Source organism: Amblyomma mixtum, chromosome 1 (assembly GCF_055824585.1).
Source record: "Amblyomma mixtum isolate Tamu chromosome 1, ASM5582458v1, whole genome shotgun sequence".
In the NCBI taxonomy this organism is placed as follows: Eukaryota; Metazoa; Arthropoda; class Arachnida; order Ixodida; family Ixodidae; genus Amblyomma; species Amblyomma mixtum.
In genome coordinates, this window is record NC_143012.1 from 37942618 (window position 1) to 38003565 (window position 60948).

General features: G+C 45.5%; 2 protein-coding genes across 3 annotated transcripts; both read right to left on the minus strand.

Annotated features, from left to right (window-relative positions):
- Positions 1-4762: 4762 nt before the first annotated feature.
- LOC149366058 (membrane metallo-endopeptidase-like 1) lies at positions 4763-38558 on the minus strand. Its single transcript, XM_089550770.1, has 20 exons — positions 38480-38558; positions 38344-38391; positions 36830-36991; positions 34866-34952; positions 32944-33143; positions 30887-31075; positions 28968-29054; positions 27377-27507; positions 26298-26527; positions 24316-24410; positions 22820-22897; positions 19245-19357; positions 18273-18334; positions 18074-18125; positions 17346-17413; positions 16620-16750; positions 13046-13111; positions 12364-12459; positions 5862-5935; positions 4763-4868 (listed from the first exon to the last, which is right to left on the minus strand). The coding sequence occupies exons 1-20, from the start codon at positions 38556-38558 to the stop codon at positions 4763-4765; spliced, it is 2154 nt and encodes a 717-aa protein (XP_089406896.1).
- A 3216-nt stretch (positions 38559-41774) lies between these two features.
- LOC149366059 (lysosomal protective protein-like) lies at positions 41775-58387 on the minus strand. Of its 2 annotated transcripts, none has more exons than XM_089548050.1 (11): positions 58257-58387; positions 56567-56753; positions 55537-55699; positions 54271-54516; positions 53768-53859; positions 52436-52532; positions 49911-50081; positions 46266-46387; positions 45496-45655; positions 43043-43135; positions 41775-41903 (listed from the first exon to the last, which is right to left on the minus strand). In XM_089548050.1, the coding sequence occupies exons 2-11, from the start codon at positions 56743-56745 to the stop codon at positions 41820-41822; spliced, it is 1407 nt and encodes a 468-aa protein (XP_089404176.1). In that variant the 5' UTR covers positions 56746-56753; positions 58257-58387; the 3' UTR covers positions 41775-41819. The 2 variants fall into 2 exon arrangements, with proteins under 2 accessions (XP_089404176.1, XP_089404167.1); XM_089548041.1 differs by having other exon boundaries at positions 56567-56756; positions 58257-58386.
- Between the last annotated feature and the right edge of the window lie 2561 nt (positions 58388-60948).

Genomic DNA, 60948 nt, shown 5'->3' on the forward strand with positions numbered 1-60948 from the left:
TCGACCCGCGCTACGCAACGCTATTGACAAGCCATGGCTACGCGAGGGTTTCCCAATCAGATACCAGAGTTCAACGGCTCATCGTGGTCATCGTGGGTTGGACGCCTTCAGTTCTACTTTGAAGCTAACAACATCACAGACCCAGCCTTGAAGAGGGCCAACCTGCTGACGCTGTGCGGGGAGCAGACCTACGATACTGTCTGCGCCCTTATTCAGCCAAGCACACCAGCGGCAGTGTCTTACGACGACATCGTAAAAGCGCTGCAAAAGCACTACGACCCAAGGCCATCCGAGGTCTACAGCCGGGCTCGCTTCCAACGACGAGATCAACTGGGAGGAGAAACTGTGAGCGCCTACGTAGCCGCGCTCAAGAAGCTCGCTGCCGACTGCAATTTTGGAACGCTGTCGACAACAGCTACCGGGCAGGAGGGAGACGCAGCTTCTTCTGCTAACACAACACTTCCCGGGAGGAAAAAGCAATTCCGCGCTGCGGCACGCTTAATGAGGGGCAGCGCGTCCTCGCCCGACAGTTTCTGAAAAAGCCACGCTGGGAGGAAGCTACAATTGTCAGACGCATAGGCCTGCGCTCTTGGCTCGTCAACATACATGGCACAGTAGCACGCCGACATCTCAACCAGCTGCGTAGATTTACGACGCCGTCTGAGAGCTGTCCGCCAGCGGAGAGAGCACGTGCACCATCTTCCCACATAGCCTGGCACCTCTTCCCGGAAGAAGAGACTTCGCCCAGGACAGACCTAGGAGACACAGCGAACAACAGCCAGCCTACAAGTGTTTCTCCCCCGAGCGCACAAAGCCAGCGCGCCTCCACGCGTGAGCGCCGACCCCCTGCACGATACCAGGCAACTTTCTAAGGGGGAAGGAAGTGTTGTGTCCCCTTATTGCTTTTGTGTGTGTGCGCCCCCGCATCCTCCTCCTAACGACCACTCGCATCCTCCTCCTAACGACCACTTGCCCCTCGTCGCACGCTGTCGCCAGATGCCCCCCCATGGTGCGCCCCCGCATCCTCCTCCTGTTTTGGGAAGCCACTCCCTCCCGTGGACGCTTCTCTGCTCCCTCCTTTCTTCGGGCGGCCAGTTCGGCTCCTGCCTCGGTCGACGCTGGTCGCACCCTCATCGGCTTTAAATAAACGAAGTCTTAAAGTACCGTGTGCGTCTTTCGCTGCATTCAACACAGCGACCGGACACGACAGCTACCCTGCACTGAGGAAGGGAATGAGCGGATTAAAGAGGGAAGAGAGAAGGAACGAGAGACAGTCACAATCTGTCAGTCAAGGCAGTCTCTCGTAAAAAAAACAAAACAGTGCCTTGTAAGCCTTGATGGCTGTCGACTGTTGTGGCCACGGACCGAGGATCTTGGCCTCTGTGAAAGGGCGAGGATCAAGGCGGTCCAGAGTACAACGCAGCTTACGTCTTTCGTTCACAAAGACAGAGCACTCACACAAGAGATGAGTGATTGTCTCTTTAAGCGAAATTTCTATTGATGAACCTCCGTGGCTTGAATACACCGCCATCGATAACCAACCAGCGATCACGAAGTCCATAACTTTCTCGACGCAATCGTCATTATCACGAGCTTATATCGATTTGTGGGAAAAGACATTTCAACTCCAACTCTCAACTCTTCATCAATAAATACGTCTTTTGCTACCTAAGCATGCCGAGTAGAGAGAGCCACGAAAAAAAAAAAATCAAACGGCCTAATTCTACCAAGACCAACCAAGACAACTAAATGGCCAGAGTAGTCTTCGCAGTGTCCATTTAAAGTCACTGCTTTCTAGCGGCGCCCGTCTGTCACAACCTCGCAGGCAGGAAAGAGGCAGATAAGGTAGCGCGACATACGGCCTCAATCAGAGACGAAACCCCGCAAAACGCACCCGCCGCAGGCGTCCACCGCTGCTCTTCGCCGGTTCATCCAGCCACAATGAAGGGAGGAGGCGCACCGCGAGCAAACAAGACCGTGCGGAACTGGCTCCAGCCCACGCTGTTTTGACAGCGGGGGCTGTCGAGCGCGCGTAATCAGGTTACCCGCGCCCAATGGAGCGTCTGTAACGGGCTCCGGGCGCGCTAATCGCGTTAGGGACACCTCGCGCTCTTATCTCACTTCCAGATTGCAAATGAGCGTCGCTGTGTGTGTGCCCACATCGCCCGGTGGTTGCGTGGGTGTGTGGCTACGGATATATACCTCACCCACACACACACACGTCACACTCTGTATATGTATACTGTATAGCAAAAGCCTCGGGAGTTGGAGGGCCGCAGGAAGACAAAAGGAGACGACGAAACAGCGTGGCGCTGGGGGTTTCTGGACGAAAGATTCTTGGATAAACACGGCCGGTTTCTCTTTCAGAGTTATAAAGGGTGTAAATGTATGTGCATATGATATACAGGGAGCGGTTTCGAGTTCGGGTCATGGCACGTGCGTAATGTGTAGTGATATTTTCTCCGGGTTCCTCTTCGGTTCTCCCTAAAAGTTAACCAACGCTGGATATTCGCCGCTTTTATGCAAATGCACTATGCCCAGCTAGTCCCCCGACGTTCTCCACGTTAAATGAGCGCTTCGCTGCTGTTGCAAATCTTTGGCAGTGACGCTGCGGCGATGTGATGATTGTCAACATGAGAGGCCAGGGTGTTGAAGGACGCAGCGTGCATGCAGTATTGGCGGGCTCTGAGGACGGACAAGGCTTTAGGCCGTGTGAAGGCTAGCAACAACAAAAAAAAAAACGAACACAAAACAGCAACACAACAACAAAAAATTGAGGACACTGGTGTTCTTGCCTCTAACATTACGCTGGTAAACTGAAACACTCCGGAACACTTGGGGGTCCACTTGCAGGATCTTGGCTCTCTACTGTGGCCCCAGTTAACGTTCAAGTTGTATCGCACTACAAAGCAAGACTGTCGTGCTACCTTCGGTTGGATGTGGCCTTTTACAATGCCCTTTCTTTTGTTGACGCAGTGGCTGAATCTCCAGTGTGTGATCAGTGAAGACGCGAAGGAACAACCAAACAAGGGAAGTGTCTGGTTGAGCTTTATCTTCCTCATTACGATCTCTTCAGTGGTGGGACTGCTTTCCGCGGTGAAGATCCTCAGCTCTGTTAACATGCTGCGGTTTGGCAGCGCAAATTATCTCATGACGTGCCTATGTTTCATAGAAGGTTCAGATGAGGTTGCGGCCAAGTACCACACTAGGGTGTGGCCAAATCCTGTTCTGGTGAGGAAGCGCGTCGTCGGTTCTGGTCGCCGAGATTAGGCCGCACCCTAGGCCCGGCTAGGCAATTCCATCGACACGCGGAGTTTTTTTTTCTTTATTTATGTTAACGCGATGGAGAACTGCTTCGCACCGAGATTCCAACATCGGTCCTCTTGCATGCAGGCTGATGCTCTACCTATACGCCACCACCGCGTTTTTTTAATTGCCGATGTTTACCTGGTGGGCAGCCATGGTGTTTAGGTGCCTATGTTTACATTCCTTAAAAAGGAAATTAAACTTGGTCGAGTTGCATTCGTGTCGCATCCATAATAATACCATATTATCGCATGCGATAGGTATATCAGTTTCCGCTGAAACTGGTAGCAGTTTGAAGGGCACTGCAAATTTTTAGTAATCTTTGCTTTACGATATGATTTCTTATTAGCTCCGATGGCTGCTGCGCGTAGTTTTGACGCTGCTCTAGCTCTGCCGATTGGCATTACTTTTGCATTACTTTTTGTTTAGTTTGTGTGGCCTTATCGTTTTTTTTGTTGGTTTTGTTCTGCCTGCTACTGAGACTCAGCTCTTGCTTTCTTGTGTGTGTTTTTTTTTGGCCCCACATTCTCTGTGCTGTCCGTTAACTGCAACTTTGCTACCCTTGGCTTGTGCTTCTTGGATGTTACTATAGCTCTTGCTTTATGGCTCCCACTTGCGGTAAATTTGAAAGCACACCCGTTATGGCTTGTCTGCTTTTTCCTGCTCCCGTTATATCCGTACCATCTCTTCATCTTTCGCGTTGGTTTCCTCTTGTCAGATTGGTTGGTTATAAATGCTTGTTCTCCTCTTTAAGTAGTCTGCCTCGATAATTAATAGTCTGCCGAATTTTAGTGGACACTATTTTAAGATATGTGGATCAGAAACGCACACAACAAAAGGCGAATTTATGACATCTGTATAAGCATAAGAAAATTCTTCAAATTGTACCCGGTTGGCATTCATTACGTGGACGTCTAATATTGTTGAAGCCCAGGGTACTAATTTTTGTTCATAGCAGCATATGCACAAACACAAACAGCACAAACAGCCATCTGAATTTCAAATAAAATCGCACCTTTATTTCAACGTTATGACAGTGAAGCACTGTAAAACCACCTTTCTATCTGAGTCAATGGGAAAGCAGAAAAAAAAATTAATTTTGTGAGAGAAAGCGAAAAATACAAACAACAATACTTTAGTGAGTACACCATAAATACTTCTGCACTGATGCGACAGTTTACATGTCATAAGATCAGTGGTACGGTATGTGTAAACATTTTAGGAAGTTATGAGCTGCCTTTGTTTAGATCAGTATAAACATGGTCAGTGCTGCAGACGTCAGTGTTCAGCAGGCAGCTTTGCGCCTATCCCAGTCATCTCTTTCGGCCATACCACCTGCTACCACCCAAAATGCATTGGCGACAACAAAAGGTGATAGGAAAGGATAAAAGACCCTTCAGGAGGAGACGCCCTTCAGGGAAGTATTTCTTTGTTTTATACGAAAGGGACTGCATGGCTACCACAGCACGCATGCGTTTTTGGGGTCTGACCGCATCCGAGCCCCCGCCCGGCATTCAAACGCAGCTGTGAATTCGTCCATGTTCCTCAGAGGAACGTTCACTCTGTAAGAAAAAAGGAAAGAAGAACAGAAGACAAAAAGAAAGTTCAGGGTTATAAAAATGTTGAATCAACTCCAAGCTAACCGCGGCGTACGATATGGTATACATTTCGCGATGACAAATGCATCGCTTCCTTCAAACACTTCAGTAAATAAATAGCCAATTTGGAAGACAGATCGTCGAGTATAAGACAACATTGCTGCTTAACTTGCCGAACATCAACACGCTATTGTAAGAATCATTCTTACACCCCACCCATTATGCTTACGTTTTCTTTTCTCCATAAATCACATTGTTGTCTTGGTTTACAACTACCAGCTAGGCTTGAAAAACCTGTAATGCCGGTAATTTGCTTTTACGGCGAGATTCCTGCCTGGAACCCCACCCTGAGTGCCGAGCAACTCAAGCCAGATATAGTAATTGTCCGCAAGCCAAGAAAAGCCAAGCCAAGAGTCAAGCTGGGCCAAGGGGAAAAGTGAGAAGAAGAAGGAGAGGGAGAAGAAGAAGAAGGAGAAGGAGAAGAAGAAGAAAGCAAAGCCGAGAGAGAGAAGCAGAAAAGAAAGAAGAAGAAAGAAGAACAAAAGGAAGGAGAATCCAGAAGCCTAGAGAGAGAAGCAGAGGCAGAGAAAGAAGGAGAAGTAGAAGTGAAAGAGGAGAATGAAGAGAGGAAGTAGTAACAAAGAAAGAAGTGAAAAAAGAATAAGAAGCTGCCAACATTGAAGGATATCTCGGTTCTTACTTAATGTTTTAACTAAGCATACTCTTCCTCGTATGTTCAGTGCCAATACTTCTGTACAAATCTGGACTTTTCTACACAGCTACCTTCAAGCCGCGTTTAAAGCGCATGCACTTAGCGACCGTCGGGCATCTCCAGCGGCTGGTTACATCAGTGGAATTTATTAATTTAGTGAGTCTTATATTGAATTATTGACCATTCAGTAGTCCGCTTTTATATGAGTGATTGAACTGCTAAATATTTGATTCTGTGCACTTCACCTGTACGTGTTGGGACTATGAACGTCCGTCAAGAGCTCTGCGCCGATTTCAGGTCGTGTGGACCGGCACCAAACCTGTCGAGAAGACATGAAAAGATCGAATAAAATTACTGCTTAAAAGAACCCACCAAAAGTTCAAGCATTGTACGTTAACAGCTGTTATCAGGAGGGCTTTCTGGAGTCAGCGTTGATGGCAGCAAGGGAGGCCGAAAACGCCAAGCTGACATAGCAGCATGAAGGCATGTATCATGCGGTAAATGGAGGCAACCATTCACACGAAAAACTATGGGGTGACTTCGGCAGCCTAAAGTGCGCTAGGCGAAAACCTTTGTCGCGCTACTTCGACGAGCCACCTGGCGCGGAATCGCTGCACCGCTTAGAGCCATCCTCCTCCACTAGCTGCCGCACACCGACTGACGACGGAGCAGCGCTCGACGCCGCCTGGTCCAGGGTGGTGACACGCTTTGGCATGCGCCGCGCCGCCGTGTTCTCCGCGCTCGCCATCTTGGGGCAAGTCGCTTTTCGTGCCGCTGCTGTGGAGGGTTCGAAGCTGTGTTTTGCGCTGTATTCTGAGCTGATGAACTGCTTTAATTCACGAAAAATAGCATGCCAGGGTGTTGTGTTCCATTGTGTGCCGGCTCGGCGAAGAAAGGAGCGCGATGTTTGCGTTTTCCACGGGATGAGGGACGGAGAAAAATACTGTTGCGGTGCATAGTTGCTAGGCGAAGACGACGTTGTTCTGGGACGTTCGGCAGTGGACGACGACGAGGACGTGGCAGTTTGTGCTGGAGTGATTTAGCTCCCTTTCGTCCCAAATACTATTTACTTGACTCTAGCACGCTTTCAGCGATTCCAGCGTTTCCACCCCTTGAGCCATGAGCCTCTCCTCGCTGCAGCGGATTTTCAACACCTGGCATTTCCTTGGAGTGTGCGGATGTGCAGTTCGAGGCAATGTGAGGTGTCCATGACCCTTTTGCGCTGCAGGATACCGCGGCTAAATCTTTATTTATGCCGATCGGGGCTTTCGATATCCAACCTTTGTGAGTCTTGTGGCGAAATTGAGTCTATAGAACATTTTTTCCTCTCCTGCCGGCGGCTCGCTGCTCTCCGTAGAATTTGCTTGGAGATCCCCCTCGCTCGGCTTGGGCTTCCTCTATCTATTCCGATTCTCTTATCCTTCGGGGCAAGCGCCAAGGGATATGCCCTGAAACCAGTGTTCGATTCTATTCACAATTATACAATTTCATCTGGTAGATTCCTCTGCTAGAATGTGAATTCACAACTTTTCTTTCTCCGTAGTTTTTGTATTGTACCAATTCTAGCTCTGTGTCCCAAATTTTAGATTTAATTATACTCCATTCCTTGTACATGAGTGCGTTTGTATCCGCTATGCACCCTGGCCAATCCCCCGCCGTGGGTATGTGCCATTCAGCCCGAGGACATCATCATCATCATCATCATTTAGCTCGGTGTGCCTTCTGACTGTGTCCTGTCCCTGTCCCGTCTGCCGCTGGGCTAACCCCCCCCGCCCGTAATGTTATGGGAGGCGAAAGTGAAGCGTGAGAACTGGAAGGCGAATGACAACGCGAAGATCTGCGAGGTAAGCCACAATGTGTGTGCTCTTTTTATGCATCATTAAAACTTCTTTGTTTGGCTAGTTTGTTCATATAGATAATGTCAAAAAAATTTGCGCGAACAGACACAGACCACGAGGAAGATGAGAGACACACACACACAAGCGCTTGTGTATGTGTGCCGTATTTCTCGTGCTCGTTGTCTGTGCTAAAGCTTTTAGATCTATTTCTAAATGTCGCTCACAGTTATGGGCTTTCAGTAGGAATAACATTATACCACACCGCTTCGCCCATCCGCTTGTAAGCACTGACTTTGTGCGGTTTGAATATATGTTTTTGCCTTGTTCACCAATCTCGCACTGTGCGCAACAGGAATTTTTGTGTGCCTTCAAAGCTGCAGCTCGAAGCCCTAGTTAGAAACGTGAGTACAGCACGTGTTGCATCGCATTGCCTGGCATTGGAAGTAGCGCGCTTTGCTTTTGAGGCGGAACATTTTGAATTACCAGTTAGGTGAAGGCTTACAAGCTAAATATATGAATCATTGCGTCTTTTCACTTTCAGTGAGCTACAGTCAACTTCCTTATCATTCACGGAGTGTCTCACCATGATCTTTACTCTCAAGGCAGCCCTGGCTAAAATGAGAAGGGGCACTGCGCCTGGACGGGACAAGGTCACAGTCAAGCTTCTGGCCAATCTCCCTGACCAGGCGTATGAGGCCCTTCTGGAATACATCAACACTATATGGAAGGGCGAAACCCCACTCCCTCTGGACTGGAAAACATCTCTAGTAACCTTCATCCCCAAGGCGGGAAAGGAAATCAACACAGACAACTTGAGGCCTATCTCGCTCACCTCGTGTGTGGGCAAGCTAATGGAGACAATGGTGCGGGATAGGCTCTCCGAATACTTGAAACAACGGAATACGTTTCCAGACACAATGTTCGGCTTTCGCCCACATAAGTCGGCACATGACATACTCCTCCAACTCAACAGAGACATAATACAACCAGTTGAACATCCACATAATGACAAGGTCGTCCTTGCCTTAGACTTGAAAGGAGCCTTCGACAATATCAAACACAGCGTCATACTGACACACCTCAGTGAGACCCACTGTGGCCGCAACACTTTCAACTATATCAAAGACTTTCTCACCCATCGAACAGCATTAATCAAAATCCAAGAGGCAGAATACGGTCCGTATCAAATGGGTACGCGGGGGACACCACAAGGCGCGGTGCTATCCCCCCTACTCTTTAATTTGGCGATGCTCCATCTCCCGGACCAGTTGCAGGGTATTGACGGCATACGGCATGCGCTGTATGCCGATGATATCACGATCTGGGCCACAGAGGGAAACTTAGGGCGCATGGAGGAATGCCTGTAAACAGCCGCTCACGTAGTGGATCGCTACGCAGGGCACTGTGGTCTCCAATGCGCACCCAGCAAATCTGAATTTGTACACCTTAGGGCATCACCTAAGGACAATACCAAAATACATCTCTCCTTAACAAGTGGCCCCATACATGAGGCCAAAGAAATTCGAATACTCGGACTCTTCATCAATAGCCAAAGAAGAGTAGACACAACATTGCACAAGCTCCGCAAAATTGGAGACCAGGTGGGCCGTATGGTCCGTCGCGTCTCCAATAAGAGAGGGGGTTTGCGAAGCAAGGATGCAGTTCGGCTGGCCCATGCTTTCGTAATCAGCCGAATTCTCTATTCGGTCCCTTATCTATACTTGCGGAAGCACGACGAAGACAAAGGTGAGGTAATACTCCGTAAAATTATGAAGAGGGCACTTGACATTCCTGTCTCCACCTCCAATGCGAGACTTCTTGCATTGGGAGTGGTGAACACCTTTCAGGAGCGCAAGGAAGCCCATCTCACAAATCAATACACGAGGCTAGCCCAAACGAAGTCGGGCCGGGACTTGCTAGCCCGGCTTCACATCCAACACGATTTCCACATTCAGGAGCGGGTCCGAGTGCCCGAACTCTGGAGACGCGCCGTCAGAGTTCGACCCCTCCCCACTAAGATGGATAAGGAAGACCATAGTGGTCGTCGCCAGGCTAGGGCAGAAGCCTTAGCGCGCCACTAAGGCAACAAGCAAGGTGTCTACTACGTAGATGTAGCCTGGCCGACCCACGGGGGGTGGTACACTGCCGCGGTCATACATCAAGAAATACAGGTGGATGGTCTCTCCTTTCAAGCCCCAGGCACAACACAAGCTGAAGAGGTTGCTATCGCCCTAGCTGCTTCTGATACCAAATCAAAACACATCATAACAGATTCGCGTTCGGCGTGTAAAAATTATGAGGCTGGCTGGATAACTCCACTAGCTTAACGAATACTAAGGAACTGCAGCCGAGACACCGATCCTACTCCCCGCTGCATAGTTTGGACTCCGGGCCATCAGGGCCTAGCAGGAAACGAAGCTGCAGACGCGGCGGCCCGAGCACTCATTCACCGGGCGTTCCCATTGGCTCCTGAGCACCTGAAACCTGAAGGGGGCTCTTTACTCTCGTTCAAAGACATAACATCTTATTATAAGGATAGGCACCGCGTGTACCCAGCCCCTGCAAAGGGACTGGGGAAAGCAAACGAACGCGTTCTACTTAGACTATTCACTAATACAATGCTGTGCCCGGCAGTATTAAAACACTCCGATCCCGCGTTCACTGGCAGGTGCAAACACTGTGGCGAGGTGGCTGACACCTACCACATGGTTTGGGCTTGCCAGCGCAACTCAGCTCTCTCCCCCCACCCCAACCCTACCAGAGAGGAATGGGAGGCGGCCCTGCTTGGCTGCTCGGACCTTCAGGCCCAAAAGGCTTTGGTCAAGAGGGCTAAGCTGGCGGCTTCGACCAATGGGGTCCCGGAATAGGGACTCCACCCATTGCGGGGCTTTTTAAGAAAGCCTCACCTCTTTATTAAATAAAGGCTTTTCATCATCATCATCATCTCGCGATCGCACATTTTTTTTTGTTCAGAGCCGCGGTGAAAACACGTGAAGCAGGTGGAGCCCGGTATTTGTCGAAGGAATGCGCCATTGTACTCTTTCAACAGCTGCCCTTTACACTCAATCTTGAAAGCTGGTAGCAGCCGTCCTGGCTTCCGGTTCACGCAGATTAAGGAGCATTCCCCTCTCTCCTTTTCAAAAAAGAATATAATAGAGGCTGACCGGTGAACCTCCCACGTGCTACCTACCCACTTTTGTGGCCAGAGCAGGAAGTGAAAATGCAGTCTATGAACAGAGGGTTTTGGTTCCAAAAACCTGCCTACGAGTCAGCCGTCCTGGAATTTTGCAAGTGGTCTTTTCGCAAGTGCTAAATTCTGAGCAGCACAAATAATAGGCCCCTTCACCTTCCTTTTCTCAAATTATTCACGGGAATAATTTTTCGAGGTTTTTGCGATTCGCAACGAACGCAAAAGTTAGACCCTCGCGAAAATTAAGTCGTTTACAGTATATGGCTGGCAATTCGACTAGTGGCGAAGAAACTTCTATTGTGAACTGGCCGTCGCTTTAAGAAAGCGGTCGTGAGGAAGCAAGGTGCCTGCGCAGTACAGAAGTTCATCCCGAATACAGCTCTTTCTTCTCCATGTAATGACACATCGCGAGGCGAAGTGCACCGTTGTCAAACGCGCAAATACCGGTCCGAGGTTAAGCCAAATTTAAGTGAAGTTAAATTTGCCCGTCCGACACCCGAATTAGTGCTGTCGCTTGGTTGGCGTCCACAGAAATACTTCGTGGTCCTGTGCTTGTAATATCGCACCGCTTCCTGAACGCTTTTTATTATCTCATTTGTTTGCGTGCACACGACCAGAGGCGCGAAATGACAGTTTCATCGTCTCTCATTTTAGCGCCACTTCGAGGAAGATCAGTTTGAGGGCAACAGAATGGATGGACGGCGGCTCCTCAAGTCAACGGCTGAATAAACTGTTTAAGAGATGTCTCCTCCTAGGCATGCAGCCAGAGGCAGCTTCAAGCGGTTGATGATTGTTTCGAAATAAAATGCTGCGTACATCATCGTGTGGCAGGAGTCAAAGTTTGGTCTACTCATCACGGATAATCTTTTTCTGCTGTGTCTATTTTACTGTCTACAATAGACGACTGTGATGCAAAATATTTTTGATATGCGCGGCTGACTAAAACGTCAACTAGTTGTTCATCTGCATCAACAGACGCAGTTAAAGCCTTTTGCATGTCATACACCTTATAAACTCCGTCATGTTCTGGCAGTACAAAAGTCATTGCTCTATAAAGCAGTCACTGCAGTTAAAATAACCGCTTTGAGCATCTGAGACGGCCAAAAAGTTAGTGCTGTCCTAGCTGCACAGTGGCCATTTGCTCTAGAAGCGGCGCTTGTAAGCAAACGCTAGCTCTTTTCTCATTTATATCACTAAGCAAAAAGTGCTCAGAACTGTGAGCATATATGCAGAAACCTTATACAGCTCAGCCTGCTAGCGAAAGCGCGTTCTAAAGAAGGATACCGGCCGACGCTCCGTAGCCCCGCATTTCAGCGCTTGCCCCAAGATGGCGCCCACGAAGGTCGTGTCTCCACCCTGTACGGCGCAGCGCTGGCATCGAGGCACCATCGAGGCACCCTAACGCCGCCGCGCACACAGCTCCACCTGTCGACGAAGATGGCGTCATCTTTTGGCAGCTGCGCTCGTCGATGAGTCACCCAGGCGCTGGTTGTAACGCCGCACGGTCGGACCGGAGAATCAGCCATTAAAGGCATTCACCTTAATATGCATGACCTAACATTACCAGCAGCCGCATCCATTGGATGTTGCGCGAGCCAATCACAGAACAATGTTTCCCCGAAAGAATATGTTTGGGTAAGGAAATGCTCGGATATGCTTCCGCATGAAATCTCTGATCGTGGCACAAGGTGTGTCAGATTTGTGGTTAAAATTTCATACCAGAGCATAGGAGATGAAAAACAGCTGCTCAGGGGAGAACGCTTCGAGGCCTGGCAAAACTTCTTCCGCGTCATCATCGGACAACCGAGCATGAGTCTGAAAGTGAGAGAGAGAGAAACACAAGCTTTATTAACACATCGTAAGGTTTGCATATGCTTGCCAACGCTTCCGTCTTGTTCAGCAAATAGCTGTGTTTCTCAGGTACAGATAGCTGCTTACTAGCCTATCAGATCTCCTTGAATATCTTTTACGTCCTCCTTTCTTTTCTCCTGTATCTAAATTCGCAAAGATTTGGAACTGTGGGTTACACCTGGGACTTAATAGTTGCGTATAATTTTGCATAGTCAAGAAAGGGCGTGACCACTGCTGAGAATAACATGAACGTTATGCCAGACAAGGACTTAGCGCATCAGCTTCCAGAATTCTCACGATGACATATTTATTAATGAGATAGCATAAAATACTTGCATGGGGAAAATGAGTCGTCTTTCATAAAATTCACTGATTGGATGGCGGAAAGAGACGTCACCAGAACGGAAGTGACGTAACTTCTGGTAATGGAATTAGGCGTCCTTGTGAATTTTTTCACTACAGTCCCTCAAGCTCACTGCGTGTATATAGTGAGCATTGCTTTGAGGTACTTCAGTTGGACGCGTAATAGAGAAAAGATGTCTATACGCACAGCAAAAGCGACGCGTACTCCTCCATTGTCTGCAATATTTTCCCCTACGGTGTTCTCTCCGTTGACCTGCCGAACAGTGCATAAATAAGATTTTTGTCAATGCACAGAGACACACAACGGGTATTTCAGCGAACAATTTCAAAAATTCCAGAAAATATTGGGTTGAATAGGGCAAAAAAATAGGTATAGGATCATGCTCTCAGTCCCGGCGGGCACAATATGCTGCAAAACCTCTCTAATTATCCAGGTAATTAAACAAAACCACGTCCCCACCCACCCACCCACCCACGTTCGTATCGATATTTAATCGATTTAAGTCTACTGGATCAGTTTATGTTCAGAAAAGTAAGAAAACAGGAAGCGCAACCAGTGATTTTGACATGGACATCGCGTACGCTTCAGTCAGGTCAGAAGCAAGTGTCAGGGAAATCGCCAACGCGTACGAAGAAAGCCCGGCATCAGTTTGGAGGTCGCTATCAAGACACAGCTACCATCTATATCATGTGTGCCTTCACCAGGAACGGGCACCGGATGACTTTCAGAAACGGCTCAATTTTTGCAATTGGTGCCTAATTAAATGTGATGGAGACCCAGAATTCCTGCTTGAAGTGCTTTGGACAGACGAGGCCAAACTTTACAGGGACTCCAATGTCAACTTGCACAATGCGCATTATTGGTGCGACAAGAACCCACATTGGCTTCGCCAGAACAAGCACCAAGTAAGATGGTCAACAAATGTTTGGTGTGGCATTTATAACAGCCATATTGTCGGTCCTTACTGCATCGACAGAAGCTTCACTGGGAAAAAGTACACGGACTGCGTCCTAAAAAGGCGCCGTCTCTGAATTTGTCTCAGAGCTACTACTGGCCAGGTTGAAAAAAATGTGGTTTCAGCATGACGGAGCCCCGCCACATTTTTTTTCGTTCCGCGGTACAACTCCTGGAGAGCACCTTCCCAACCAATGCATTGTGCGGGGGGGGGGGGGGGGGGGGGGGACAACAGCGTGGCCTCCAAGATCGCCCGATTTATCACCACTGCGTACCTTCCTCTGGCGATACGTTAAAAACGAAATTTTCAATACGGAGCCAGCGAGCCTCGAAGACATGAATGAGCGTATCAAGATATCAATTGAAAAGATTGCCCGAGAGAGGCTCATTTCTGCTATTAATTCCATCAAAGACAGCATTCTACTGTGCATCGCAATGGACGGCAAGCATTTTGAACACGTGATGTGAAAACGGCTTCTTTTCATCCCATATACAAGTTCTTTCCTGGAACGTCCAAGTGGGGCTGCAACCAACTAAATGCAAAAAGGTACAAATTTCATTCATTCCTGTATGTGATACAACTAGAAAGTGCTATACATCCGCGTACAAGGTTTCCTTATCAAGTACAAGCACTTCTTACAGCACGGGACGTGTCTGATCCTGCGCACGGCAACCGTATTGAGCCAGCCTTTACGGAGCACCTTGTGCTAAAATTGCAATGTTTTCAGTTAGAATCTTTTCATCTACGAAGTCATTCTGAATTATTGTAGTAGTCAAGCCGATACCACATAAAAAAAAATAGAGGCATGCCAGAAATAATACAATGCATGTCGATATACTGGCACTATTTAACGTTAAACAGTAATCTGCACACTGTAAGGGAAGAGCACCTTTATCCCTTTCACGAAGCTAGTGACAAAAATAAAAAAAATATTAAAAACTCTTTCCGGAGAGACAGGTAGAGCGCCAGGTGTGCTTATCAGTGTTCCCAAAAGCGACGGCCGGGTAGCAGACGATGACAATAATTTTCCTTGCTACGAGCGACGAAGCAGTCGATAAGGCCGGCCGCGGTCTAAGCTGAGCGCCGAGGTTCTCTAGCGAGGAAACTTAGCACACGCGTTTCGTATTAGGCGCAGTATTCAATACGACACGTTACCAGCGGACGCTTCGCTTACGCCATACTTTCGGCGCTCCTCGTGCGCTGTTTCGGTCTCATGCGGGAAAAAAAACTTTGGATTTCTTTGAGCCGCAGGGCTCTAGAAACTGAGTTTTTCTTCGTTTCAAAAATTGATGTGACATCGTCTTGTTCACGGCATCAAACTCCCAATTGGTTTGGTTTTATGGGGTTTAACGTCCCAAAGCGACCAAGGCTATGAGAGATGCCGTAGCGGAGGGCTCCGGAAATTTCGACCAACTGGGGTTCTTTAACGTGCACTGACATCGCACAGTACACGGGCCTCTAGAATTTCTCCTCCAAAGAAATTCTAGCCGCCGCGGCCGGGATCGAACCCGCGTCTTTTGGGTCAGCAGCCGAGCACCATAACCGCTGAGCCACCGCGGCGGCTAAACTCCCAACTGGGAGTAACCACCCAGGTATACAAAAATTAAAAAGTTAATTAGTAGGTTTTCTTAATTACCTGGATAGGTAGCGGGGTTTTGCAGCGTATTGTGTTCACCGGGGCAGAGGGTGTGATCCTATACCTATTTTTGCTATATTGAACCCAATATTTTCAGGAATTCCCTAAAGTGTTCGCTGAAACACCCGGTATATATACATGCATTTTTGTACATGTGCGCACATATAAGTACATATATATGTGGATGTATGTGGTTGCTTGTTGTTGTTGTTGCGACTGTAGGAAGGATGAAAGACAAAGTGCACGGGCCTGCCCACTTGATCGGGCTGAGCCGCAATCACCATCACGTGCAAATAGAGGACAGTTGAGAGCGGAAAGATTGAAAGGACAGATGCGCGTCGCAACAACCGCGTCCTCCGAAGCGACGATGCCGGCTGGAACAGATATCCCGAGGTTTCTCTTCTACTTCCTAATCATTTTCCTTTCAGGTGAAATATTTATTGCACTATACTTTCCCATTGATAAGCGCTACAAATAGTAAAAAAAATATTTGAATCCCTGGGAATTTTCTAGGTTCAGTGGCTGTTGGCTTCCTATATATGTATACATGTACATATGTATAAATGTACACCCTTTGTCAAAAGTTTAGAGCCCATGGGGTTTGCTTCTGGGCTGCATTGCTTTGCTCATAATGCGACCTCAGCGTCCCAAATCTCCTGAAGGTAAGAAGATTTTTGGTCGTACTCCCTCCGATGCGTAGGGCTTCCACAAGTGCTGCAGGAGCGCCACAATAGTGCTTAGAAGCAAACCCCCTGGGCTCTAAACTTTTGACAAAGGCGGTACATATGTATAAATGTACATATGTATAAATGTACATATGTATACATGTATATGCACATGTATATGCACATGTATATGTACATGTATATGTACATATAGTAAAGCACTTATGGCAGCTCTGTGTAAAGTAAGGTGAACCCATGTCCGCACGTTCTGACGTCTTTCAGTGTTTAGAGGTGCCGTAAAGTATCCGCTATACGGTTGAGAAGCCAAGGCCTGTTGCTCGGTCAATTTTGGCGATGGAGATACATATCTATACAAGTATACATATGTATTCAAGTGGATGCACACCTTGCGTGTGCGCGCGTGTGTAAGAATACATCTGTAAGGGATTTAAGGGATGGTAATATATACAAGAAATGACCGCACAGTCTTCTGTGTACGCCTACCGATTCTTTCGTGGCGGGGTCAACCATGTTTCCGTACTGGTGTATGAAGCAGTCCTTCTTTTCGTTGAACTCCCGTAACGTCTCATTACTCCACCAGTTGATGAGGCGTCCCTTGCCGTCATACTGGGCGCCTATGTGGAACGACAAAAACTATGAGATCACTGCGGCGACTCGCGCTGGAGCACTGCGAAAGCAAAACGTCCGCATACTATATCGACTTCCGTGGCTGTTCTGACGTCCGTGTACTATATCGACGTTGATGGCTATTTTGACGTCCAAGCGTATTTTATCTCGTTTTTTCGCGTTTAGGTAATTATCTAACTAAACTTCATCAACCAATTTTTTGTCATGACAACACATTATCACACGCTATCTGTCACAATCACACTTTCGCACATTTATGGCGTCAGTTATGGAGTATATATAACCTGAGCTATGCGCTTGACAGTCAGACGCAATGGAGGAAGGAGAGCGCTCTGAGGAGCGCACGTGTAGTGAACTACATCTTCGAACATTGCGCCAAGCCGCTTCTGATCCGGCCGACATCGCTTGCTTATGTAGCTTTCGCTACGTGAAACTCGCTTCGGTAGAGTTGAACTGCTGCCTAACTTTTTTTTTTCACGCACTACCAAAATTGCGTTTTACGCACGCAATTCGTCAAACAAGAAAGAAATAAACTACGGCAAAACTCTTGGAAACGCTACAAAGTACAAGTACAGTGCTTACCTTCGTCGTCGTAGCCGTGCGTTATTTCGTGCCCGATGATGGCACCAATGGACCCTAGGTTCATGTATCTAGGTTCGTAAGAGCAAGAAAAGATGCATGAATGACTACTGAAAGGCTAGGGAAGTAATCTTTTTTTTTTCTCTTATGACTGAGGGAGCAAGTTGCGTAGATTGAATGTAGGAAGCTACCTATATGCTATCGAGCACTCTACTCGTAAACTCCTCGCCATGTTGTTTAGGAGAACTGGATGAAAACTGAATTTGCACTTGGGCTCTTCATTTAAACGGATGCCTTAAACTTTATAAAACCCACAAAGAAATGAAAAAGCGAAAAAAAAGGACTATTTAGCGTGGTTAGGTCAAATGCGAATTATCTACGCTAGCACTTTGTTTTCGGTATCGGTTCCACCGATGGGGATGATGAGACCTAGGTTGCTCGTCCCCAGCGACCTCTCACGACCGGTCATTAATTGAACTTCCACCTGCCACGGCGGGCAGTTTCCTCACTATCCGGTAGGCAGTTCGCAATGACGTCACACGGCCACGTGACCTGTGTAGCCCACCTGCCACCTAGGTAGCGCAGAGGGACCACACATGCAACGGCTAAGTTTCAATGCAAGCACCGAAAAACCACCAACATGCTCAACGCTTAGTATTTCGCTCATAAAAAATTAATTTTCTCTCTCTTTTTCGGGAGTGCAGCGTTAGTGACGGAACACAGAGACTTACGATGGAAGGCCTTCTTGAAAAAATAGGTCTTGAAGTATTCCCCCGGGTATGACTGAGGACAGAAAGGTTCACATGTGACTTCAGTTAACAATCTTAACACGGCGATTATTTGATAGCCACATACTTACTGCGCATGTGCATGCGCGTGGCTTTGTAAAGGGGACGCTTGCAAAAGCGGCGCTTCGTCAAACGAACTCACCAATTTCGTTAGTGTCAGAGGAGTAATAGGCATTGACGTCTTCCGATGCTGAGACGCTCCACCTAAACAATGCCAACAGTTGTAGAAAAGGGCATATTTCAGGTAAGCGAAGCTCAATGACTTTTATTTCCAGGTAGATTTTCAAAGTGATAGCAATAGAAGGCTCATCGAGAAGACAGTGTTTTGTCGGTAGCTAAACTCGCTGATTGTCTGGAATTGTAAGTGACGTCACCACGCTGGAGTTCTCCCATTGGCTTGAGGAAACTGACGTCACTAAACGGGAGCATTTCCATTAGATGGAGGAAATTGACGTCACCAGACCAGAAGTGACGTTACTTCCGGTAAATGCCTCAACAGCTTGAACTGCTATCTCACTGACAGCACAAAATAGAATCATGGTCTATGGTTTATGGGTGTTTAACGTTACAAAGCGACTGAGGCCATGAGGGACGCGGTAGTGAAGGGCTCCGGAAATTTCGACCTCCTGGGCTTCTTTAAAGTGCACTGACTTCGCACAGTACACAGGCCTCTTTTATTCTCTCCTGCATCGAAATTCGACCGACGCGGCCGGGATTTGACCCCCGTATTCCGGGTCAGCAGCCGAGCGCCATAACCACTGAGCCAAAAATGGAATTAGGTGCTCAATTTATTTTATGGAGTGATTGGAAAGGCGGTATGCTTTACAGTGTAGAATGGTGTCGTTTGAGATCGTATAAGGTTAGCTATTGCGATTGCACCACAGAGAATCAGTGGTAATTAATTTATAACAACGACACCCGGCTTTGAATGCGAGATTTAGCGCTTCAAATATAAATTAATCTAGTCGTGACTTCAGGGTGAACTGAAACCTGTCTGTAGGCCACTAGGACGAGTGACTAAGAGCTGATGTTGTATTTAACACATGACCTTTTCTACACACTACACTGGACGGGAAACCGATGCTGCTGAAAAAAAAAAGTTGTTTAAACATACTCATCTGTGTCGTTGGCGCATTCTCGTAGTGTCAGCAGAAGCTGGCGGTAAGCCACTGTTTCAAACCTGTCGCTTATTTCGACAAAATGTTCGTACTTCTTCACATTACCAACCTGAAAAAGGCACGGAAGCTACCACTGGGGCGTACCAGGTACAAAACTTAACAACTGTTTATTCCTTACTATTTCACAAAAACCAGACCGCATGAACCACTCAATAAACAAACACGCATTACTTTTTGGATACGGTCGGCAAAAGCATCGCTTTCGTCGCAATGTAGCAAATTTAATATCTCATATGAAATATGGGATTTCAGGTGACATTTAGAGCGCATCTGTCACGTCCCCAGCAATAAGCAAAAAAAAGTTGGCCATTTATTAGAGAGAGAGAATAACGGAAGCGCAGGAAGGTTAACTAGGCAGTATCTGAGCAAACAAGGGAAGGAGAATGAGGGGCTCGTTATAAATATGACAGAAGCCAACAGCCACAGAAACCAAGGGGCACAGGGGATTTTTTATTTATTTATTTTGTGGTGTTGATCAATTTAGAATATTACTGAATATGTTATCGCTTAAAGTAATTGATTAGAAAAGCAGAAGAAAAAACCACATGCCGCCGGTGGGATCCGAACCCACGACCTCCGAATTACGCGTCCGGTGCTCTACCTCTGAGCTACGGCGACGGCTGTCAAATCTTCTACTTTCGGGGGTATTTATGTTTACAAGTAACCTAACCTTGAGAGTGTTCATCAGCGCCACCCACGTTCATAAGCGGCGGACGTAGAACGTCCTGATTTACCGCATGTGTGACGTAGTTCACACATGCGGTAAATCCGTTCGATGACGTTCTACGTCACACATGCAGTAAATCAGGACGTTCTACGTCCGCCGCTTATGAACGTGGGTGGCGCTGATGAACACTCTCAAGGTTAGGTTACTTGTAAACATAAATACCCCCGAAAGCAGAATTGACAGCCGTCGCCGTAGCTCAGAGGTAGAGCACCGGACGCGTAATTCGGAGGTCGTGGGTTCGGATCCCACCGGCGGCATGTGGTTGTTTTTTCTTCTGCTTTTCTAATCAATTACTTTAAGCGATAACATATTCAGTAATATTCTAAATTGATCAACACCACAAAATAAATAAATAAAAAATCCCCTGTGCCCCTTGGTTTCTGTGGCTGTTGGCTTCTGTCATAGGCAGTATCTGGTTTGCTACGCTACGCGTAGGGACATTACCAGGACTTTAGGACAGCTACTACACTCCAAACACGAATAGGCCTTAATGGGAGTAGAAAGGGAGTAAGCAGTACTCTAGCGGGAGTGTGCTAGAAGACAGATTACTCCTTTTCACTCACTTCTCATTACAGTTCATATAGTGCTGCTATTCCGAGCGGCCTATTACGCTCTGTCCTGCAACCACTGGGTCATTTTCTTTCCCACGCCAAGGGTTATGGCAACGCCCAATTTTCGATGGATGGATGGATGGATAGGAGCGCCCCCTTTGAAACGGGGTGGTGGCAACTGCCACCATGCTCAGCTTTTCTTTCTTTATTATTTTTTTTGTTTATTGTGTTGGCAATTCTCATTAAGATTCGCCATCATCTTTACCTACGGTTTCCTACAATTCTAACCTTATGCCACATCTCTGCTTTTCAGCCACCAATCCTCCGATCGCTTTTTGCTAACTTCCACTGCAGATTTATTTACATGACCATTGTTATCTTTAAACTATAGGGCCTCAGGAAGAGTGACTGCGCCTGCATCGACATCCGGATGGATACCATCACATTTGATTATGAGGTGTTCAATTCTTTCCACAGATCTACCCCACACTGCACATGTGCCATCATCTTCCTTAAATTTCTTTTTGTAGCTGCGCGTTCTAAGACACCCTGACCTAGCTTCAAAAGTAAGGCACTGCCTCTTAAGTTGTCACAGAAAAATTCTTTCCTGATCTGCCTTTTCCAGTATCGATATAGTTCTACGCTATGATTCTTTTCCATTGTATTCATCCAATTTTTAACTTCAGTGTTTTTAACCTGTCGTTTAATGCTTCAATCTTCAAGGCCTTCAATCTTCAAGGCCATGCGCCACGTAGTAGCACTCAAGGCAACTAGAAGCGCTTGTCCCAAATTCTTGGTAATGAAAGGGAATGAAGGGAGAGAAAAAGAGAGATAAGAAGACCGCTGTAAGGAATGTGTCCGTGGGGACATGACTCAAAGACAAAAATGTCTGGCAGCCCACACTTCTAACACGGTACTTGAATAATAAAAAATACAGGATAAACGCTGTGCATGCACGCCGAGGGCTGTTCGAGGCTGTGCAGAACCGGTTATGACGGGCAGGGTATTTAAAGGGACCCTGAAATGATTTTGATAGTAATGTTCTAATAGGACTAATATGTACAGCTGGTCTTTGTAAGTTTTCGAGTGAAATTTAAAAATACTGGGTGGACTATATAATTTACAAATAATTATAAAAAATTGCTGCTCGCCATCGATCCCTGCGCGTTCTTAACTGTCTCTATGCCAATGACGTTAACGGCCAATCTGGGCCAGCCTTCTCACTGGGTGTGCCCAATTAACGTGGGTGGAATTTGGCGAGGCGGGGAGCAGTCTCAATCTGCTTTTTATTATTTTTCTTTTTCGTCGACGTGTTATGCGTTTGGGGGGGAGAGGCTGAGACTCGTTTTTAATCACCGAGATATTCACTGTTGATGATGCTATAGTAAGGTACAACTCAAGAACTAAGCGGTTTTTCCGGACCCAATTCCAACCAATGGCGCCGGTGGAATCTCATGAGCCTGACAGCGTGACAATGCAGAAAGGGGATTATTCCCTTTCATCTGCCACTCCCTGCATAGTAGTGCTAGCAGAGTCATGAGAATCGACCGTCGCCATTGGCTGGAATTGAGACCGGGAAAGCCGCTTCGTTCCGGAGTTGTATCTGACTATATCTTAAATATTTTTGCAGCGCGGTGACAAGTGATGAAAGACCGATCGCTCCTCCGCTTTTCTTAACCTTGGCAGTACCATTTCATGGTAGCTTTAAAACGTACTCCTGTGGACGACTGCGCTCTCCTAACTCCCCTCTACACGGACAACGCAGGATACTCGAACACCGCTTAATGTGATAGTTACTTATTAGTTTATTCGTACTGACTCAGTCGTTAATTATTCTCTAATTTTGTGCATTTTCCCGATCTTGTGCTCGCCGCAACACATATGACCACAACACATAGGTGCCCTCAAACAGCAAATGAAGTTGTCGTTCAATATATTCACGGCAAGCCATTGAATTACTATTTCACTCTTAAACAAGAGAACGAAAGTTAGTTATTTAGTTATATTGATTTTAATGGCGCAAACGAGAGAACCAAAGGCGAAAATCAGATGCGGTAAATTGAACTAAAATTTCCCCGTTGTTTGTTTCCTCTCTCTCTTCTATCTGCTAAATCTTTTCTGCTTGTCAAATAACAGTAGAAGGTTTTATTATGACATTGTATAACAAGAACAGCTTTGTTTTTTTGGTGAGAAAACAACAGCTTTTAGAGAGAATTTGTAGACCAGTACTTACGTCACTGTATACTTCATCGATGTAGTCGTCGCTAAGAAATGTGTCCGGGTAAGCAACCCGGTGTTTCATTTCTGCAAGCTTCATGTGATTTCAGGCAAAAATAAAATGAGAACGTCAGTTCCTTTAACGGATGGAACACTGCATTCAATAATATGTCAAGTATTAATCAGCAAACTTAGGCTGAATGTCATCATTCATCCCCCCTTTCACGCTATAAAATGCCGGAAAACATGCATCAGTTTACTAACCAGCACCTGCCTAAGTTGAGATGCAGCAGGACCCTGAGTTTGCTGTGATTCTCCAGGTTCAATACTAAAGTGAAAGCACTACTCCAGAAGTATCAACCCCGAGCAAGAATCTTCGTTTCTTGTGTGATGCATCGGAGTAGCCCGGGTAAGCGGGGTTAATTCGGAGGAGCGTTGCGCAAGCTGCAGTCATTGGGAGGAAGCTCATGTTATTTCGGAGGAGTGTCACGCCAGCTGCAGCCAATGGGAAAAGGCTCGGGAAAGATCTGAGGAGCTTCGCGCCAGCTGCAGCAAATGGAAAAAAGCTTGGAAAGTTCTGAGGAGCGTCGCGCCTGCTGCGGCCAATGGGGAAAGCTCGGGAAAGTTCTGAGGAGCGCCGTGCCAGCTGCGGCCAATGGGGAAAGCTCGGGAAAGTTCTGAGGAGTGCCGCGCCAGCTGCGGCCAATGGAAAAAGCTCGTGTTTTTTCGGAGGAGCACCGCGCCAGCTGCAGCCAATGGAAAAAGCTCGGGAAAGTGCTGAGGAGCGTCGCGCCAGCTGTAGCCAAATGGAAAAAGCTCGTGTTATTTCGGAGGAGCATCCAGCCAGCTGCAGCCAATGGGAAAGAGCTCGGGAAGTTCTGAGGAGCTTCGCGCCAGCTGCAGCAAATGGAAAAAAGCTTGGGAAAGTTCTGAGGAGCGTTGCGCCAGCTGCGGCCAATGGGGAAAGCTCGGGAAAGTTCTGAGGAGCGCCGCGCCAGCTGCGGCCAATGGAAAAAGCTAGTGTTATTTCGGAAGAGCATCGCGCCAGCTGCAGCCAATGGGAAAAAGCTTGGGAAAGTTCTGAGGAGCGTTGCGCCATGCTGTAGCCAAATGGAAAACGCTCGTGTTATTTCGGAGGAGCACCGCGCCAGCTGCAGCCAATGGGATAAGCTCGGGAAAGTTCTGAGGAGTGCCGCGCGAGCTGCGGCCAATGGGAAAAGCTCGGGAAAGTTCTGAGGAGCGTCGCGCCAGCTGTAGCTAATGAGAGCTGCCGCCGAGTGGAGTGAGGGTGTGAAAATGAAGAACGAGAAACGCGGTTGTGTGTACATGCAGATGCTAGCAAGAAGACCTCGCGAAGAGTGAAAGCATGCTTTCGCGCGACTACTCGGTTTCACTACGTTTAAGTCCAAAACCACTTATTTGCACATTTTATGCTTGTGACAGGTGTTGGAACGTGTATCTTAATTAGCTAAGCGTGCCAACTTTAAGCATCGGGTACATAGAAAGTCAAACCTTATTTCGGGCCTTTTCACGAGTCTCGTGATCCATCCAAACAATGTGGCGTAGCCCGGAGTAGTACGTCTTGGCAATCTTACGGACAAGCAGCTCTCCCTGCGAAAGAACAATAGGCCACTTTTGAGAACATGATGAGAGAAAAGCAAACAAAACACAGTCCCGATTTTGCTCCAGAATTACAACTGTACGCAAGTAGGACTGGAAAACATCGACATGTGAGAGAAGTCTAATAAGCCTAATAAACAATTAGTGTTCTATTAGAAAAGCAGAGATAAACGATCCGGCTGGATGTGGGTGTGGTGCAGGTTATCTATAGGACAGCGAACAAAATGCGAAAGCTTAAGGTACGTGCTGGTGATAGAGGACAGCCCTGGACATCATCGGTAAAGGCATTTATCCTGTAGAAGATCCGAATCCACAGGCGACAATGTTGTGATAAGCTGTTTGCATCCACACGTGCTACCGGCTATCTCTGCTTCGGAGTAGAATCGAAAACTTTTCAGGGACACCTTATTACTTTGTGTGTTGGCGATTTCAGAGTGTTAGACGCTGTTGATGGCTTTACGTCACTTCCGGTCTAGTGGCGTACTTCCTTTCAGGCAATGAAACTATTCTGTCTTGTGACGTCACTTACGTCCAGCCAACCAGCGAATTTTATGACCGGCGGCACATATTTTCCCGATGAGGCTTCTGTTGCTATCGCATTAACAGCCCTGATAGAACGACGAGTGACATGGAGAGCAAAACACACAAATAGTGACGGTCGGCAATCTGTTCGTGTACTTTGTCCGCTTTTAACCAACAAATACGAATCTCGAAGTGTGGGCATCGGCTCCTTCAGAAGCGGCCTGCAGTATCTCCTTATGGCGACGCCCATCTTTGGTTAAAGGCGCGAAACACAAAGAGACGCAAGGAAAGTAGACTGAGCGACGTCCACACTACATGCAGCTAGTCATCATCTGCTTATATGAAAGTGCTCAGCAATTGGCAGGAGCGATTACAACGCGCTACAGTGAGCTTTACTGTCAGAATGACCGGAAGTCTTTGATTTCGTTTGGCCCGCAAGGAACACAAACAGATGCTACCTGTTTGAAGCGGCGAGTTGTCGCTGGGGTCCGCAAACATCGCAGTGCAAGCCAGCACCTTAGAACACACTTCACCTGTACACACTCTGAGTAGACACGATCGATTACGTTTATAGCAGTGTTCGCCTTGCGGTTCATGACGGTGTGCAGAGGCTCATAGGTGCTGACTGGGCACAACTGAATGTCGTTAGTGAGTTGCTGCCTTGATGCTCTGACAGGCCCCCGCATTTTCTGAAACCGGTATCCTTCTATCTCAACTGCTGCGTAGACGCCCCCCCCCCCCCTTCCTTATTCCAGGGACATCAAGCCAAAACGTAGGGTGATGGCGTGTTCTTATTCGAGGTGTCACCAATTAAAAACTCAAGGTATGTGATCTCGCACAAAAAACAGTTCAGGCTGGTACAACTAAAGGCTAACTGCCCAGGTGATGCCTGATGTTAGCGTGCTATACGGCTACCAGCAATGCATGAGCATTTGTTTTAATGAAATCAAGTCTGTTCGAACGCTGTAGACTTCGTTTCAGGTGCCTATGGCACGTAAGTTAATCACAACATAATGAGACGTTCGGCATCCCAGTCGAAATCAAGAGGAAAAAATGGGCTTTGGGAGGGCATGTAATACGAAGGCAAGATAACCGGTGGTCAAGGGTAACGCAGTGGATTCCAAGAGAAGGCAAGCGTAGCTGGGGGCGGCAGAAAGTTAGGTGGGCGGATGAGATTAAGAAGTTTGCGGGGATGCGGTGGCCACAACTGGCGAAGAACAGGGTTAATTGGAGTGACATGGGAGAGGCCTTTGCCCTTCAGTGGGGGTAGTCAGGGTGATGATGATGATGATGATGATCCGAGCTTCGCGTACTGTTGCCTATAGAAAATGGCTGCGGAGATCTTCGCCCGCTTACCTCTTCCTTGATTTTTTTGCTGAGCTTTTTCTCCGTGTACAGGCGTCCGATGGTGTCCTTCATGATGTTCTGCAGTCTCTGAATGCATGTTATCCAGCGCGGATGATTTTTCGACACGCCGAACACAATGTGTCTGAATTCACCATGCAGCGCGTCGAATTCCTTGGACACCAGTGGGAGCATCGACAAAACTTTGAAGAGTCCCAGGTAGTTGTACACAACTTTGCTGAAAATCGAGCGAAGAAATATAAGAGCTTACTCCATTGGAACTATGTTTAGAAAACGGTTTAGAAAACACAAACATTCTAAGGTATTATGTTAGAATAACATTATGTTATTCTAAATATAACATGTTTATGTTATGATTGTGGTCAAAATGTTTATGTTCAGAAGAATGTATGTTTAGAAGCATAATTGCACAGCAAAATGGCTCAGTCACTTCCAAAGTCGTGTTCTCGGAACTGCGTACACCACCGTACAGCATTTTCTCGGCCCATCAAGAACCTCCTTCGAAGTAGTCATTAACCCATATATAGTCGAAACTCCACAAATTTGAAAAAATATATATAACATTTTTTTCTATATAAAATGTTCATTTCACTCCAGAAATCAAAATCAACCAACATTGGTTGAAATATTTTTTCATCACCGACTTTTGAACAGCACCCAATGTAGGAGACTAGGCAAATGTGTGGTAAAGTGTGTGGTACGTGTGGAAAAGCTGGTAAATGTTTTATTAAGCTTGGTTATACGGGGATTAGTAGGTGGATTAAGATGGATGTGTTGGTCGCCGTAGTATAATTCCATATGATAATCGAACAGACGGTACTCGAACATTCTAGTCCTTAGATTATCAAATTTGGTGGCGCTGATAACGTCACGACCATCTCGACCAATCAGAGATTTTTAGAGAAACCTTGTCGTTTTGAAAGACGGCAACCTAAATGTTATCCCCATTACAATGGGTCCTTTTGCTGCGCCTTGGATTGGGTATTATATAAAGTCAAAAGTTAGCTAAAAGTACATGCACTGCCAGTTAATGCTGAAAAATAAAAAAATGTGAGGAGGTACTCACGGCTTTGTTAGCAGGAAAACTTGCACAGTTTTATCGACGTACGGTCTAGCGTTGACAACTATCTTCTCATCCTTGCTGATCGTGACGTTCACTTTCAGAAACTCTGTTTTGAGCAGCTCGAAGAGATCCAGCTGTGACGCCAGAAGATGGCGAGGCAAAGAATGCGTTAGTTTTCTGGGACAAGAGCTTAACGCTTCTTCCGAACAACAACAAAAAAAGAAACTTCCATGAAGTGATATTTCACCTGTTGGTGACAAAATAGTTATCTTCCCTGCCTCTGCACTAGAAACCTAAACGTAGGTCCGCACACACACTGCGCCGCACAGAAACACCCTGAACACTTCTTCACTCCTTCGCATGGTGTATACCGTGAATGGAAGATGCTTGCAGCCAGAATGCACGCAGACAAACGTATCGTGTTTCCCACGTATAGCAAGAAACCGAATCTCTTTTAAATGGACGCAGGTACGCACATAGTCCACCTACATCTACACAGTACTCCCCGATAAATGAATATCAGCGCACGAATTTCTCTACGGTTAATTTATCTCGTATACATAGCCGGAAATCAGGTTAAGGCAGTGCACGCATTTTTACCACATCGGACCTGCAGAGTTTATATGCTGGCATCGGCCTTCCAGATGCAGTCGATCCCAAATATATCGAACCCAGATATCTCGAATTATTGGCTATATCGAACACACATATTATCCACTTGAATATCATTTGCAAAAGCGTAGGAAAGTCGCGTTGTATATCGAATACCACTTTTGCACGTCGTTCCGTATATCGAACGAGGGGCGGGGCCCTGCAAATGTCACTTCTCCTAGAGGCATTCTTCGGCCAATTTTCGCACGCGGAGACGGGTCGGTTGCGGGCTCTTCGGAACCTGCTGGCAGTAAGCGCAGAAGGAGGTGTACTTGGGATGTGCTTGAGGGTAGCCTTTGGTTTTTTTCTACTCATATTGCACGCCACATTGCTGTAATGAGGTTAAGCCGACCCAACTAACCAAAGCCTATCGGTGGCCGTACACCCTAAACACAAATATGCCTACATGGGACTAAAAAGGGAGTAAGCTTCAATCTAGAGCACTTCATTTTAAAAAACGAAGTGCGCTAAAGGCGAGGAAGTGCGCTAAAGGAGAGTTTACTCCCTTTTAACTCCTTTCTGTTTTGAGTGTGGGCGGGCCTAGACTGGTATGCTTCGCCGCCGAAGGCGTCGCGGTAATCAACTCTACCCTAATTTTATTGACATAAATTTTATTTATAGTGCACTCGCTAAATAACTTGACTGCTTTTATAAGGCAGTGGCTAATTCCATAGGGCCGTCCGCAGCGGTTTCAATGAGAAGCAGGTTAGGCATGGCAACGCTTTATGAGCAGTGCATTGCTGAACCCCAGCGGGTGGGACGTCGCTATCGTGGGTGAAATTTATTCTTGCTTTAGGATGTAGATGAGCATATTTAATGTCTTTCGTTATATATCGTATTATTAATATATCGAACTATTTCGCTATCCCTTTCTTCTTCGATATAACCGGGTTGCGATGAAAGGCACTTTTGGGAGAGAAAATTGGCATAGCCGTATACTTACTCCAGGAAAATGTTCCTCAAGCTCTTCGATGGTGTTTTTGCAGTAGTTCTTCCGCAAATTGCGTCTTTCTTCGTGAGGCTGCTGTGCCTGCTCGGAAGTAAATGCGCGCTCATTGTGTTACTGCCGTGGCTACTCCGTGACCAAAGTTATCATTCATGTTTATAAACATCAGAGGTTTGTCTACTGGTGCTATAGTGGTTTCCTTGAAGACGTACGACGGTACAAAGAACGTTCACACTAAATCCATGTGCCGGTCGAATCGCCTTCGCTACCTTCATATTTTTTTTTTCGCTAGATGCAATGCCGTGCACGCTTTCTGCCTGAACTTCAAACAAGAATAACCCTAGACTTCAGTAAACGGTCCTCGAATATGCGTCCTAAATAGGACGAGGATATGCTACCGAAGTCCCGGGGCAGATCTTCATCAATGAAAGGGCAGAATGCTTAGTGTTTGCGATAGAAGTATATTTACACCTTAAAATATACTGAGTTGACGTAGCTAGATAAGGAATAGTACTTTAAACCGTGACAACAGAGGTGGCGGGAGGAGAATAAAATCTGGGTAAAAATTTGGTAACAGCAAGAACATTGAAGTTTCTGAGGTGAGAATCTTCTTACGTTGCCCGTCGTGAGTATTCCATATTTTAAATGAGGAAATTTACCCGGAGTCTTGGGCAGAACATCCTGATCCTATTTCGAAATGTGCTAGAAAAGGTTTACTCCCTTCTAGGGGAGCCTTCTTTTATATCAAGAAAAGAGGAGATGATGGCATCAGTGACATAGCAGTGGTGCTTAACGGCAGTCAATTTTTTTTTTCTTTGGATTGAAGTCTATAAAAACAGAACTGTTTGAGGGGTGTCCATTAGCGCACGTGTAAAGAAGCTGTTATGAAATCACTCTTCGTCTATTAAAGCTTGTGTACAGTACAGAGCTTGCACCGTTTCCTCACGTCAACCATGTTCGTACTTTTCGCTCCTGTATCTTTCCTGAACCGTCTACTGCCGGGACCGGTGCATACTTCGGGAAGCACTTCATGCAATACGAATTCGCTGTGTCGTGCAACATGTGCGGCAGGCTGTGGTTCACGTCTTACCTCACGTGTATACAAGATATAGAGCACGAGATGTTCTCCAGCTCATTGCCAACAGAAGATGCGAGTACATTCATACTTTGCTCAGTGTGTAGAGGTAGTAATGTTCCGAGACTCTCTGGTAGTAACGGCTTCGTGTACCCGGGAAATTCACCTTATTTACCTCCATTCATCAACACCACCGAGTGTCTAGTCTAAAAGCGTATCTTCTACATGTGCATCCGGAGCATCATGCACAGTGGGCTACTCGGCATCATGACTAATGACTAAGTATCATGTCTAATGCTCACCAAATAGCACAGGTAATCGGCTCAATATTGGAAATTTATTTATTTATTTATTTATAAATAAATTTCCAATATTGAGCCGATTACCTGTGCTATTTGGTGAGCATTAGACATGATACTTAGTCATTAGTCATGATGCCGAGTAGCCCACTGTGCATGATGCTCCGGATGCACATGTAGAAGATACGCTTTTAGACTACTGGTAAAGGCTGGCCCTACAAAGGATCAGAGTGAAAGCCAACCATTTCCAACTTATTGGGCTGTTTACATTCGCTGCTTATGTCGTACTATTTCGACAACCAGATTGGTGGTATCCGTAACATTTTTTCATTAAGCTTTTGTATTTGTTATAGCCGAGATTTTTCACCATTTGCCCATTGCTGTGTCTTCATGGCGCGCGTACGTGAACTGTAACGCTCAATGAAAACTTCGCTATGATATTTCTCACGAAGGTGTTTTGCTTCGCCGACTTCCGCAAAATTTATTGGCTCGAGTTGCGCTATAAATGAGGAGCCTGTGAGCTAAATCTAGATATAACTCACCGAATCCAGGTTGGAGAAGAAGGACAGCATAGACCGTGCGAAGGCTTTCAGTTGACGTTGAGTGGCCCCCGGCGACAGCAGCTTCGCAGCCACTTGCGACACTTCCAGAAATTTCGTGGCTGGAGTTGTGGAGGGATCTTTCCAGCAGCTGTCGCAAGCATCTATGTTAGTGGTAGGTCTTTGGCCCAGCTGCTCGAGTAAGCAAAAAGGAGAAAAAAAATCACAGGGACAACTAGTTACGTTATGTGTTGGCAACGCGATATAGCATTAGCAGCTGTTCATGCCTTGCCCGGAATTGACGTCATTTATGGTCTGAAGACGTCACTTACTTGTTACTTCCAGCCAATGGAAATTATTCGGACTGGTGATGCAACTTCCCTCCAGATAATGAACGAATTTTATGACCAACGACACATTTTTCGGAAGAAATTTCTAACGCTCCCTCATTAAAACTTTATTTACCAGTGAAAGAAGAAATCTCTTTTCCAGTGGTCAGGGTGGTATCTGCTATGATGGAAGCGTTATGCATTCGAGATTAAACCGATGGCATGCTTTCTATTGTAGTTTCCTGTGCATTTTAATGTGCTACCATCATGAAAGCAATAAATAGGTGAATAACCATTCCTGAACCTTAGTACAAATCTCAAGTATGAGCAACAGCTACGTCCTAATACCGTCAAAAAGAAACAAGGAACCCGTATAGGTTCCTAAACATCATCCTAATCAAGAATTGACTTGGTCACTCAGTTTTGAGCTGCATTCTGTTCTGAGATATGCACTACGTTCTGAGATGCATTCTGACCGGATGAAATTTCGTCAAATCCTTTACTACGAAATAAGCATACAGTGGTCGTAACCTACCATGAATGCCACGTGCTGACAAGCGCATTAGGTTCTTCTACATAGGAAATGAGTGACTGGCAATTTTTCAGCTACTGTCTGGTCGTGGAGACAGTTATAAAACACTTCCATCCAATCGGAAGTACAGTGTTGCCACAGAAGCCTGTACGCCTCACATGTGGCTCATATTGGCGCAACGGGCCGGTTAATACGCCTCACGGTTTCCTTGACCAGTCGTGCTAGAAACCATAATGCTAAGACTGGTCCGGGAGTTAACAAACAAAAAAGAGGCCCGAACAGACACGACAATACCCAAGTTCGGTTGGTAAACACCACGGCTTGGTATGACTGCTTGACGTCACGAGGAATAGAGATCTCTACGTGAGGGATTGAAATGGCTTGCGCTGTTTCCATGTGTTCCCTAAAACGCCTTTTCGTTCGTCTGTCTTTGTTCACTTAGATGGGGATATACATTTAGAAAAGCAGGTTTTGTTTTTCGCTTTACAAATCTCGATACTTTTTGATGGCTGTATGCGGGCTATTTCATGAAGATTTTCTCCAGATTTTGCCCATATGACCCTTCAAGGCGCAATTTAACATGCTTATAGCTAATTCATTGCTTGCCATTGTTTATGTAGGCCTATCTCTTCGTTAGAATAAGGAGAGACTCTTTTAATCGCGCGATTTGTATTTTCTGTGCTCTCGATACGACTGATGACGTTCCGACCCCGACCGCGGCGGCCGCGTTTCGATGGAGGCGAAACGCAAAAGGCGCCCGTGTGCTGTGCATCGTCAGTGCATTACCACCTGACACTGACATTGCGCAGTGCATGTAAAGTGGTCGAAATTATTTCGGATCTCTCCACTACGACACCGCTTTCTCTCTTTCTTCTTTCACTCCCTCGTTAATCCCTTACCTTACGGCGCGGTTCGGTTATCCACAGAGATGTGACAGGTGTTGGTTCAGCCAGCATTCTCAAGCCAACATTTAAAAAATGACATGTAGTCTATAACTTCTTTAAGAGAGTGGGTAACTTCAATGTCACCAGATGCTTTCTTCATTTCTGGGTCTCATGATGGAGCACGAGTTGTTGAAAATTCGTGAAAAATCTAACTGTGTGTCGCAACGCCTACAGCCCAAAATACTACGAACCTTCTGCTCTTAAGCTGTCGTCTACAGCATTAGTATCTGGAAAAGGAAATAAACAGTACGCTACCTGGAGAATATAAGACGTGGGGTTGTCCATGTCCTTCACTATATTAACTGCGAATAGTGACGTCAGACTTGTCTTCTCGACGATGTCCTTCAATTCTCCGACCTCTGCAGCGTCCTTGTCATCCAGGATGGGCCACCTGCCGAGCCCATTTCTCTCAAGCACACGTCGAACCGCTTTTAGGCCTTCTTCTTCACTGATGCCTGTTGGGGCGAATGCCATGGTGATCAGCGTATGAGATAATGCACGTCAGTTGCCTGCAGTCATGATTACGCATGGGATTAAATTTTGCCATCTTATGAAAAGAAGAGGCTGAAACACAATGCTAACCGGCTGTTCAAGTTGACTAAATTAGTTAAGCTGGGATCAGATGCAGAAAACGAAAGGCCTAGGACTCCTGGAAGTCAGTTGAGATCGGGACTAACACACTTACGCCTATATTAAGTGTGAAAACAAGCTCTAGATGGGAACTAATTAGGAGCGGTGTTCTCTGGACTGTTGGCTCATTCGTCAGTCAAGTAATCGATAGGCGACGAATGTTACAGCCGTTTGCGATAGAGGATAGCTAGTCAGCAAAGGCCATCCGCGCCCATTTGCGAACCGCTTTTTAAGTTCGTCAAGTTGTAAGGGCAACGAACGCTTGCTGAATGTTTCATTATACCGCAGTGCTTGTGTGAGGCAGCAAAGTACAGCGTTTTTAGGATGCGCTAACGAAAGATGAGTAGAGCATAATTAGTACATTCCAGTAATTTTTCTGGTGGCTCAATTTTCGGACTTGAACCGGAAAGTCTACAAGTATACATCTCTCTTTTTTTTGTTCTTTTTGTGAACAATGAAGCTAATCGCTCGTGGTGTCCAGCCAGTCATGCGCTAAACTTAGCTTCGCAACAAAATGTCGCTGGTAGCAAAACTAGAATTGTGTCTGTAGAAGGATGAAACACGTATACATAATCTGTACGCACTGGCTTCTTTAATGCGCCAGCACAAAATGCCTTATCGGAAAAAATTATGTGTCGTCGATAATAAAATTCGCCCTTTAGGTGGAGGCATAGAGTTTCTTACTACTACCTAGAGGGAAAGCTGGCGGCGCTGCACTTCAGCCACCATGGACGCTCAAAGCATCATGGGGCGGTGAGCTACTTGTTGCGGCACAGTCGTAGTTTTTCGGGAACACAGAGTGGCAGTACTAAGGCGTTTCATTCCGAAAACGTAGTTCGTGTGTGCGCAGACGACTTTCGCGCGAACGCAGTGTGCAAAAGCCATAGTAGTGAAGACGCGACGACACACGACGCCAATAAAAGGTTTTACTCTTCCGAAATGCCATTAAAAAACCTCTTAAAGTATCTAAACAACAACATTTTTTTTGAAAACATATTTACTTTTAAAAGTGTGCCTGTTAATTACGAAATATTAGTTTTTTAGTGTTCATCACTTGGCCAATAGGAAAGCTAGTCATGTCTTATTTTAGGCAAACTTTGCACTTAAATGCTTTTCTGCTCGTTTGTTGCAATCATTAGACAAGATATTGAATGTTAGGACGTTTGTAGCTATCAAACAGCTTTATTTTTTTATTATTTTTTGGCCAAAAGTTACAGTTCCGCAACAAGTAGCTCACCGCCCCATGATGCTTTGAGCGCCCATGGTGGCTGAGGTGGTCACGTGGGGTCTCCATGCAAACTCCCATAGACGGCTTGCCAGCTTTCCCTCTAGGTAATAGTAAGAAACTGTATGGGTGGAGGAAAGTGACGTTACCAGAGCGGAGAAATCCATTAATGGGCTGAAGGAAACTGACGTCGCCAGACCGGAAGTGACGTCACTTCCGGGAAACGCATGAACAACTTCTAATGCTATCACATTGCCGACACATAAGGTAATTAGGTGTCCCTGTGAATTTTCAGGCGCCTGGCTTAAACCGGACAACTTACTTGTGTTCATGCAGGCATGGTATGCGACCGCTGCCTTCTCTCGGGCAGTCTTGGCCTCGGGGACGACCGGAAGGCTTTCGAGGATTTCTGCAGCAGGAACAAGATTAGAAAGTTTTACATTCGCATGAAAATGGGGCAGTAGTCAGGTTATTCATCCGAGATGCTAAAACATCGCGCTGAAAAATTTCTCTATAACACTTGATCGCAGTCAGGAGCATTTCACCCCGAAGAGAAGGAACTGCCTTGTAACGTTCAGTTCAAAGGTTGCAAAGCACAGCTATACTGGGTGTAATGCTTAGCAAGGTGCAACTTTGGAGCGTTGAGCTGTACAGTTGTAAAGCACAGCTGTACTGTGCTGTAACGCTTAGCAAGCTGTAACTGTGTAGCTCTTAGCTCTAGGGTTGTAGAGCACAGCTGTACCCTTAGCCAGTTTTATCTTTGTAGCGCTTAGCTCTACGGTAGTAAACCACAGCCGCACTGTGCTGTAACGCTTAGCAAGCTCCAACTTTGTAGCGTTTAGCTCTACGCTTGTCGAACAAAAGAACACCAGCACCGCAGTGGTAAGGGCAGTCGTGTTAGCACTTTTGCTTTTCACCACTCATGTAAAGAAATTTTCTTAATTTCTCACCTTTGCTTTCTACCTTATTTTCGCCGGCTGTTTCTACTTTATCTATCGTTATTTTTCTCAATGTCTGCACTGAACTTAATTAAATTTCTCCGTGAGCACTCGTTAGTTGTGAGCTTATTTCGTCCTGACGTTTCCTTAACTATTTTATCACAGCTGCTGTTATATATCTGGTATTATCCATTGTTAAAGGCAATTAAACAAAAAGAAATTGAATAGCAGTTAGAATTACGGTCTTACACGATTGTCTAGGGGAGGAGAGTACGATAGAAAACAAGCGGGAATTCATGACCTTGTAGCTAAAGCTGAAGAGATGATTCAGACCTTAATTGCGCAACACACGTGTAGTTCGTTAAAAGAAAATGGGCCGTAACGGGTGGTTTAATGAAGCGAATGAATGTGGCAGTGTGCAGGAATTAGAACCGGGGGAAAACTCATGATCGGACGGAGTGATGAGGTTAGAAAACTGAAACTCGTAGGACGGATGCAGGTGCAGTGGGGTGTACTCCGTTTGGTTTGGTTTGGTTTGGTTTGGTTTTATGGGGTTTAACGTCCCAAAGCGACTAAGGCTATGAGAGACGCCGTAGTAGAGGGCTCCGGAAATTTCGACCACCTGGGGTTCTTTAACGTGCACTGACATCGCACAGTACACGGGTCTCTAGAATTTCTCCTCCAAAGAAATTCAACCGCCGCGGCCGGGATCGAACCCACGTCTTTCGGGTCAGCAGCCGAGCACCATAACCACTGAGCCACCGCGGCGGCGGGTGTACTCCGCTGATGAATGAGGCGACATTCATGAGTGATTCGCACGCATTTTAGAGTTGACACAGATATGAAAGCAATCACCTCGTGCTAGTAGTAGTAGTAGTAGTGCTGGTGGTAGTAGTAGTAGTAGTAGTAGTAGTAGTAGTAGTAGTAGTAGTAGTAGTAGTAGTAGTAGTAGTAGCAGTAGTAGTAGTAGTAGTTGTAGTAGTAGTAGTAGTAGTAGTAGTAGTAGTAGTAGTAGTAGTAGTAGTAGTAGTAGTAGTAGTAGTGGTAGTGGTAGTAGTAGTAGTAGTAGTAGTAGTAGTAGTAGTAGTAGTAGTGGTAGTGGTAGTAGTAGTAGTAGTAGCAGTAGTAGTAGTAGTAGTGCTAGTGGTAGTGTATACATGGATCAAACATGCGAAGTTGATCAGAAAGCAAACATATTTGTCCTTTTGCGATCGCAGCGTTCGCACTGAAACAAGCATGGCGAAGATGTAGCACCTGTGTACATTAAACGGCTCTCGTACGCGTCACCTGTGGCTTACGAACGAAGCTGCGAGGAGGAAATCAAGTCAGATCCAAGTGGTGTGGTCACCTCGCAGATCTTGCTGCACTTTGAGCGTGACTTGAACGAATGGGCTCATGCTGGTAAAGTCGTCGGGAATCGGATGTGCTTCACTCCAGCGGTTGCACACGTAGGAGTAGAAGTCGTCGCATGGGTCGGCAGTCTGGTTTACAGAAGCCAGTATCAGTTGGGCTGCAAGTGATGTAACAAAGTTTTATGAAATATCACGTTGAGCATTGCATTTCTTAAAGCCACAGTTTACAGTCAGGAACGAGACAAAAATTATAGGTATTATCAAGCAGCCCTTGCTTTAGGGTGGCGTGAATGAGTGGAAAGCTGGTAGTGTTATTACAATTTTTTTATTTTGAATTAAAAGAGAGGCCAGAACAGACAGTAGCAACATGCTCCGTTCAAAAGTTTTTCGTTCAGGCGATGCTTGGTACCGTCCGTAAAATGAATTTTTCTTTACCGCAGCTCTATGGCATTTGCTCGCAGGAAAGTTCCTTCGGTGTTGTCTTGCACGACTGAGCAGTTTTTTCGGGGTTGCTGTTGGCTACCGTGGTATACCTCCAACATTCTGAAGGGGCACCCTTGAAAATTGAGGGTTGATCAAATGGATATATGCAGAGGAAATGCGATAGTATTTTTCTTTTACTCGCCAATCTATTCAAATATGATTGTATTGCAGTTTTGATTTCATTGTCTTTCACTCACCAATCTGTTGCACTTCTGATTCTATTCCAATTCTGTTCTATTTCCATTTTGATTCTACTCTTATTATATTTCTACTCATAATCGCTTGACTAATTAATTTTTGCGGAGTCATTCTTAGGGCGGTCTCTACCTCATTTCCCCAAAAAATGAAGAAAGGGAAATCCCTCTAAACTTTCCTCCATTTCACAAATCGTCAAGTCGTTAATTGCAGCGTTGTGAAGGATGCAGTGATCTGAGCGAGTCAGAACGTCGTGCGCCGAAAAACGTGTTACCCAGGGCCCCCAATTCCGCTACTGGTGACTCCATCCATGCGAAGGAAAGAGAACCAGTATCCAGCTGCTCCGCGCATGCGACTCGGCCGACTCGGCGGACGCCATGTTTACGAATGGCGAGGCATCACTGCGCATCAAGCTTATGCAGTGCTGTGTTCATGCGGGGGTTCTCTTCCCAGTTAACCAGTAAATGAAACGCCATCTATACTTTCAAAGCACCAACCTGAACTACCTTTTGAATTTCTGCAATTACTGCTTGAAAACTAGTCTTAGCAATGTTCGAATACTTGAGGGACTATTTACGGCCTTCATTGGCCCTGACTGGACGAGAAAGCTATACATTTAAAGTGCTGCAAATAATTTGTGAGAAGAAGTGTACAGCTGGCACCTGCCCCAGTTGGCAGGTGAAGGCTTCACACAGACACCGCCGCTGAGACCGACGCCTGACGCCTCAATCTATGAGGCTTCATAGATTAGGCGTTAATTCTATCACTTTAAAAACATGTCTAAGTTTCACGGCCGCAGAGAGCAGCTAGCTGAGATGCTGTGGATACGCACCTCTCTCTTTGCACACGGAGCTTTCGCAGAGAGTTCGAGGCGTGGCAGCTGAAACGCATTGAAGACGACTCATGAAAATCATCACGGCGCACTTATCAGTAAAGTGTACTCTGAAGTGAGAATAAACGGAGCTTACAGCGTCCTGGAAACAATGTCTGGTCCGTGGCTTTTGCAAACCACACTGACTTCAGAGCAAGGAGGATCCAACAAAGCATCTTTTGTCGATGACTGAGGAGCGAAAGTGAAGAGTGTTGTTGGTTCATAAAGATTATGATTACTTTGATATATTAAACTGCGTTTGAATGCTTCCATGCTAAATGTTGGCAGACTGCCATGGTTGACACTCACAATTCTCATTTGTCTGGTGTGTACGCAGGCGTACCACAGAGGTAATCTACACCACCATCAGTCTATAATTACTACATGCATGTATTATCACGATCAGCCTGATTACGCCAACTGCAGATCAAATACCTCTTTCATATCTTTTCAATCAACCCGTTACATTACCAGCTGTGGTCATATTCTCCCCGCAAACTTCTTAATCTCATCCGCCCACCTAACTTTCAGCCACCCATTACCATGCTTGCCTTCTCTTGGAATCCACTCCGTTACCCTTACCGACCATAAGTTATTTTGCCTTTGCGTTTCATGCTCTCCCATGCCTATTTCGTCTTCTTGATTTAAACTATAATGTCATTAACTCGCGTTTGTTCCCTGAACAACTATGCTCTCTTCCTGTTGATGACGATATGATGATCTACTATACATGTATTCACTCAATATTTGTTGTGTCATCCTATATACTCTGCTGCGATCACAACTGCTATGCCATTTATTTTTTTTTTGCATCCTAGACCTAGTCTCTTTCTCAAAGCCAGTATTTTTTGGGAGCCCTGAGTGTGCTGTAAATAAATTAATGTTTGATGAAATTCAATAATTTTCTAATAACATGACAAATATTAGACTTACCGTACGTGAAGCTGGAAGAGATTTGAGATAAGGTAAGTGGTGGCCTCACTGCGTATTCTACAGCGAGGCATGTAGTTCCAAGTCCGCTGAGCAGACTGCTGTCTGCCGGTCACTAAGAAACGAAGGAGCTGTGTGACGCCGTTGATGGGAGCCCATATTTTCCGTATAATTTCTCGCATTGCGCTTCTCGGGAAAGCGTCATTTGATAGCTTGTTATTCGAGGCTGACAAGTTTTCCAGTTGAAACCGGAACTGCGCAATACAAGGCGATTCGGTCCAGAGCTCAGATCCTTGCGAAGTCAGGCACAAACGTGATTCGATACACGACAGTCAGGCACCAGCGTTTTTTTTTACCCGGCACACGGTGAGACGTAGCGAAGCCGCGAACTCGCGTATGACGGAAACACGACGTGGAACAGTCGGTAATGTTTCGTCAAAATGTATTGAATCTCGAGTGGCATTCTGGTAAAAGCTGGCTTGTGTTCTTGAAAGGGTAAGGTGGTTTTCATGGAGAAAACTAATCAATCTGTATGCCCCGGACGGAAGAGAGCCAGCTCTTAGCGAAACGACAGACAAGAAAGCGTACCACCTTTGCTATACTACTGGGGACCGCTTCATACCTTATAAAAAGGGAATATATACAGTCTATAGACAGTCTGTAGACTTCTTATAGACTCTATTGCCTTCCTGTAGATATTTATTTTTATCTATTCATAGGTTATAGAATATCTATCGACAAAAGTATACTAAAAGTGTATGGCCATAAATCACTGGATTGTCTATAGACTCTCTATAGCATTTGTAATGCCTATAAACTGTTCTGCAAGACTTGTCTATAGACAGTCTATAGACTTTGTAGACAGAAGTCCATAAAATTTTGTAAGGGATGGTCGTCGTTTGGCCACTACCTGCAGGAGCGACGTAGTTCACTCAGTCAGAAAAAGCAAGGGCCTAAAACTTTTATTTCGTTGTTTTCGAAAGCAAGTGTACCTGCAGTTTTTTTTCTGTAGTACTTTTCTGTAGTAACCTCATAATATTCTTTTGTTACTACAAGTTTTTGGCCATGAACATTACAAAAAATTTGTCGTGACCACCGAAATTTTTCTTTTGTGTTTTTCGACTGGGTAGCTTCAAAAGGGCACACAAAGTTTCAAATTTCGCCACTTGGAAATAAGCCTACTTTATATACCTAGTTTAAACCTGTCGCCAAATGAGGAATCATATGCGTAATGTGACTCGATTTTATTCACATCTTAAAACGGTATTTTCAACATCATGTTTGTAAAAAATTCCCTCTTGAAGTTTAAGGACCGCTCCGAGTTAAGCATAATTCAGATTTCAAATTGAACCGAGTGCTTCCTAGTACTCCACGATCAGTAATCGGAGCAAAAGAACAATAATATAAGCAAACAATCGAATGAAACGTTATTTTTACGTTTTGTTACAACCTTTTTTGGCAAGGCACATGAGTTCTGCGTTTTTTGATTAAATTTTTTATTAAACCGCGTATTTAATAAACTCTCAGTTGCGACTGCAGCTCCTGTGTTTTCTTCATTCTTCATTTGTTCCTTGTTTGTTTGCGCTTTTTGCGTTTAAGATATTGCGGATCTTTACGCTATAAATAGTGCGCATAAACAACCCACTCAAACTAGTTTTGCTATTTGTACGCCTCGACCCGTCGAGGTGCAAGGCCTATCTATACTGAGCTGGAAGCAAACTATTTGAGATATTTGTCCCTTTTGACATTTATTCCATTCTTGCCTTGGCGCTGTACTCTAGAGATAAATATATTAATTCTGAATGGAGGATGGGCTTGTGGAACGTCAGGTTTTTAACCAGTCGCTCCCTCGTGTGGTTTGCGGAAGCAGCTGTATAAACCATAGCGTTATGCATGGTCACGCATCCAAGACTGACACAGTTTCTAACTCGAAAATGCCAAATTGTCTCGCAGTACTTTACGTTTGGTTTATGCCCACTCCGCCAGCCTGCAAGGACTCTAAGTTGTCACGCTGCAATAAATATGATCCCAAAAGGTTTTGGTTTATGGTTTAGGGTAGTTAAACGTCCCAAAGCGACTCAGGCTATGGGGACGCCGTAGTAGAGGGCTCCGGATAATTTCGACCACCTGGGGGGTTCTTTAACTTGCGCTGACATCGCACAGTACACGAGCCTCTATAGTATTTCGCCTCCATCGAAATGCACCGCCGCGGCCGGGATTGAACCCGCGCCTTCCGGGTCAGCAGTAGAGCGCCGTAACCACTGAGCCAACGCTGCGGCTATTATCCGTAAAGTAAGTTTTAGAAGTTTTTAATGAATCACAACAAACATATCAATTTGAACGCTTGGTTAAAACATGTTAAGACCGCTTCCATTTTTCACTATAGACACGTGACACTGACAGGCTATTAAGCTACGATAGGCATTATAAAAGTTAGTAACAAATAAGAGAAAGGGCAGAAAAAATTCTAAATCATTTTATTCTGCTTCGATTTGTTGGACACTCTTCTAGAATGGCGTGCCTCTGATGAAGTTCGTAATCATCTCGAGAGCTTGCGCCGGCTTGTCCTCCGGTACCATGTGACCAGCTCCCTGAAATACAGCACGAGGCAAACAAAACAAGCATTGCCATAAATATGAAGGCGTAAGACCTCGCACAAGTGCATGACCCGTATTGTGTAATTGTTGACTTCGTGGACATTTTCATTATACTAGGACTCCAACACGATTGGTTGGATCCCGACATGAGGAAGTGATGACTGCGCGATGTTGTTGTGTTATTTAGGCTGTAATTGCATTTGCCATTGCGTCACTAATTGTATTGCTGAAGTGAGTAAAAAAAGCTTGTGAAATAAATAAATAAATAAATAAATAAATAAATAAATAAATAAATAAATAAATAAATAAATAAATAAATAAATAAATAAATAAATAAATAAATAAATAAATAAATAAATAAATAAATAAATAAATAAGAAAGTGCGCCTGTGTTGGATTTCAAGACGGCAATAGCTACTAAGCAACCAATACTATCTAAAACAGTGACGGTGGGCTCTGTTTTTTTTTTTTTTTCTGCGGGGGGGCAAGAGATCGCACTCAATTCAAGTCATGCCTATTCACAGATGTCCATTCACTGGGCTCTTAGAGAATACGGGACATGGTCAAGCGTTTCTAGAGATGTCCGTTCATCACTACTTCACAGTCTTACTACAAATGGCATACATAACGTACCGATATATGGGCAAGTTTTTAGTATATCGCGATCCCGGTGTTGCGCCCACGAAACTGTGATTTGCTGTACATTTCATGATGCAGAACAGAAATTCACTTTAACTGTCATTAGTTTCTGTCACTATGTGCTCGTCTCTTGCTTCGTTTTTAAGTTGTTTTTAAAACCAGTTGCGTTTAAACCATGTTTTTTTTTTAATTTTGTGCATTTTTTTCGCTCATCTGTTAATTGGAAAAGTTCTCCTGGTCTGGACTCTATCTTTCTTTCATTTCTTTTTTTTTTCTTCTAAGAAATTTATATACGGGTGAAAACTAGGCGCATGGGTGAGAGGCTGGTGGATAGAGTAGGCACCTTCCTAGCTAGGTGGGCCCTTTGAAGGTGGCACCTTTTGGGCACGGAAGGTGACCGGAAGGTGCCCGTTGGCCTCACACTGGCACACCGGCCCCGGGTTTCTCACCGAAATAGGACTATATTGCTGAAGCAGCAAAATACCAACACTGACCTTGATTGTCACGAACGTTATGTTGCCCTCATATGTCTGGAAGAATCCGGCAACTTGCTTTCCGTGCTTCCACAATTTGTATGTCGACGTGGGCTATAAAGGAACGGTGCAGGAATAAGGGTAAGTGCGTCTGTTACTATCCCAATGCAGGAAATGACCTTCGACAACTTTGCATCCGTAGGTACCAGAATGGCATTGCTACTGCTACCTCGAAGATAGTAAGCGTTTGTCCCTTGGTGGACAGCGGAGAAATTCATACTTGATTCGATTAATGTAGGCACACATTACAGAACAGGCCTTTCTGGGACCATTAGTGATTGTATAAATAGTTCCAATATGAGAGGAAACCAATTTCGAGCAGCCAGTCAAATATTATTTCTTGAGTATAAGTCAGAAGCACAGGTTTTGTCAACAAAATACTTCGTACAGAAAAACAATACCATCAAGATATTTGCAACTTGAACGCAGATATAACGACAAATTTCGGTCTTTCGCGTAAACTAAAACTTTCTCCATTTATAGATTCTATTCCACTGCCTCTCATTCACAAACACTTGTTTCGTAGAGTGATGAGAAAATAAAAGTGCGTATCTTTAAGAACTCACTGCGTAGGTGGTGAAAAAAATTAATTAGACGAAGGTTAACGGAGAAAGTTTTTAGAAACCTGTCTAGAGCATAGATTAAGAAAACAAGGCTGGATGTGATGGGGCAGAGCATCATCTAGGGACCCTGATGGGTTTTGCCTCAAGGAAGCAATCTGAGCAAGGGCGACCGCATTTGACGCGGGGGACATGAGCTGTATGTTAAGTCTAAAACGCCTGTGGTGAGAGCGCGAGGGCTGAATAATGCACCATGAAGCTAGAGTGATGACGGCATCGTTAGAATCTCTCTCGTGAGGCATATTATTTAACTACACCGTCCTCAGTGCGCCAGCATCACTAATGTTCTCTATAGCGATAGAGAACATTTGCAGGCAATTTGTGCAGGCAACTTGCTCCGAAATACCCTGATGAAAAAAAGTTCTATGATGCAATAACCTCATAGAGGCTTCATCATAGAATATCATACAATTTGTGTGATATATCATACAATTTGTATGATATTCTATGACATGTCTATGATGACTGTACGATTTTACAGAAATGCATGCAATCTGTATGATAATTTTAATGATTTGTTTGATAAGTCTATGATATTTGTATGATAAACTGTATGAGTTTCCCTGTACATATAGTTTCTCAAAACCACCTATAATGAAAACAGGTGCCGTAGTAGTTCAAGAGTGCGCTAGAGGACAGCGTACTCCTTTTTTACTCCCATATAGGCGTATTCGTGCTTAGAGCATAGAACGAAAACAGGCGCCGTATAGTCGCTCAACTGCCGTAGAAATTCTGGGAAGTACGAACTTCGCAATGGCTTGCCTACTAATGCAGTGAAAGTTTGGATTCAAGTGTAAGAATACGCCTCTTGTCGAGACAACCCTCCTAGAAATGCTTTGCTAATTTGCACACACGCGTATGGCGCGTATAGGAAATCGCCAGTTTACACCACCAGCCATTTGTGATGTCACACTGGCCACGACGTCACGCAACCGGTCGACGCCGTTTAGCCTGAGGGCATCCTTTGAAGAGCATTTCCACAATGGTTGAGTTGTGTTCGATTCTAGCACGACACATTTCCTTGCAATAAATTTATTAGCCATGTGAACACCTCTTATCGAACAAAAAATGTTACGTGGCACTCAGCAGATTGAATTTTATGGCAGCTTTATTTTCGGAGCGAAATCTAGCGTTTCCAGCTAAGCACTATCAATGCCAAATACAAAAGCCTTATGGTGGATGAAGCGTTCTTAAAAGAATTTCCACACAAGGTGGCGCTTGTTTTCTCTCTATGTACTGTAATTCCCGGTCTACAGTTCGTACTCGATGCGTAGTCCACACAGCTTGTTTTGTCCCCCCCAATTTTTTTTTGTACTAGATTATCCGCACCCCTTATATAACCGGCAACCGTTGCATAGTCCGCACCCAGTGTGTAGCGCCCCAATTGGCATTTCTTGCATTCTTTGGCGAAATTGAAAAATTGAAAAATAAAAATGCTGTACAGCCCACGCCTATACATAGTCCTCAAAGCCCAAGATGTAACCTTTTAAACAGGTATATTCCACGAACTGTGTACCGGAATTTAGGCTAATTTTGAGAAACTCTGTGGGCTCATGATGGTTTCGATGTTGAGAACGCCCATCTGTCACCGCTGCTTCTTCGTGCAGCAAGAGGGCAATTGGACATTGTTGCGAACTGGACCGGGCATTCTCTAACTTGATAAAAATTCTGTCAAATATACCAAGCAGGCTGTGGAACACCACACCAAATCTTTTTGCGCCTCGATTTTCGCGTTAAGCTATAGAGGCTTATTTAAAACGGCTTAAGGTTGCGAGCACGCATTCTACCACTTACTTTGTATCCCAACGTGTTGACGAACCACTCGTCTCCGAGAAAGTTGCACGCCATGTCGATGTCACCGTTGTAGATCAACGTCTTCAAGGATCCGGAGTCTACGAGCTGTTTAACGACGTCCCTCATTGTTCTGTACTGTGGCGTGTACCGCAACACGTTGCTGGAAAACAACAACAAAAAAGAAACTATAAGTTGACTGTATTTTAGTTTCTAACGCAATAAGCGGGTTAGAATGCGCGCCCCACTGCAGGTAAATGCGCAAAAGTGATGACTCACGATCCTTTTGGAACACAGAAGGTAAACGCAATCTTCGCAGACTGCGGGGAACTTTGCACTTAGCCAAAAACACAATCGGCCAAGCAAGAAACTTTCAAGAAAAAGAGATTATTTCTTTACGTTTTACGGAAAAGTGGGGCCGGAACAGCGGCGCCGGTGAGGAACAGCTATTAAAGGGACACTAAAGAGAAATATTTTAAATAAGAAATATGGACAGGTAATACCCCAGTGACACTGCCAACGTTCTATCGGAGCGGTGAGGTGGTCGCGTTCCCGAGAAAATCGCAAAGTAAATTCTCGAAGAAAGGATTTATAACGAAACAATGGATATAACGAAGGAATGATGATTCCCCTTGAAAGATCGGTCAACAAGGCCTATAACAAATTTCCGGCTATAACGAAGTAATCGCCGGGGCCGCTTAAACTTCGTTATAACGAGATTTAACTGTGTTCTCGGAGCTACAAAACGCTTCAGGAAGAGGAGTACGACTTACCTGCACTCGTCCCACTCCAAAGGCGAGTTTTCCACGTGCAACGCCCTCTTCACATCGTTTCGTCTGAGATATAATTTGACATTTTCGCTGTCGATACACGGTGGTGTGACGCCTAAGTTTTCCTGTAAACAAAGGCAATGGCGGAGAATTAGGAAGGAAGGAAGGTAACAAAGAGAGAAAAAGGAAGAAATAAAGAAAGAGAAAAGAAAGGAGAAAGAAAAGACGAAATGAGGAAAACGATGAAAGAAAGGAAGAAGGAAAGGAAAAAGAGAATTAAAGAAGGGAAGGAAGGAAGGAAGCAAGGAAGGAAGAAAGGAACGAAGGAAGGAAGGCAGGAAAAAAGGAAGGAAGGAAGGAAGGAAAGAAGGAAGGAAGGAAGGAAGGAAGGAAGGAAGGAAGGAAGGAAGGAAGGAAGGAAGGAAGGAAGGAAGGAAGGAAGGAAGGAAGGAAGGAAGGAAGGAAGGTATTCGCAAGCATAACTGCACATGTAGGTGTATACATCGATGCTTTTTGACCAAGCGTCATATTCGCTCCTGCCTGCTTGAATGCTACATGAAACGAAAAACAAATTTTTCCGTGCTGGCAAAATGCGGCTGAAGTAAGTTATGAGTAAGAACTGGTCGTAACGCAATATTCCTGCTGCATTACAAAGACCGCTGTTAAATACCCGGTCTGTCCTTACGCTGAAATCGTGTAGCCAGTAGTGGTTGCCCTATCGAAGGAGGCCAGGAGAATTCATGAGGAAGGGAAGAAAAGGAGGTAGAGACAAAGAGTCGCCATTATAAAGGGCTTCGGATTTAGTTAGACCGCTTGGGGTTCTCTACCTCGCACTAACCTCGGACGGCACACTTATGGGCTTTCGCTTTCCCTGTATTAGAACGCAACCGCAGGATTCAGACTTCGATCCTGCGACACTGTGCTTGTCTGCTGAACGCCAGTACCGCTGAACCCGGCGACAAAGAGTACAAAGACGAATAATATCCTCGTACAATAACGCCACACTTTTTGCACCGACCTTGCAGTAAGGGAAGGCAAGCGGTTCCCCGTTACGTGCGCGACATGGTCACGGCGCGACTGGCGGGCGATCGGTGCATATTTAATGGGAGACCACCGTTGTAACTGCACTCTCTGAGTTTGGCTTCGAACAAGTCACAGCCATCGACTTAGCAACATGCGAGACATCCACCTCGAATGCCGGAGGTGTGGGGTTCGATCCCCAGTGCCGCAGGGTACCCACTGGCGATACAATGGGTATAAGCTTTCCCCTGGCCTGGTGCTCGGCTTAATCAGGGCGAAATTCTTGGGAAGTGAGTCTTTGACCCCACTTTGAGCAAACGAAAACAATTTTCGCCATGGCGCTCTTTGGCCGTAGATACACTTGCGCTATAAAAATTCATCATCATCAGCAACATGCTTTTGAACCTACAAGCAACTGCTCTCCATAACTACCAGGATCCAATGACCGCCCCAGTCACAGGGCGCACCAGTGATTCACCCGCATTACTAATTGAATGGTGTGGTTGGCATGGCGACCTCAGAGGGCGCATATTTTGATGCAGTCACACGCACAACTTTTGCTAGACCGCACCAAGAGTGTTAATGTAGACAAAAAAGATTCATGTACAGGAAGAAATAAGCATGTTTTTTACTAGAAGAAATATTTTAATTTGACACGATATTATTGCATCAACAGTGACTAAGGTGTATGTTTTTTCAGCTTCCCTTTTGCCCGAGCCGACCAATTGGGCCGGAAATGTTTGGCACATTTCCCTTTTTGTCAATGCATTGCCGGTTGAGTCAGCTGTGGGTGCGCTTCAATTTTTAATGTTTTACACGCCCACCCATCCACGTTGCCGCCGCGGTGGCTCAGTGGTTATGGTGCTCGGCTGCTGACCCGGAAGACGCGGGTTCGATCCCGGCCGCGCTGGTTGAATTTCTTTGGGGAGAAATTCTAGAGGCCCGTGTACTGTGCGATGTCAGTGCACGTTAAAGAACCCCAGGTGGTCGAAATTTCCGGAGTCCTCCCCTACGGCGTCTCTCATAGCCTTAGTCGCTTTGGGACGTTAAGCCCCATAAACCAACCATAAACCAACCAACCATCGACGTTCGCTTCAGTTGGAGGCGTCTTTTGTCATCGATTGCGCTCCAGATTGACAAAGAGTAGTTATAAAGATCCAGCATTATGGTATTGACTGCACTAAACAGATAGCAGGGATAAGGAAACTCTTGACAGCAGAAAATTGAGAAAAGGGAGTGAAGGAAGCCTGAGTTCTCTGGCAAACGTTTCGCTGAGAGGACTTTTCTGCGTCTAGGCCCGCACGAAAACTTCAGTCTTCATGTCAAAAGGTTGGTCAACGGACTGAGGCTATCCAACGGTCCCTTGTAGTTTATGCCGAACTAATTATCACCTTACAAACTCGTTTCGCCACTTATCTAGAATTTTCGATAGTTGGCACGTATAAGAATATGAACGTTTATTAAGAAGAGTTTGTACTTCTAATTTCTTACGAAGACGGTGTACACATTTAACGCTCGTCCTATCAGGAGAGCGAGATGTTCTCGCTCCCGAGGATAAGCGCACTGACCTGCAGTAACCTTTATGCACATTTTTGTAAAGTTCGCTACCATTTCTATCAGAGAATGCAACCTTGAAACTCAAACAAGCGTACTTTCTGCTACGAGCGCATAAAGCATGAGTCTGTGAAATAGACCCAAGTCACGATTTACGTGAAGCAAGTATCAGGACACCGACCAGCAAGGACTGAACCCCAGCAATTCTGGACAAGCGCGTATTTTCAACGGGAAGTTGTTTATGGAAGCAACTATTTCGCATATCGTGAGACTGCACCATAACAACCAATATATCTGCAGAGCTCCCTTCGGTGTGCTTGCAGTTTTCAGCTATATATTGTCAGAAATGCACTGCGTTAGTTTTCTGCAGCAGTATTAACTACTCGGCTAGAGCGCATACTTTGTAAGTAGGTTTCAGAGCGTTAGCTCTAATACTCGCATTACTCAAGGTCGCGTTAGCATGAAACATAAGGTCTTTCAAGTGGGACCAAAGGGTGGTACTATTGGTACACAGATTGTAGACCACCTAATTGGCGTAGAATGTTCGGAGAGGTATCGAACGATTCAGCACGTTACGGAGCCTAAGATCTGAGTGGATTCAAAGCGTGTCTTAGAGATTTGCACCGACGACCTTTGGTTCCCCAAGCCGTGACTTCTTGAAACTTCAAACGTCCTTTCCGGCCAAACTAATTGACGTAGGACATTCTAAGCGCTGTCAAACGATTTATCTTCTTGCGCTTTATACGCTGGAATAAAAATTTAGATATCCGGACATAACGCAAAATTTGTACCGGATATAGCGAAGATGGCTAATGACGCAATATTCGTTGCATATTGCTAACGCTCGATACTCATACGCTGCCTCAGCGTTTTGCTCTCTTTTTTTTTGCTACGCCTCGGAAGATTAGACCATTCCAGTAAATATGTTGATAACAATGCCTTACAATATTCCCAGTTCACTCACAATTAAAGATGATTCCCGAGAAAGTTGTGCTGGCACATTACTGCGATTACTGCTCGCCAGACTAAGTTGCGAGTACCGATTCAACTGCTTTAAGTAACAAACGTACTCACTTGCCGCGGGAGATAAATGGTGTGCGCCATCAGCTCTCGTGTCTTGTGATAGCGGGACGAAGAACTGAGTACCCTGTTTTCCCCGAATGTTGGTTCTTCGTCTTCGCACCTGTCGTAGAGGTTGTAGACGTTGAGGTGCTCGTTGTAGATGACCGCCATGGCGTCCTGGACCTGAGAATAGCACAGAGGGAAAAACAAAAGTTTGCGAAAATCTTGAACTTTCGCGCAGAATGTATGGCAGCGCCATCTGTAGACATCTGTAGCCACCAACGTCTGTGGGCAAATTAGTTTTGGATTAGGGCTAAACCAGAAGAGGGGTCCCGAGCTACACCTCATACCGGGCAGTGCGGCTCACCGTTTGAGATTTTATTTATTTATTTATTTGGATTACTGCCAACCTCAGAGGGGTCATTACAGGAGTGGGATGAAAAAAAGAGAAAAAAGGAGAGAAAAAAATAGAATGCAAATATACATGATGAAACAGGGTCAACAATGCGTATAAGAAAGAACTGCCTTTTCAGCGAGCGCAATAAATTTTTCCAATGTTGGCTGCGCTGTAATACATGGTTGCAAAGCGTTCCATTCGCGTACGGACATCGGAAAATAAGAATACCAGAACGAGTTGTTATTGCACGAAAATTCCGGTATCATATTTGAGTGTATGTGTCTGGTTTGGCGCGTTTGTCTTAGATCTAGAAAGTCTGAAAAATTTAGTTGGAATGAGTTGTGAAGAAGATGATAGAGAAATTTCAAACGCTGCAGTTTTGCTCTACTGGTCAGAGTATGAAGACCAGCGCGCTGTAAAAGCTCTGTGGCTGAATCGAAACGGCCAGTCGAAATGACGCTCGAAATGACGCTCAGTCGACACTCTACGCTCTAAACGCCTTCCCTTTTAAAGGGAGTACGCTAGAATACAATTGTACTCCCTTTTTACTTCTCTCTAGTGTACATCATCTGGGAGGCCTATCGACAAAATTAAATGAAACTACGATGAGTGTACAGTCAGGGACAAAAGTCTCTGGACCATGTGTTCCGTCAACGAAGCTGATAGCTCTGTTATTAGCCAATAGCTGACCTCCACACTTCTGGAGGCTAAATAACAGGATCATGAGTTTCACCTCCACAAGTGTGGTCTCAATCCGCCGCATATTATTCGAGCTATCGACTTCGTTTAAGGAGAACTTAGTCCGGAGACTTTTGTCCCCGACTGTATAAGCTTAGCTGAAATTTGCTGCACCTACCTTATTCTGTGACAGCGTATTTTTGATCGTAGCAGTTTTGAAACTCCGAGTCTGACACCGGACATGAACCAGTGGCCAGTTTCCCGTCGTCAACAGGAAGTCACTACTCGTATGAGTTGAGCGGTTAGCCGGTTAGCGGTTAGCGGTTGAGCGGTAGCATCCTTATGTTTTCAGCAGCGTTAAGCAGTTCATACAAAACCGTGCCTGACGTGACAGTCAGTGATCTCGTAGTTTTGAACAGATCGGAGCGTAAGATTTCAATGCGCGGATTTATGGCGAGCTTCGCAAATGACATGATAAAAGTGCTCTGATGCTGCGGCAGCGACCATTGCCTTTAGGTAGATGAAGTACAGCTCGATTTCGCTTTACAATGGGATGGCAGGTCGCTCACGCCATGGCCGGGCTGGCCGGCGCAGGCGCTTTAGCTATGGAGCGATTCCAAACCCTATACAGGATGGTCGTACTGGCGCTTCCTTGGCATTTTTGTGTGCATCAATGGCTACCCGCGCTTATGGCTGTTTGTTATTTATGCTTGAGCTCCTCATAAGGAGCCCGACCGGTTCGTGGCCTGGCCACGGCGATAAAGGTGACGCTATCTGGGAGATGCGATGTAGTTTTTCCATCCTTGAAAAACATTCAGTAGGCACTCTACAGACTGTCTGTCCTGTACAGTGTCCATGGAGTGTGTAAAGAAATTTTTGTAAGGGTAGGCACCTTCGAGAGCCAAAGAATGTTTCTAACATCTGACTAATAGCTATCAATGTGAAATTGCATGCTAGATGGTCACAAGTCCTTAGTGCATAATAATACAACATGTGCATAGACTATGTTATTTAAGTGGGTCTTGAAGTGTAAGTAAAACAAAATAAAGCCACCCTAAAATTTAGTGGTCAAAGTTTCCCCGACACATATCGCTATTATCCCTTTTTTTGAAAGCTGCAACTTATCCCCACTTTATTTGACACATATAGGGGATTTTTGAAGCTACCTTGGGAAATGTAAGAACAGTCGATCACAAAGTAGTTAAAGAAAGCGTGGTCGTATTCAATACGTTCGCACCTGTGTTAACTGGGTTAGGTTATTTATTACAGTCAGCTCTTGCAAATATTGCTGAGTAATTAGAAACGACAGGACAAGCCGGTACAATAGCATGCATTGTTTCAGATAAGCGACTCTATGTACCCTTTGATATTACCTAGGCCACACATAAGCACACCTCATGCACCGATAAGCAGCATCACGAGCGTATTCAAGGCAGCCGACAACTGTTGGCGCCCAACTTACCGCGTCAGTACAGTCGGCCGATCGGCGGTTAACGAAGTCACATGTCTGCTGAGACACACTACCGTTGCAGCAGTTAGAGGTCAGCCTCGTCCACAGACTGCAACATACAAAAATAAAAGGAATTTTAACACATTTTCGGTAATAAGACTTCCTTTCCTATTGTCCGTTACATTTTTTACATTGTATTATGCGCGAAAGAAGTTTAAATGCTCCCCGCCGCGCTGGCTCAGTGGTTACGGCGCTCGGCTGCTGACCCGACAGACGCGGGTTCGATCCCGGCCGCGGCGGCCGAATTTTGATGGAGGCGAAATTCTAGAGGCCCGTGTGCTGTGCGATGTCAGTGCACGTTAAAAAACCCAGGCGGTCGAAATTTCCGGAGCCCTTCACTACGGCGTCCCTCATAGCCTGAGTTGCTTTGGGACGTTAAACCCCAACAAACCAAACCAAGTTTAAATGCTGGCTGAGCGAGCGTGTGGAATGCAGTTTTAGATTATTTTTAATCTTTACAAAAATAACACATCTGGCGCATATCGCGTGTCCTGATCTTTCTCGGCCTTTTCGCGAGCGCCTTTTTGTGCGGTACTTATTCATTCCAAAAAATAACGCATATTGAGCGAGCGAGGAGTGATACAGCTGCAAAGAAAGCAGTGTAGAACTTTGCGATGCGCCTATTGAAATAGCCGAAACATCGTATGAGAGAGTATTGAGTGTAAAAGATGATTAGTCTGGCGATGTCGAGTACTCCATCAGGAAGGTTTCCGACATTGTTTAAGTCCCTGTGCGATTGAAATGCATCGAATGTAAAGAAACCTAACAAGTAAAGAAGTACAGCAAACGACCATTCGAGAAGCTTGTTTTTCTGCTAACTGAATTGAGGTGGCAACTCATACTTTAGGTGCCCATATTTTTCGGAGGTAAATTTTTTGTCCACATGTGTTTTTGTCTTTGATGTAATGTTGATGGATAAAGTAAAGGAAAAAGGCATTGCAATTTTGCACTAGTACAATATGCTAATAACGAACATGCAAATTCCCAGGAAACTATGCAGAAATCATGCGTTATATTCGAAGTATGCTTTATGTAACCTGGCATTTGAAAAAAAAAAACATAATGTGTTTCACAAGGAAGAAAATACAAAAGCTCGAAATGATTACCTGGTTAGTCATTGTTATTCTACTAACTTGTTGCGCAACAACAATAAGAATCAATAGCTCACTCAACCAACGAGTTACATGAGGCCCATAATGTACTACCCTGCCACTTTTAATGGCAAGACCAACACACGTGCTTCGTGTACTACTAATGTGATATCTGTCGAAGGTGACAAATTACCTCAATCCATACAGCCCATGGTAGTACCCAAAGAAGATCAGCGCGTTGCCGAGGATATTGAAGTCCAGGGCTCCGTTGCCGACGGCGTAGCCCTGACAAGAGCAAAAAAAAAATACGTATTGTTTTCACTATTTGGGTCTGTTTTCTTACACCCTTGTAATAATTATATGAAAATACCTCAAAAAAATTCTCATGCATTTGTTGTGCTCTCATAGGGCGGGCCAAGTAACGTAGGAAATATGTTTGAAAGACTCTTGCTGAGATGGGACTGTAGTATTATTATTAGAAACCGCTCGAAGGAAATGACTGAGGTAACTCTTCATAGTCTAAGAAAAGTTCTGGCCAAGCCTAAACACAGCTCCGAAATGCGATCCTGCACAGCGATAGTCTAAGGACTGACGAATAAAGTTCCGCGCCAAAACGTGTGTCCTGTGAAAGGTTTTTCTTGCTGGGAAACTTAAAAGAGGGCAGTTTATTGTAAAGCGACAACATTCGTGCCACACCTTGAGACGGATGCCTCTCGGATCCTTCAGCACCCGCTGCGTCAGCATAGGAACGTAGATGCCTCCGTAGCTCTCGCCGGCGATGTAGAAATCATTGTTCTTGAGGCTCGGAAACTTGGCAAAGAAGTCCTGAATGGCGGCGTAGTTGTCGTCCGCAGTTTGGTCGTCATTGGTCGAATACTGGCCGCTGGTATCGTACGAGAAACCGACGCCGGCAGGGGCTTCCAGGAAGATCACATTTGCAATCTGTTTCAAATAAATACAAAGCGCCGAACCTTCTGACTGCAACTGCAAGTTGTTGCTTAGTAATGCAAATAATAATTTGTGGATATTCACAGTACTCTTTGCGCAAGAATGTAATTCGTGAGTGACTCAGATCGATCGACAAAGGAACACAGTATGAGAGGTTGGCTGCCAACTTATGAACAGCGTTTTAGAAATCGTGGCATTTTCTTAATTAAAAGCTTCAAATGTAAATATAGCAAGGGATTCTATGTTTGCTACATTGATGTACTCTTTGTCAAAACCAAGGAAGCAACGAGGTTCACTTATACAACATGTATAGCGGAGTCCTAACCGAAAGCCTAAGGGCTAAAAGGTCACGAAAGGTGAGTAGAAGGGTATTCTTTAATTTACAGACATTTAGAGCTAAAGCGGTGACACAAGCGTCCCAGTATAGTATTAAGAAACAAACCGCTTTGTTTGGTTACTTTTGACCAAGGCGGTACCTAGTGCATGCTACAAGATGCGTTGTTTCGCATCTGAGCATGAACTATTCGTATTTTCGCACCAGGGGGCTTGGCAGTGGTCAGAAATGTTGGACATTCAATCTGGCGTCCCTCTGTGCTAGCAGTACATAATCATCCTGTACGCAACGCACAGTGCCAAAACACGTGACAGTTCTGACAAAGAACGGAATCTTCACCTCTCTAGTGAAATATGTTTGGGTAAGGGAGTAAAACTTAAATAGACAGCATTCGGCAAAGAACGAAGCACCCAATTATAGGTAGCAATCCAGAATAAATGGCACGTTACCGTGTACAGCACTTAGCAGTTTTAGGGAGTAGAGGAAGAGGAAAAATAAAGCTGACATCGCGTCAAACACTTTGTTTAAAAATAATGTCATGATGATGATGATAACCTGATTTTAAAGTCGCAAGGGTAGTCTTTATCGCTAATGTGTTTGGCCACACTGTCATGAAGTATGCCAAAGCTGAAGACGTTTGTGCTTGGCCTGTTGTCTTGCAAGGAGGGACCGTGGCTTGCCTTGTTCCAGCTGAACGGGTTCATGATGAGCTTGTGGCCCCTCTTGACGGCACGAAAGGGACCCTGTTCGGACATCAGGCCCAGGAGCGAACTGCATCCGGGTCCACCGTTCATCCACAAAATGACAGGATCCGTTTCGGGGGAACCTTCACTCGCCACGAACCTGAAGCAACGTTAGAGAAACAAGTTGCACTGCCCAGAGACTGTCCCTTTAATTGTGCAGCAATCCTTTATCTTCAACGTCTGCGGGAAAAAAAGTCGCATAAACAAATTTACAAATATATAGCGAGGCAGAAGAAACAAACTTTTCGCAGATGAATTCGTTATTTTGTCATTTCCATGTCCAATATTCTTGGGCAAAAATTATGAATATTAGCAAATTGTAAGAGAAAGTGCTCGAGAATGTCTTATGTTTTCTTTCTTCTGTCCCTTGTGCGTTTTTTTGCGCTAGCTTCTTCACAAAATGCATCACCAACTAGCCCGGCAGCTTGCTCTCCTGTACTGTTTTGTAAATATTGAAGGTAATAGTCCATTGTTTTGACATGTAGCAAAATATGCCTTTTTATAGTATTTCTATCGCTCGCATCAAGCAGTTAAGGCTGCCATAGAAAACCAATGGGGAGTACTTTTGACGATAGCAAAAGCGTTAAAAGCAAAAAAACAAACAAAAAACGAGCCCGCCGACGGAAATCTGCGGATATAGTGCTGGTTGTAAGTAAATCTTACAATATATATATAAAAAAATTGAGCTCATAAACTCTTTCTCGTTCACAAATGCATTTCATTTGTTGGGTATGAACTCGACCAAGCTAGACTCCACAACCATAGTAACGGGCCGTCATGAAGTACAGCTTGGACTTCGTTTTTGATTGTCGACTGAGCAGAACTTTCCGCTCAACGCAGCAGGAAACTGCTTAGCTTCAAAAAGAAAAAAAAAAGCGCTATTATCGAGTAGAAAGCTAACTAATCTTTATCACGCAGATATGGGAGCGATAAATGCTAACTGCTTCCGCCTTTTTGCTGTCCTCACCAGTAATGCAGCCGCCGCGTCCCTCCCGCCTGCAGAAATCCGGAGTATTGCTTGAAGCTGGTCTGATTGGCCAAACCGGGCAATGACGTCACTTCATCCTCGGGTGGTCCTTGGCCGAACGAGATAGTGACGGCCACAGTACACAGGACGGCTACGACTGCCGCCCACCGAGGTTGCATTTTGATGGCTGCTGGAAGGATAAGCAAATACAGGCTGATCGGCCAAGCAAAGCAATGGCTACAACATGAATGAGAAGCGTGTATTCTATGAAGCTGTGATCGAATTCTGTCACGCGATGCAACCATTAAGGAGTGATTACTCGTTGGCATAAACACTACTGCAGCTATGCATAAGGGCACACCGAAGGCGGCTATCCCGGAAGCCTGCCATGGCACTCACTATACCAAGCTAAACAGTATATAAACCAGCAGGTTTACCAGCCAGGAAAGGTTGGAACGGTGTTGGTCTGTTATATTAATCGGAACGCATCGAACTACCCAAGCAGCATGAGCAATCGGCCCAATATTGAAAGCGTATTGACAAAGGCCGGGCTTATGAAGGACCAGACTGAAACCATTTGCAATACTGGGCCGTTTAAATGTGCTGTTTGTGTAGCAGCGTTCACACCTCGAAATATTAATCAACTACGCCTCGCCCTGACATCGGCTAGCCGTCGAGTAGTTAGCGTAGGGTGGTTAGGATGGCTAGCAGAAAATCCTGGTAGAACCACTGCACCGGACAGGCTTTGGTCTCGGGTTCGAGTCCCCGGACCAAGGCGAATGGTTCTTCAGGGGCGAAGGAAAGCTGTGAATCTTTTCTTTTGTAGCGGTATGAAGGCACCCAGGTAGGTTTTATTAATTGCTCCCTAGGTGCAACGACATTTCTCTGCAGGTGTTACGCTAAACATACTGGAATAAGCAAATCAAAAGTGATAATTTTTTTAACAAAATTGGTTGCCCCACGAATCAGAAAGCCAGAAAGCGTGTACTCTATGATGCAGCTCACTTATTTCTCATCTTGTTAAACGATGTAACAATCGAGCTTTTTTCCTCCGCTGCTGCATGACACTATCTCTGTTTAATGAATGCAAGACGATGCTTTTGCAGTCACAGGGTTTTTGACTGTATTGTATGGTGCTGCCGACTCAGGCACACTTTATTATTAAGAACGACATCATCAGTGAAACTGCAAATTATATACTACAGTATGACTACCTTTCGCATAAGTACCTTTTATATAACTTGAAAGGGATACATTTCATGGCTCGTGACTAACGGTTTCGGGGAATGAATGCATTTTCTACCTGTGCGGACACCTAAAGCTTCACTAGGTGCGTCTGAAAATACGCCAACTCAATTCCCGACTACAAAACTAATAAAATCAGCCTTAAATCACGGCTCTAGTTGTAGCGTGTTCAAAAACCTGGAAATTGGCGTCAAGGATCCTACGGACGTCACGTGAACAGGCAATGAATGAGCTAGTGACATTCTGACAGTGCGAAAATAAAAGAAGTCACCTTGCAGCGTTATTGCGTCTTTTATACCAGCAAGAATATTATATTTAGCACGAATGAACCGACTAGTGAACAGATCGGCATAGTTAGCACCTAAAGTACCGGTTAGGTGCAGAGTACAGGTCGAAAGGGATAAATGCACGGTCAGTAGAAAGGTCAGTGAGACAAACTACTTACAGGTCTAGAAGCGCCGGAGATATGCCGAGGTGAATATATTGAAGAGAGCGGGCGGATGCGCGGAGAGCGCGGATATCGGGCTCTGCTCTGGATCGCTCCCCGGGCTCTCATAGATATAAGTCAGGTCACGGGACCACAGCTGCCTTTGATAAGCGTCGAGTGGCAACGAGATAGCCCTTCCTCTCGCCGGGCTGCAGCGACAGGGGCCGATAAAATGCAAAAAAAAAAGAAAGTGCCGCCTCTGAAAGGGAGCGCCTGTTGTCTGGGAGAAATCCTATCGCTCACGTCAGCAGAGTCCAGCCGAAGATGCTTGGGCGGAAAAAAAACTAACACCATCGCAGGACGTTGCCTCCATACGCAAGCTTGATGTGGCAGCTCCTGATATATTGCGCTATAGTTCATGCAAAAGAAAGCATAATGTTTTTTTTTCTGTGCACAACATAAATCTTTTTGTTTCTCTGAGTGAATTGTTTGATTTTTTCATACTGTTAAAAATACCTGAGATCAGATATTCCAAGAGCAGGGAATCGTGTTAAACTGGCTACGAGTCGAAATATAAAAAATGCAAGAATAGTAGAAAGGACAGACGAAGCGCGCACTTCGTCTGTGCTATTGACCATTCCTGCATTTTCCGCCTTTTGTGTTGTTACCAGTTAAGCGCGTTTCTATACACCATAATCTACGAACCAGCCCACCACTCTTGCTTTGTTAGAAGATATTCGAAAGTGCTCTACTGGGCCGTCGAATGCATCACAGCATAGCACAGCATAGCACAGCATAGCACAGCATAGCACAGCATAGCACAGCATAGCACAGCAGAGCATAGCATAGCATAGCATAGCATAGCATAGCATAGCATAGCATAGCATAGCATAGCATAGCATAGCATAGCATAGCATAGCACAGAATGCCGGTTGTTGAGGCGCTCACGTAAGGTCATTGAGCGTTCCTGCGTTGCTCAAGCTGCAATCGATGCTGGAACATTTAGCAAAGGAGAAGTAGAAATGGTTGAGGAGTTGGAAAAATATACGTTATAGCTTCTATGTGAAAAGGAACCCATGATCCGTCTTCAACCTATGATTACTCCATTAGTGTGACTAAAAAATCTTTTTTTCCTGTGATCCAAATACTTTTCCTCCGAGCGGAAGGTGCTCACGAGGTATTTACAACTTCCACTTACCATTACCACCGAAATCGTTCTTGCCCACATACTGACTCTTCCCGTTAACAAGTTATACCTGCACGCAATGCTCTTGATATTTGAGTGTACATATACGGGGCATTCTTGTACAGGTTTACCAGTGGAGGAAAGCTTGCCACTATGCGTCTAAGACAAATCACTCAATATCGCAGCTGTGCGGGTCGCAGTGCACTTCAGCGCCGTATTCCGTAGGTTCGCCTGCAGAGCCGAGAACAGTGCTGGTGCATACGTCGTTTTAGAGTGTAGTTACCTTCACTGCCAGCACATGGCGCGGGGGTTTGAACATTAAAAAAATTGCGCGTTGTCGTCATCTGTGACGTAAGAAAGACATAGAACCATCGAATAGCTGCGATTAAAGCGCTGTAGGCCGCTATAGGCTTTGAGGCACAAGCCAGGCACTGTTTCGAATTCCCGCTAATGATGGTGAGCTGTTGCTTACGTCATAGCTCAAACTACTACATGCACCGAGGAAGGAAAAGAGAGGAGCTCTTACAGATATTTGAACTAGAACTGTATATCGTTTTTATCAAAGTTCGGTCAATGTTTCCCGCAACTCACCTTAGCGGACGAGCTAGCACGCGGTTTGCGGGAAAGCTTCCATCGGGAAAAACATTCGCACATGTGTTGCAGATTGGAATATTTCCTGACTAATGGTCGTATCTGCTGTTTGTTTGACGGGAATGAAGTGCTACGTCCAAGCGTAACCGCAGCATTAGCCAAGATCAGAAGACTGACAACTAAACATCAACTCACACCGGTTGCTCCTCAAATCTGGTCACTTGTATACCGGCCATCCTCGTTGGTTTTAACGTTGAGTTCGTGTGGCAGAAAATCGGGCGTCGTTGGCCTGGAGCGAAAAATACACGAATAATCCCCAGAGCGACAACCTAGGAGGAAGGCGGGCCACTTGGGCTTCGCAAACTTGTGACGTCATCACAACCTGCCCACCGGATTGTGAGCCCCACCGGTGGCAGAGCCTGCCATTGCATGACACTGACACATCTCTTAACCGCTGCACCACTGCGCCAGGAGTTGGATGAAGGCTCCCAGAGATCTGTGAATATTAAGTTGAGAATGAACAATTCTGCATATATGGGCATTTGACCTTTAAGTAACCGCGTCATACCCTTAAGGCGGCGATTGAATGTGCCCTCCAATTTTTTTTCTCCGACCTTTTTGCATTGCCATCGGTACAACTTGAAGAAGGGCGCCGAGAATGAGGATGACCATCAACGCTCATGTGTTCTTTCTTGAATCGATCAAACCATTCAAAAACCTGCTTGCGGCTCAATATTTGTTCCCAAGAGGTAGTTTGGAACATTTCATGAGTTTCTATGGCCGCTTTTCTGGGGCGAAAAAAAATTTCAAGCCGATGGGGGAAACACTCAACTGCATTTAGGAAGGGCTTTTCGAAGTCGGTTCGTTTTCTTTTTCAGGGGGATGCGGAGGAGGGGATGGAGGGGGGGGGGGGTACCCTTGTTTACTGTGCCG

Coding starts and splice junctions, on each gene's coding strand:
- LOC149366058 (XM_089550770.1), bottom strand. CDS start 38,558: ATGCTTTGTTGGATCCTCCTTGCTCTGAAGTCAGTGTGGTTTGCAAAA. Junction 36,992..38,343: donor CTCCGTGTGCAAAGAGAGAG/GTGCGTATCCAC, acceptor CATCACTTGCAG/CCCAACTGATACTGGCTTCT. Junction 27,508..28,967: donor TTGAGGAACATTTTCCTGGA/GTAAGTATACGG, acceptor CTGGCGTCACAG/CTGGATCTCTTCGAGCTGCT.
- LOC149366059 (XM_089548050.1), bottom strand. CDS start 56,745: ATGCAACCTCGGTGGGCGGCAGTCGTAGCCGTCCTGTGTACTGTGGCC. Junction 52,533..53,767: donor CATGGGCTGTATGGATTGAG/GTAATTTGTCAC, acceptor TGTATGTTGCAG/TCTGTGGACGAGGCTGACCT. Junction 43,136..45,495: donor TCAACACGTTGGGATACAAA/GTAAGTGGTAGA, acceptor GTTCCTTTATAG/CCCACGTCGACATACAAATT.